This window comes from Anomalospiza imberbis, chromosome 23 (assembly GCF_031753505.1).
Source record: "Anomalospiza imberbis isolate Cuckoo-Finch-1a 21T00152 chromosome 23, ASM3175350v1, whole genome shotgun sequence".
NCBI classification, from domain to species: Eukaryota; Metazoa; Chordata; class Aves; order Passeriformes; family Viduidae; genus Anomalospiza; species Anomalospiza imberbis.
Genome location: NC_089703.1, coordinates 881,847 through 943,675, shown reverse-complemented (window position 1 = coordinate 943,675; position 61,829 = coordinate 881,847). Strand labels below are relative to the sequence as shown.

The 61,829-nt window shown below is 51.7% G+C and overlaps 5 protein-coding genes across 14 annotated transcripts; 1 reads left to right on the top strand and 4 right to left on the bottom strand.

Annotated features, from left to right (window-relative positions):
* The first annotated feature begins 1,874 nt into the window (after window positions 1-1,874).
* Window positions 1,875-8,079, top strand: CASP9 (caspase 9). The gene is made up of 10 exons (XM_068171347.1): window positions 1,875-2,034; window positions 2,948-3,167; window positions 3,542-3,622; window positions 3,784-3,815; window positions 4,356-4,532; window positions 5,215-5,304; window positions 5,968-6,115; window positions 6,472-6,651; window positions 6,829-6,938; window positions 7,565-8,079. The coding sequence occupies exons 1-10, from the start codon at window positions 1,903-1,905 to the stop codon at window positions 7,655-7,657; spliced, it is 1,263 nt and encodes a 420-aa protein (XP_068027448.1). The 5' UTR covers window positions 1,875-1,902; the 3' UTR covers window positions 7,658-8,079.
* A 1,410-nt stretch (window positions 8,080-9,489) lies between these two features.
* On the bottom strand, window positions 9,490-11,343 carry LOC137461670 (chymotrypsin-C-like). Its single transcript, XM_068171349.1, has 8 exons — window positions 11,038-11,343; window positions 10,835-10,926; window positions 10,660-10,757; window positions 10,452-10,577; window positions 10,199-10,335; window positions 9,970-10,115; window positions 9,659-9,811; window positions 9,490-9,558 (listed from the first exon to the last, which is right to left on the bottom strand). Exons 1-8 carry the CDS (start codon window positions 11,288-11,290, stop codon window positions 9,541-9,543), a joined length of 1,023 nt encoding a protein of 340 aa, XP_068027450.1. The 5' UTR covers window positions 11,291-11,343; the 3' UTR covers window positions 9,490-9,540.
* Window positions 11,344-15,910: 4,567 nt separating this feature from the next.
* LOC137461672 (chymotrypsin-C-like) lies at window positions 15,911-17,759 on the bottom strand. The gene is made up of 8 exons (XM_068171350.1): window positions 17,454-17,759; window positions 17,246-17,337; window positions 17,071-17,168; window positions 16,862-16,987; window positions 16,609-16,745; window positions 16,380-16,525; window positions 16,069-16,221; window positions 15,911-15,981 (listed from the first exon to the last, which is right to left on the bottom strand). Exons 1-8 carry the CDS (start codon window positions 17,680-17,682, stop codon window positions 15,964-15,966), a joined length of 999 nt encoding a protein of 332 aa, XP_068027451.1. The 5' UTR covers window positions 17,683-17,759; the 3' UTR covers window positions 15,911-15,963.
* Window positions 17,760-18,199: 440 nt separating this feature from the next.
* On the bottom strand, window positions 18,200-28,359 carry LOC137461673 (EF-hand domain-containing protein D2). 3 transcript variants are annotated; one of them, XM_068171351.1, is made up of 8 exons: window positions 28,022-28,359; window positions 27,731-27,866; window positions 26,688-26,815; window positions 26,232-26,327; window positions 25,456-25,676; window positions 24,902-25,067; window positions 24,455-24,625; window positions 19,579-19,714 (listed from the first exon to the last, which is right to left on the bottom strand). In XM_068171351.1, the coding sequence occupies exons 1-7, from the start codon at window positions 28,043-28,045 to the stop codon at window positions 24,500-24,502; spliced, it is 897 nt and encodes a 298-aa protein (XP_068027452.1). In that variant the 5' UTR covers window positions 28,046-28,359; the 3' UTR covers window positions 19,579-19,714; window positions 24,455-24,499. The 3 variants fall into 3 exon arrangements, with proteins under 3 accessions (XP_068027454.1, XP_068027453.1, XP_068027452.1); XM_068171353.1 differs by lacking the exons at window positions 24,902-25,067; window positions 25,456-25,676; window positions 26,232-26,327; ... (1 more) ...; window positions 27,731-27,866; window positions 28,022-28,359 and adding exons at window positions 18,200-19,177; window positions 19,301-19,435 and having other exon boundaries at window positions 19,567-19,714; window positions 24,455-24,474; XM_068171352.1 differs by lacking the exons at window positions 24,455-24,625; window positions 24,902-25,067; window positions 25,456-25,676; ... (2 more) ...; window positions 27,731-27,866; window positions 28,022-28,359 and adding exons at window positions 18,200-19,177; window positions 19,301-19,435; window positions 22,721-22,934 and having other exon boundaries at window positions 19,567-19,714.
* A 3,320-nt stretch (window positions 28,360-31,679) lies between these two features.
* LOC137461666 (forkhead-associated domain-containing protein 1-like) lies at window positions 31,680-43,848 on the bottom strand. 8 transcript variants are annotated; one of them, XM_068171339.1, is made up of 18 exons: window positions 43,396-43,847; window positions 42,989-43,195; window positions 40,125-40,395; window positions 38,965-39,056; window positions 38,486-38,713; window positions 38,293-38,328; window positions 38,048-38,171; window positions 37,560-37,690; window positions 36,759-36,824; window positions 36,259-36,351; window positions 35,753-35,860; window positions 35,270-35,353; window positions 34,381-34,533; window positions 33,851-34,046; window positions 33,460-33,530; window positions 33,015-33,152; window positions 32,092-32,199; window positions 31,680-31,898 (listed from the first exon to the last, which is right to left on the bottom strand). In XM_068171339.1, exons 1-18 carry the CDS (start codon window positions 43,489-43,491, stop codon window positions 31,695-31,697), a joined length of 2,406 nt encoding a protein of 801 aa, XP_068027440.1. In that variant the 5' UTR covers window positions 43,492-43,847; the 3' UTR covers window positions 31,680-31,694. The 8 variants fall into 8 exon arrangements, with proteins under 8 accessions (XP_068027440.1, XP_068027441.1, XP_068027444.1 ...); XM_068171340.1 differs by having other exon boundaries at window positions 38,486-38,710; window positions 43,396-43,846; XM_068171343.1 differs by having other exon boundaries at window positions 38,486-38,656; window positions 43,396-43,846.
* Between the last annotated feature and the right edge of the window lie 17,981 nt (window positions 43,849-61,829).

The window sequence follows — 61,829 nt, the reverse complement described above, 5'->3', positions numbered from 1 at the left end:
ACAGTTGGCTTAGGGAATGTGGGTTGGATGAAGAGGTGGTGAGGTGGATCAAGGGTGGCAGAGCTCAGAGGGCATCATCTGCTTGGAGGTCTGCAGTCAGTGGCTTCCCCAAAGATCAATACTGGGTCCGGTCTCAATCAGCTTGTTTTCAACGATCTGCACAGAGCGATGGAATGTACCCTCAGCAGGTTTGGTGATGATATGGAAGTGGCTGATCCACCTGAAGGCTGTGCTATCATTCAGCAGGACTTTGAGAGGCTGCAGAATTGGACAGAGAGAAAATTATGCTCAACAAGGGCAGATGCAGGTCCTGCCCCGGGGAGGAACAACCCCAAGTACCAGCACAGGCGGGGTGACCTGCTGGAGCATCTCTGCAGAAAGGACCTGGGGGTCCCATGGTCAAAGAGCTGTCCTGGAGCCAGCAGAGTGTCCTGGGGGCCAAGAGGCCCTGGGGTGCACTGGGAGGAGCACTGACAGCAGGTCAGGGAGTGACCCTGCCCCTCTGCCCAGCCTTGGGAAGTACACCTGGAGTGCTGTGTCCAGCCCTGGGCTCCTCACCAGCGAAGGTGAAGGAGGGCCTGGAGCATCTCCCTTGCTGAGGAAAGGCTGAGGGAGCAGGGGCTATTCAGCCTCGAGAAGAGACGCAGCTGGGAGGGGCCCTCATCCCCGTCCCGGTCTGTTCCTGTCTGCAGGGAGCGCTCAGCCTCTGCTCCAGGGGGCCAGCAATGGCACAAGAGCAACGGGCAGGAACTGATGCACAGGAAGTTCTGTCTGAACATGAGGAAGAACTTCTTTGCTGTGCGGGCGACACAGTGCCTAGAGAGGGTGTGGAGTGTTCATCCCTGGAGATATTAAAAAAAACAACAAACCAACAAAATACCAAAACACAAAAGGACGGAATCCTGTTTCGTTTGCTCTGGCATGACCCTTCTGGACCACACAAGGGCTCTTCCAGCCTGACTCCGTGTGTGATTCTGGGACTCCGAGGTGCTGGCGCTTCCGGGCAGCGAGCGGCGGTTCCGGGGCTGAGCGGCGGCTCCGGGGCTGAGCGGCGTTCCGGGGCTGAGCGGCGTTCCGGGGCTGAGCGGCGGCTCCGGGGCTGAGCGGCGGTCCCGGGGCTGAGCGGCGGCTCCGGGGCTGAGCGGCGGCTCCTGGAAGGCACCGGAGGCGGGTCCGAGGCAGAGGGGCGGGTGCGGGGCAGAGCAGCGGGTCCGGGAAGGAACCGGTGGTGGGTACGGGCACTGAGCGGGGGTTCCGGGGCTGAGCGGCGGCTCCAATAAGGGACCGGCAGCGGCTCCGGGCAATGAGCGGCTGTTCCAGGCATTGAGCGGCTGTTCCGGGGCTGAGGGGAGGTCCCGGGCATTGAGCGGTGGTCCCGGGGCCGAGCAGCGGTCCCGGGCGTTGAGCGGCGGTCCCGGGGCCGAGCAGCGGTCTCGGTCATTGAGCGGCGGTCTCGGTCATTGAGCGGCGGTCCCGGGGCTGAGCGGCGGTCCCGGGGCTGAGCGGCGGTCCCGGGCGTTGAGCGGCGGTCTCGGTCATTGAGCGGCGGTCTCGGGCATTTATTGTCGGCTCCGGGCGTTGAGCGGCGGTCCCGGGAGTTGAGCGGCAGTCCCGGGGCTGAGCGGCGGTCTCGGTCATTGAGCGGCGGTCCCGGGGCTGAGCGGCGGTCCCGGTCACTGAGCGGCGTTCCCGGTCATTGAGCGGCGTTCCCGGGCGTTGAGCGGTGGTCCCGGGAGTTGAGCGGCGGTCCCGGTCATTGAGCGGCGTTCCCGGGCGTTGAGCGGCGGTCCCGGGGCTGAGCGGCGGTCCCGGTCACTGAGCGGTGGTCCCGGGGCTGAGCGGCGGTCCCGGGGCTGAGCGGCGGTCCCGATCATTGAGCGGCTGTTCCGGGGCTCCGGGGCCATGGAGGAGCAGCAGCGGCGGGCGCTGCGGCGCGGGCGGGCCCGGCTGGTGGCGGCGCTGCGGGTGGAGCCGCTCTGGGAGCCGCTGGAGCAGCGCGGGCTCTTCACCCGGCCAATGCTGGAGGAGCTGCAGGTGGGCCAGGGAGCGGGACACTGAGCACCGGGGGTGGCCCGGGTAGGGTCCGTGCTCCCTGAGAGCCGGGGACGGGCATGGCGGGGTAGCTCCTGCATCCCCTGAGCCCTGGTGACGGGACTGAAGGGTGGCCCCCATGTCTCCTCACCCTGGTGACAGGCTTGAGAGGGGTGGCTCCATGTCCTTTTGGGCCCAGAGGGAGAACCCATGTACCCTGAACCTGTGAGAAGACAGGGGGTGGCCCCCAAGTCCCCTCACTCTAGGGACGGATATGGGAGGGATTGTCCTGTGTCCTCTCAAGTCCAAGGGAGACTCCATGTCCTTCCACTCTGCTGGCAAGTTCATAGGGCAACTCCATGTCCCTTTAGTCCTGGTGACAGGTGCAAAGGGATGGCCCTGTGTCCCCTCATTCTGATGACAAGGCCTGGCATTGGTCCTTGGGCAGATAAGATGTTTGAGAACTGCCTTCCCCCACTTGTCCCTTCTTGTCCCCAGCCCCAGCCAGTGCCAGGTGTAGGGGCTTCTCTTTGTGTCCCCATCCCAATCTGATGACACACGGTGTTCTTGTTTCCTTTCTTGGTTACAGGTGACAGGCCCGGGGGTGTTTTTACCCCATCTTACACACTGGTGACAGCCCAGGGGTGCCTGTTTGTCCCCAGGGGCCAGACTTGGGGTGCTCCCTTTCCCTCTAGACCCCTCACTGGGTTGGGTTTCCCAGCCGTGACCATTGTTGTTGGAGGGAGGTCAGGGCTAGGGGTCTGGTGGGGGTCTCTGACTATGTCCACTGGGTTTTGCTGTTGTTTACCCTGTGTCCATGTCCTGGGTGCGGATCCCACATTCCCCTGCTCAGAGCGGTCGGAAGGGCTCCCCAGGCACTGCATGAACCCCTGTTGTGGGTTTTTCTCCTCTGCAGAGCGCTGGCAGCCGAGGAGAGCAAGCCCGGCAGCTGATCATTGACCTGGAGACTCGAGGGAAGCAGGCTTTCCCTGCCTTCCTCTCCATCCTGCGGGACACCGGGCAGGACCACCTCGCCGAGATGCTGATCCAGGAGTGCGAATCCCGGCCGGTGCCACCGCAGCTGCCGGACCTGCAGCCCGTGGAGCTGGAGCTGCAGGAGGAAAAACAGCGTAAAAGTCAGTGCTGAGGGTGTGGTGTGTGTTTGGCAAACAGCAGCATGGGAGGTGGCAGCTGGGATCCCTCTCACTGTGGGCAAGAATCCAGGAAGTCATGATTTTTATTATCCTGATGGGAAAATCATGGGATTCCAGAATGGTTTGGGTTGGAAGGGACCTTAAAGCTTATCTCATTCTATCCCCTGCTATGGGCAGGGACAACTTCCACTATCCCAGGTTGCTCCAAGCCCTGTCCAACTTGGTCTTGAACACTGCCAGGGATGGGGAGCCTCTCCACAGCAGCCTCTTGGGGCAGCCTGTATGTCCTGCTTTTCAGCAGTGGAACTTTTTGAGATCAGACTCATCCTCTGTATTTTTGTCCCATGCCATTACAGATGTGATCCCTCACGAATGTTTGTCTATCCCAGTCCAAGCCGAGAGTGAAAGACCTCGAATGCCTCCTGTGCCAGCCCGGGGTAAGCCACATTCCTCTTCTAGAGCCACAGCATGCCAAAGGCTTGTTTCCAGTGTGGTGGGAAGGGGAAATTCATATGTGGTGGGAAAGACATAAATTCTAGGAGTGTGGTCTTGTTGTGGAGTGTGGTGAACTGAATCCTGTGTCTGTTTTGTGTTGTAGGTTCAGCTGTTGACAAGAGGAGCCATGATCAGGTTAGTATTTGAGAAGGCTGAAAGTGTTCCCTACTAGGCAAAAGCTCTGTGCCTCATGGGTGACTGCAGAAAATGTTTCTGGAGGAGCTGGATCTCACTTTGTCTTACCTGAGCAATTGCTCCAAGGCTGTAATAGGGCCGATGGTCTCAGAGTGGATCAGTCATTAACCAGATCCTCCTTAAGATTGCCAAGGTGATAACATAAATTCTTGGCTCCTTTTGGTGAGGTTTGATGATGATGCCTAAAAGAATTTCCCAGAAATTTCCACTTGCTGTTGGACATTCTACAGATAAAGCAGCAGCCAGGTTTCCACAAAGGCTTTCCCCACTTTAGTGGGTTGCTTCTTGTTCCTGGCTGCTGATGAGAAGATGTGTGTGGAGAAAGGGTGCTCCTACCCATCCCTAGGATTAGAGAAATTAAAAAAGCTGTGAAATGAGCCACTTTAAGGACTCCTATTCCTCACTGGCTTTGTATCCTGCTGGATTAGCCAGCAGGCGCTTGGAATAAGAGGGAGTTTAATTGTGACATGTCCCTGCCAGGATTATGAGATGAAAGCGGATCCCTGTGGACACTGCCTGATCCTCAATAACGTCAATTTCTCCAGAGACTCGGGTCTGTCCACCCGAGAAGGCTCTGACATTGACTGTGAGAAGCTGGAGAGGCGCTTCAAGGCCTTGTGCTTCACCGTCCTGACCCGGCGGGATCTGAAAGCTCAGGTGAGGCTGGTTATGTCCTGCTGACACAAGGGATGAGACGTGAGTCCCTGGAAGTGATGGAAATGCCTTAGGGGATGTGTCTTGTGTTTTGGCAGCGCACCACAAACCTCCCACAAAGAAACAATGAACCACTTGCATCCTCTTTATTGTTGCGCTGCAATTGCAGAAGGGGAGAGGACCTTGCATATTTTCATCTTACTGCATGAATATTGAATCCTCGTTGAGATTTGTAGGGATTTGGTGAGACTGTGTTTTTGGGTTAGCTTGGACAGCTGTGTCATGTCTGTCTGTGCCATCCTTGGCCGTTACTGGAAGCGTCAGGGGGAACTTGATCATCTGAAAGTAGAACATGGTTCTCTGTTCACCCACCAACTCCCAGTCAGAAACAGTGGATTTCATCAGATAAATCATGTGGAAATGTGCTTTGGTTTGTGGTGCTGTGTTTTAAAGAGTGTAGAGAGGTGAGAAATCTGTGTGATTAAAGCAGCCAGTGTTAAATAAGGGCAGAGATGCAAAAATACTCACTCTCTGCCAATGGCTTTTGCCAGCTGTTCTTGGGGCTCATGCTACCCTGTGGCAGAGATTGACCGGATCCATGGCAGTGCAATTAGAACACGGCCTGCCAGTAACCTGTGGCTGAGATGTGGTTTAAAAGACTCTCATTGGGACGTTTTCCACACAGGAAATGGTGTTGGAGCTGCTGAAGCTGTCACGGCAGGACCACAGTGCTTTGGACTGCTGCATTGTAGTCATCCTTTCCCATGGCTGTCAGGTGGGTTTGTCCCATCTCTCCCTTTGTTCTATGGCATGGGAAACAGTTAATTCCTTATCCCGTGGTCTCAACACAGGCTGAGAGGGAAGTGGTCTGTCAAAACCTTGTTCTGCCATTGCAGTACATTTCAAAGAGTTACACACTTATTCTGGGTTAAAGAAAACAGGAGATTGTCTGGCGTGGTCTGATCCACTGGTGCCAGTGGACAAGTGTTTTCTGTTTTGGAAGCTGGGGCTAATAATTTGTAACTGCAGGGAGGTCTCACTCAGCCTCATGCTGTGGTGATTCAGTCCTTCCCGTTCTCCAGCTCTGACAGGGAGATGCTATTAGCAAAAAAACCTGTTTATTCCAAGTCAGTTTTTGAAGGATGAGGAGAGGCATTCTTAGGAAAATGGTGTATGGTATGTGCCCGTTGCACCAGAGGATGAAGAACTCCTTTGCTGGAGGATGTGGGATATGAGTTGGATAACAGAAGTTGGATTGCTGGGATTTAGTGCATTTCAAATGTCTCCTGGATGTCCCCTCACCTTGGCCGCAGGGATTCCCACAAACACCAGGATTTGTTCTGGTACCTTTATGCCATGAAGCACCTGACGGGAAACGGGCTCCCTCGGAACTGGCCTTGCCTTCCGTGTCACTACTTCCTGCATTTTCCTCTTGCAGACAAGCCATATTCAATTTCCTGGAGGCGTTTATGGAACGGATGGAAAACCCATTCCCATAGAAAAGATTGTGAACTATTTCAATGGGTCCAATTGCCCGAGTTTGAGAGGAAAACCCAAACTGTTCTTCATCCAGGCCTGTGGTGGAGGTGAATCTTTGTGTTGGCTCCGGTAGCATTGGGCTGCAGAGATGTGGTCAAGCTGTGGTTTTGGCTCCCTTTCTGTTCATTGACTGCCCCTCTCTCCAGATGTCTTCTCACACCAGCTGCCTCTTCTCTTACTGTGTTCTGAGAGACTGCTCCAGCTCTTCACACACAGTGAGAAATTTTTTATAAACTACCAATGACTTTGACTCAACTGGTGCAGCCGAACAGCCAGAAAGCCTTTCTTTGTTCTAGGGCCTTTGTCCTTTTCTTTCCCCATCTCTTCTTAACATCGGATGTACAACTGTGAATCTCTTGGGTGGGATGAACGTCAGGAGCTGTCTTGTTGCTGCTTTTTTCAGAACAAAGGGATCAAGGCTTTGTAGTGGATTGTGATTCGCCTGAAGAGGAAGCTCCTGGGGATTCCTTGGAATCGGATGCGATCCCGTTACGGGTTCCATCGGATAGCGTGGATGAGCCCGATGCCATTGCCAGTTTGCCCACACCTAGTGACATCTTGGTTTCCTACTCAACTTTTCCAGGTGAAACAGCCTGTGCAAATCCTTTTCTGAGCATGCGGAATTAGCAAAACAGTCAGAGCTTCATGGCCAAAGATAGGGACAATTCAGGACAGCCCAGCTCTGTTGGAGTGGCAGGAACTTGTTGGGATGAGAACAGCAGATGGGTTTTGGCATAACATTCTCCTCCTTTCTCTGAAGGTTTTGTCTCCTGGAGGGAGAAATCGAGTGGCTCGTGGTATGTGGAAACGCTGGACAGTGTGCTGGAGCAATATGCCCATTCAGAAGACCTGCTCAGCATGTTAGTGAGGGTAAATGTCTTTTTTGTTCTGCTTTTTATTGATAAAGGAAATAGTCAGGGGTATGATCAGTTGGGGCACAGAGGCCTACACTCAAAAAAGGAGTGAGGCTATTGAGTGTTGAGTGAATGAGCATGGGCTCATTGGAGGTACTACAGAGAGGTTTAATTACAAAGAAAGTGTCTGGCCTCAATCTGCCAAAAACCACTGGAGGTTTCTCCAGCAAGGAGTAATCTTGGCAATACAGGCTTTAATCCTTCTGAAGAAATTGCTAAAAAATGTCATGGCTTGTCCTATCCAAGATGATGAGATTTGGGTGCTCCTGTAATCTTGTCCTGGGGGTGGAGGACCACAATGCACAGGAATATGGAATGAGTCTGGCTAATCAACATCTTCCTTTGTGTGCCTTGTTGACTCAATATTGCTGAAGTTGTGTACAAGTGTAGATGCCCCAGATACTTTCTCGGTTCTCCATGGGCAGGAGAAAAGCCCAGTGTGGAGGGAGAGAGGACTTACAGAATCACCTTCTTGTTGTTTTCTGGTTGTTGCGGTGCTTCTTCGGCCACCTTGGTGGGGCAGCCATTGATTCCAAGGGATGGGAAGAGCATCCCATTCCTCAGCCTCTCTTCTATTCCCAGGTGGCACATGCTGTCTCTGCCAAGGGGAGGTACAAGCAGATCCCAGGATGTTTCAATTTCCTCCGTAAAAAATTCTTCTTCATGTGCCGCTGACACGCGGGCTCCGAGCCCCCTGCCAAGCACTGAGATTCTTCCTGTGGCTGAATGAAATCTGTGCCCACCATGACTTGGTGTCGGTGCTCCCTGTGGATTTTGTCTGTGTGTCCAGATGTTTGTCTGGAGAAATGTGATCCGCGAGCGCTGGCTTTGCCATGGAGCGGAAATGAGATGGAGATTGTGCTGTGCCGATGGGAAATGTTGTGGATGGAGCAGGAAGTCCCTTTGCTGGAGAACAGAGCCAGAAGAAAGCACTTCTGGCATGGTCACCCTTGGCCTCAGTGTTTTTCTTTGCTGATCATGATATTTGTGTCCTGTGCTGCCCAGGTGACTGATTGATGGGACCAGGGTGTGGTGTTCAAGGGAAATAGGATGAGTTTTGCAGCCAATGTTTCTAATAAATGCAATTAAAGAGCAAATCTTTAGCTGTATTCCCTTGTCTGTTCCATCTCCTCATGGCCATTTCAGCACCTCCTGAAGGCTTCTCAGAAGTGGGAAGAGTAGGAACCTTCACTCATGTCTGTGCTGCTCTGTGTGGCCATTTACAATGTGGCTGTGCCAGCCTATGGAGCATCCTGCTCCTTTTGAGGAGTCAGTCAGGAGTTACAGCAGGAAACTGATGAGGGTTCATTGAAATACCAGTGCTGATGTAAAGTACTTAAGGAGCTGCTGCGATGATGGCCTTGGGTCAGAAATACTGCATCTGTGTTGGATTTTGAGGGGTGAAAACAACCTTGGAACCACCCTTGGGAGGTGCAGAGGCCTTATGGTAGGTTTGTGCTGAGGGGTGCTTGGGGATTCCCAGGGAACCTGGGAATATCCAATCTGCTTTTGCAGTCACTGAGTATTTCCACGCTCCTTTGGGAGCATTTCAGGTACTTTCAGGGTGCCGCAGGAGGAAGCCAGGGCTGCCTGAGCACCCCAAGGAGGGTCCAGCTGGAGCTGGGGTGTGCCTGTGGTGGCCTTGCCTGCGCTCAGGTGTTTGTGAGAGCTCATGGTTGTGTCCTTTACTATTCCCCTTCTCCATCCCCCAGGGAAGCGGGGCTCTGGGCTGCCCTGTCCCATGTTGTCCAGCTTTGTACAGAGCATCTGGATGTGCAGGTGACCCCAGGGCTGATCCCATCTCCCCTGGACCTGTTCTCCTTCAGGAAAGGTGACCCTGCACTCTTTCCCTTATTTCCCCACTTTCCTCACTAAGGAAGCATTGGGACTGGGGTGGGGGTGACTTTGAGTACAGCCTTGTCCTTGTCCTTTCCATGACATGGACTGCAGTGGCTGCTCCTTCCCCAGGGCACCCCTGGCAGAGGTGAGAACAGAGTGGGAGCACTCCAGGAGTACAGCTGGTGGAGGGAATGTGATGGGGCTGCAAAATGACTCTCAGGACCAACCCAGTTACCTCAACACTCCCATTATAAGTCTGCTGCTATCAAATAGCCAGGTTACCAGCCAGTTAAGTAGCAAGATCCCCTGAAATATCCTAGCGCCAGCCAAGACGCCTAAAAACTCCTTGGACCAACTAGGGGCCCTATAGCCCGTCCCCAACTTCCCTAGAAGCCCCCCAGACCAGCAGGCCAGATTCCAGCCACTCTCCCATCAAACCACCACTCAAGCCTTGAACCCTTTGGCTTGGCGATGGCCATGGATCTGCTCCTAGCTGGGAGTATCTTGTGAGATCTCTGCCCACCTTAGGCTCCCCAGGAGCCTACCCAGCCTCACTATGTGGGGGCTCTCCCCAGCACACAGGGAGAAGCCCAGGACAACAAACCCAGACCACAAGCCCCCTGGTTCTGCTCCACTGTGTCCCCTTGAAAGAACCACGTAAGACCAACTTAGCACTATTGCCTTTATCACACTCAATGTTTGTGCTCCATGCTGTGTCCTTAGTGCGCGCTCATTTTCTGCCAAAGAGAGACATGGAGAGGCTCATGGTGAGACTGCTGGCAGGGCAGGGGCAGTGTGGACAATCCTCTGTGTGGGGGCAGAGGAAGGGGCACCCACCTCGTTGATCCAGTCGATGTAGGCGGACACCCGAGTGAAGACTGTTGGCTTCCTCTTCAGGTTGCAGCTCCGGCTGGAGCCGAAGCTGACGATGCCCTCCACCTCCCAGCTCCCATCATCGCGCTGGCAGTTCAGGGGGCCCCCAGAATCGCCCTGTGCGGAGAGACACCCTGTACCATTGCTCCTGGGCACCCTGCCGACACTCCCCTCATCCCTTCTGGCCATCCACCAACACGGCTCCATCCCCTCTCCTCCCGGTGCCCACGGTTCCACACCATTTGGGCACCACCACGTGCGGTGCCCACACTCACGTTGCATCCAGAGACGACGCCGTCACCGCCGGCGCACACCATGGTCTCGTACACCATGTAGCCCCACCAGTCCCAACTGGAGCAGGTCTCATAGTCCACCACGGGCAGCAGAGCCTGCTGCAGGATTTTGGCCAGGGGCCCGTTGGCTGCAATGACAGCCAAAGCTCGTACCTCACACCCTGTGCCTGCATCCCCTTCCCGGGGACCCTCCCGGGGACACCCCACTTACTTCTCATGCTTCCCCAGCCGGTGACATAGCATGGGTAGTTGTTGGGCAGGATCTTGTCAGCAGCCGGCAGGCAGGCGGCACGGATGGTGTCAGTCTCCTGCACCTCCTCTGCCAGCTTGACCAGGGCAATGTCGTTGCTGCAAAGAGACACGAACCATGGTCCCTGGCCACGAGAAAAGGGTCCCTGGCCACAGGGACAAGGGTCCGTGGCCACACCACCCACGACCCACCCCTGATGCACCGCATCTCCTACACGAGGTCGTAGGAGTCCCAGTCCTCATGGACGATTATCTTCTCCACACCCACGGCCACAGAACCAGGCTCATCAGCCTCTGACACGTCCTGCCTGCCCAGCGCCACACGGTAGGTCAGGGAAGAGCTGTCAGGGAGAGAGGGGGTGTCAGTGCCCACAGATATCTTACCTCCATGGCACAGATGCCCCCCAGCACCCCAACACCCACCTGATGCAGTGGGCAGCTGTCAGCACCCACTGCGGGGCAATGAGGGTTCCACCGCAATAGTGGCTCCAGGACCCAGAGTGGCGGTACTGCAGCGAGATCTGCGAGGGCAGAGGCACAGGGTCAGAGCAGGAATGTCCCCATCCCTTTCCCCATGCCCGTCCCTGGGCCCCCTCACCTGCCATGGCCAGCTGTGGGCTACAGCGTCTTCACCGCCCACCACGCGGGAGCTCAGCTGTGGTGGCACGGCCGGCTGACCGCATCCGTAGGCTGTGTGACACCGGGCAAAGGGACATCAGAGGCTGCCTGTGCCCGTGCCCAGGGCCAGGGCAGGCCCCAGGGTCCTCTCTGCCCTGACCCTTCTCCATCCCCTGCACCTACCGTAGCCCAGCAGCACGAAGAGACAGATGGCTCCCAGCATGGTTGCGTGGAGGAAAGGTGCTGAGGTGGGACTGCTCACACTCTTATAGTGTCCAGACTGCTGGGGACCTTGGAGTGTCCCTGCCTGCCACTGACACATGGGGACTGTCCCACGCTGTGGGCACAGGGGCTCCTCAGCCCAATCAGCCGCTCTTATCGCACTCACCGTCCCGCCTGGGAATGGCCACATCTGCCCGTCATGTGCTGGCACCATGCTGGGACATGGCGGGGACACCAGGCCCTGCTCTGGGAATGGGCAGGGTCACTCCTGGGCAGAGCTGTTGGGCAGCCCCCCACCCTTGGTGCTGTCAGTGTGGTGCTGGGCAGCCCTGCTGCCCCCATGTGCTGAGCACTGACTCCCCCTGGATGCTCCCTGCCCCTAGCCCCTCATCCCGCAGGGTAAGGTGCTCCCTTTCCCGGAATGCTCATCACTGGATCTCTCTGAGTCCCTGTCAGTGTTTGTTCACCTTGTGTGCCCCTCCTTGGCATGTCTGGGTGCAAGTTTCTGGCTGCTGCCTTGGCTGAGGCATCATCTTGGATGTTGGTGGCACATTCTGAGCTTGGGAAAGCTGGGGTGCGTTTGGCTGTGCCATGTATGACTCCAAAGTGCATGGGTGAGGATTTGGGTGGCTTTTGCTTTGCTTTAAGTTGTCATTTTAGATTTTTGTGGTTTTGGTTTGAAGTTGTAGAAGTTTATTTTAGGGGTGTGTTTTTTGTATCTTTGTATCTTTGTATCTTTGGCTGGTGGTGGGTGTCCCAGGGCAGTGGTGGAGGCCAGTACCCACATGTGGCTGGAGAAGAGCACCTGGACATTTGTGGCTACTTCTGTCAGAGGGAACCAGGGCCATACAAGCACCCCAAGGGGGTCCAGCAGGAGCTGGGACGTGGCTGGAATGGCCGTGCCTCTGCCCAGGGTTTTCCAAGAGCTCAGTGGCACATGTGACCCCTTGCCCACCACCGTGCGCTGTGCGATTCTGGGTTGCCCTGTCCTGTGCTGGCTACTTCTGCACAGAGCACCTGTGTGTAGAGGTGGTGCTGGGGCTGATCCCATCTCCCCTGGACCTGTTTTCCTTTGGGAAAAGTGACTCTGCACTCTCCCCCTTGTTTATTTCCCCAGTTCTTTCACCAAGGGAGCCTTGGGACTGGGGTGTCCCATGGGTTTGGGGTGCAGGGAGCTGGTGCTTGACTTTGGGCAGAGATGGTTCCATCTTGTCCATTTCCTTCTTCCATGATGTGGACTGTCAAAATTGAGGGATGTGACTTCTCCTATCGGGCACCTGTACTATTACACCAGTATATAAAAGCCAATTTGGTTACTGCAAAAGAAATAGTGCCTGTGCCCATAGGAATGAATTTGACTTTAGTTGTTCAGTTGTTAAAACATCAAGAACTGAGAGAAATTTTGCAAGGGATTAGAGACGCAGGGAAAAAGACTTAAATCACTATACACCATGACACAGAAACCATCAAAGAAGTTTTTAAACTATTTGAGGAACACTTGTCTCATCATTGGTGGGATGTGCTTTTTGGATGGTCACCAACAGCAACCGGCATAGTTAATACTTTATTCATCCTATCATTGTGTTGCTTATTTTAGTTAGTATAAGCTTGATTTTGTCTAATGTGATACTTGTTTGGAATTGGAGGATGATACGATGAATGACGGCCCTATCTTCGCTATCAAAAGCATATGGTTTAGTCTTGAGAGACAGTAGACACGTCTTGGGCAGATGAAGAGGAATCTATATATTGAGTAAAAGAATTTACTCATTCCAAAGAAGAAGTGGGGAATGAAACATACACTTTAAGGGATTTAGAGATTTTAGAGGAGCTAAGATGTTAGTTAGAGATAAGCCTTACTGGAGTTAATTAAAGTAAATCAGTAGGTCTTATAACTGATTGCTTGTCAACACAATGTGTAGTTAGCTGGGTTTATAATGAAGAATATAGAAACTGACAAATAGCTTTTAGGAACATAAGACAGTTGTGGGCCCCCTCTGTTCTGAAACCAATTAAGACAGAGAATGGGAGTTCTACCAAGGTTCATTTGTCATATTTGCATTGAAAAGGTAGAAAGGTCAGAATGAGGAAGACTTCATTTACTTCCTCATTTTGGGACCCCTCCCCATGAAAGGCACCACCGACCCATTTCAAGGAACAAACTACGCATGCTTAATAGCTTTTGAAATGACTGGCATACGAAGCGAGGAATGGGACATACCAAAATGATGAATGTGTATTTGTATTTTGGGTATTCAATACTTGTATGGATAAAAGGACTCTGTAATCACCTGAGGGGTGCGGTGTGTATTTGGGAGCTATCCCGCACGCTGCCCGGCGTCGTAATAAACATACACTTTCTAACTTTAAACTATTAGAGAGTTTTAGTCCGTCAGAGTTGGATATTGGTACTAGATCAATATCCGTATTTCTTTAATAAATCAGGATGATGGAATTGTATCAGCCATGTGTGAGACACAATGGCCCATTAACAGAAGATATCTCCTGGAGGGAGGATTGTTTGTGGAAGAGATAAAGAAAACTGCCCAATGAACAGAAGATAACTGCCCCACAGACAGGAACAGAATTCACACCCCCATTTCCAACCTAAGACAATGCCCCTGAGGGGAGCCCAGGATGTGTGGAGTGGCACCATGTGTCAGGGCTGTGCCATCAGCATCAGGGTGCTGCTCAGTGTCGAGGGAGCTTGTTCATGTGTCCCTGGGTGTCCTGAGCTCTCATTCCCAGGAGTGGGTACAGATCACTTTTAAGATGTAATGTTTATGTAAGTGATTGTATGAGTATTTATATTTCAACTGTGAAGTAAAAGTTATGAACGTCACCAAGTTTTGCTGTATTCTTCTAATCTTCCCTTTATTCTCCCATATTGTTAAATGCTTCCTAATGGATGCATCCTATAGAGTGTATATAAGATGTCAGATCTTTTACAAAAATAAAGCTTACACTTCTTTAGGTTAACTTGTAGATTTAATGTGTCAGTTATAAATTGTATGAACAGACTATAACAATAATTGACAATTAACATGTAAGTATAACAAATATTCGTTAAACTCTCTGCAGCCTTAGAGATTAAAAGCAGTTGAGGCTGAAGTCACTTGGTTTGTTCAGCTGGAGGAGGCTGAGGTCAGACTTCACGGGAGGCTGCAGCTCTTCCCGAGGGGCAGCTCTGATCTCTGCTCTCTGTGACCAGGGAGGACCCAAGGGAACGGCTGGAGCCGTGTCCAAGGAAAGACTGGATGTTGGAAAAGGGTTCTTCACCCCGAGGGATCACAACTCTTCACCACCTCCTGGGCAGGGGGACACTGGTTATTGGGGTGACACACACTGTGGGGGGCTGTGCCTGCCTGGGTGTGGCTGGGCTGATGCCCAGCACAGAGGTTTGTGGCACTCTGGGGCCTTGTCCAGGGCTCCTCCATCCACCCAGCCTCCTCTGAGGATGGGACAGAACGCACAAGTACACGCACAACAGGCTGTGACACCAGGGTCCTGCACTCCCAGCCCAAACAACTGTCCCCATGGCACATGTGGGTACATGCAGAGGGAACAGGAGCACCCCACATTGCCCAGCCTCCCATGGACAGCCGGGAGCTTTCCATCCAAGGCAGCAGATCCTGCTGCCAATCCCATGCCAGTGTCCCAAGCACGTGGCCGCATGCTGCTGTGCAGAGTAGCCACCTCCACACATCATCTGACAGGCAGGCCTTTAATTGCCTTTGGGGTGATCCCTACAGTTCCTTTGCCACAGCACATTTCCTGCCCATCCAAACCATTTCCCACCCTGCATCCCTCTTCACCTGCTGAAACTTTGGTCAGGCTGACAAGTGCCAGGGGGTCCCTGGAGAGTCCCCAGGTGGCTCACACGTTGCCAGGGCTCGTGCCAGTGCTCTTGGGCCCCGGTGCAGGTGCCAGTGTTGCTCTCTGGGCTGGTGACAGTGCTGCTCAATGGTCCAGTGGCACCATGGCTCCAAAACCAGGCACGTCCCACACCGAGCTTGAGCTGCTGCCATCCATCCCTGCTCGCTCTCCTCCTCCTCCTCACTCTGTGAGGATCCTGGCTGGGCTCCAGCAGCCACGATGGGATGGTGGTGTGATGGATGGCTCTGCTCGGGGACTCATGGTACGGCACCCACCCCCACTTCCTGGGCAGCCCCTTCACACCTGCTCCCACCCACACGCTGCCTTCTTCCCGGAAATCTTCCCTGTCTCCTGCTGGGAGCCCCACAGCTGGGGGTCCTGTCAGCTGCCCACCACCCACCTTGTTCCTCCAGCCACCACAGAAGGAGATCCATGGTAAGATGGTCTGCTCCTGGGCCATGTCACAGGTCCTGCCAAGGGCTCTGTCTCCAAGAGAGCTCCTGCAGGCACCCCTGACCCCTCCCAGACCATTCAAACTCTCAAGCTCCCCAAGGCCAACCCAGTTCCCTCAAGACCGCCATTTGAAAGTCAGCCATCATCTAGACAGTGCCAGTGAGGTCCCCTAAAGCACCCTGGGAGCTAGCAAGTGCTCCAGATCATCCCCAAGGGCCAGCTGGGTTCCCTGGAGCTCCCCTGAACAACCTGGACACACCGCAGCCCCTCTCCCATCAAACTAACTGCCAAACCTCAAGCCTCTTGCCTCAGCCATGGCTTGAGGACTGGAAGCATCTTGCAGGATGCGCCCGACAGCCACCCCAGACTCCTGCTCAGCCCCACTGCACAAGAGGGACACTTTCCCCAGCACACAAGCAGGACCTCGGCATCAGCAAACCCGTGCTGGAATGTGTGTCCCCAGCTCCACCACATCCCTCCCCCAAAAAACCAGAAAGACCAGCTTAGCATTTTTGCTTTTATTTTGGTCAGGAGTGGGATCTCCACAATGCCGCATCCTCAGTTCGTGCTCATTTTCTGCCAAAAAGACAAAGACGGGTCACGGTAAGACCCTCAGTGGGGCAAGAACAGCCCCTGTGTGGGGGCAGAGGAAGGGGCACCCACCTCGTTGATCCAGTCGATGTAGGCGGACACCCGAGTGAAGACTGTTGGCTTCCTCTTCAGGTTGCAGCTCCGGCTGGAGCCGAAGCTGACGATGCCCTCCACCTCCCAGCTCCCATCATCGCGCTGGCAGTTCAGGGGGCCCCCAGAATCGCCCTGTGCGGAGAGACACCCTGTACCATTGCTCCTGGGCACCCTGCCGACACTCCCCTCATCCCTTCTGGCCATCCACCAACACAGCTCCATCCCCTCTCCTCCCGGTGCCCACGGTTCCACACCATTTGGGCACCACCACGTGCGGTGCCCACACTCACGTTGCATCCAGAGACGACGCCGTCACCGCCGGCGCACACCATGGTCTCGTACACCATGTAGCCCCACCAGTCCCAACTGGAGCAGGTCTCATAGTCCACCACGGGCAGCAGAGCCTGCTGCAGGATGTTGGCCAGGGGCCCGTTGGCTGCAATGACAACCAAAGCTCGTACCTCACACCCTGTGCCTGCATCCCCTTCCCGGGGACCCTCCCGGGGACACCCCACTTACTCCTCATGCTTCCCCAGCCGGTGACATAGCATGGGTAGTTGTTGGGCAGGATCTTGTCAGCAGCCGGCAGGCAGGCGGCACGGATGGTGTCAGTCTCCTGCACCTCCTCTGCCAGCTTGACCAGGGCAATGTCGTTGCTGCAAAGAGACACGAACCATGGTCCCTGGCCACGAGAAAAGGGTCCCTGGCCACAGGGACAAGGGTCCGTGGCCACACCACCCACGACCCACCCCTGATGCACCGCATCTCCTACACGAGGTCGTAGGAGTCCCAGTCCTCATGGACGATTATCTTCTCCACACCCACGGCCACAGAACCAGGCTCATCAGCCTCTGACACGTCCTGCCTGCCCAGCGCCACACGGTAGGTCAGGGAAGAGCTGTCAGGGAGAGAGGGGGTGGTCAGTGCCCACAGATATCTTACCTCCATGGCACAGATGCCCCCCAGCACCCCAACACCCACCTGATGCAGTGGGCAGCTGTCAGCACCCACTGCGGGGCAATGAGGGTCCCACCGCAATAGTGGCTCCAGGACCCAGAGTGGCGGTACTGCAGCGAGATCTGCGAGGGCAGAGGCACAGGGTCAGAGCAGGAATGTCCCCATCCCTGTCCCCATGCCCGTCCCTGTGCCCCCTCACCTGCCATGGCCAGCTGTGGGCTACAGCGTCTTCACCGCCCACCACGCGGGAGCTCAGCTGTGGTGGCACGGCCGGCTGACCGCATCCGTAGGCTGTGTGACACCGGGCAAAGGGACATCAGAGGCTGCCTGTGCCCGTGCCCAGGGCCAGGGCAGGCCCCAGGGTCGTGTCCTCTCTGCCCTGACCCTTCTCCATCCCCTGCACCTACCGTAGCCCAGCAGCACGAAGAGACAGATGGCTCCCAGCATGGTTGCGTGGAGGAAAGGTGCTGAGGTGGGGCTGCTCACCCTCTTATAGTGTCCAGACTGCTGGGGACCTTGGAGTGTCCCTGCCTGCCACTGACACATGGGGACTGTCCCACGCTGTGGGCACAGGGGCTCCTCAGCCCAATCAGCCGCTCTTATCGCACTCACCGTCCCGCCTGGGAATGGCCACATCTGCCCGTCATGTGCTGGCACCACGCTGGGACATGGCGGGGACACCAGGCCCTGCTCTGGGAATGGGCAGGGTCCCTCCTGGGCACAGCTGTTGGGCAGCCCCCCACCCTTGGTGCTGTCAGTGCGGTGATGGGCAGCCCTGCTGCCCCCATGTGCTGAGCACTGACTCCCCCTGGACACTGCCCAACTCATGCCAGCACCTCCCAGGCACCAGGTCCCCTTATCTCACTTTTGATATGGTCAAGACTTGCCAAAACCGCACAGGTGCCACAGGGTGGGACTGGTGCCGGTATCAGCAGCAGTGCCGATGGCCTTTGGTTGCCCCACGTCCCCACACCTGGATCAGGCACCTGCCAGTTCCCATACCAATGAGGCACGGCTCATCCCTTTTCAGTGCCCCCATCTCTGGTGGGAACTGTGTGCCCACGGTCACACCCCAGTCCCCAAACTCCTTCCCTGCACCCAAGCACCTGCCACAGACATTCCCATCCCACAGATGCACCCCAGCAAACAGCACTTAAGAAATATAATATTTATTTGGGATTAAATTAAAAAAAACATAACACACCCCCTATACCACCACTCGGGGGACACCATGGGACAGATGTGGGTTTTTACAGGCACCCACAAACACGAGAGCCTCAATGACCAATGGCAACCACTTGTGGCCACCACGCTCATCCTGCCAGGCTGAATACAACATAAAAAACATAATACAGCCCCATGAGCCAGCAGCTGCCTTTCTGTACGTCTTTGACCAAAATAAAGAGAGACACAGCTCCTGAGGGGCTCCATTTCAGCAGGGTGGGCACACACCCCCAGCACCACACACACAAACACACAGAGCCCCTCTACCAGCACCTGGCCCTTGCCATGGCTTTTGTCACTGGTGTCAGACATAGCAATACCAACAGACGCTGGGCCAGCATGGCCACCAAAACAGCCACCATGGCCACCTGCGCAAGCCCCCATTCTGCATACCTCCCAATGCACTCACAACATAAAACAGTCTGGGCACAGGTGTCCCAGGGACAGACATTCTGGACATGGCTCCCCTGGGACTCAGCAGCAGCAACCCCCAGTGCAGCTGCGGGCAGAGAACAGGGTGCTGTTCAGGGTGGGGGGCACGCTGGGGAGGTGGGGGGCACGAACAACACCTACAGACACCACAGCAAGAGGGGAGGGGGGGCCGGGGCTGACTGGGATCTGCCAGCGAGGTGGGCGCTGCGCTGAGCCCATGCTGGGATCCTGCAGGCAGCCCAGGTGGCACACGGCTCGGGCATCGCTCCCGGTGCGGCTGGCACGTGGCACAGGCAGCGCTGCCAGTCTGGGCACCGCTGACCAGTCCTGCCTGGCCCTGTCACTGTGTGAAGGTGGACTGCAGCTCCTTGAAGGCTGCCTTCCTCTGCTTCAGCTCCTCTGCCTGCTTCTTCTTCTCCTCCTGCTCTGCCTTGATCTCCTCCTCGAACCTGCTGGCTTCATTGATGGCTTGTGCCTGCAGATGGAAATGCTCAGCTGTGACCTCTGCCAAGCTCTCCTGCCCACCCCGGCCTACCCGGCACCAAACTGCCCTGGTGCATTGCTATCTTGCAATGGGACCTCCTGAGCCGTGCCTCACCTTGGCCTCAAAGAAGTTCTTGGCACCTTTCACCCCCTCTGTGGAGACGTCAATCTCAGAGAGTCGGGCCAGGGCGTGCAGCCCACTGTCCTCCTGCAGCTCACCCGCTGCTGCCTTCCGGAAAATCAGCAGGAACTGCAAGGGGAGATGGTAGCATTGGCTCCCTGAAGACCTCAAAGCTAACACAGGCACTGCCCGCCTTCTCACCAGCCTGAACAGTGGCTGGGGACATTTCCTTGCCAGTGTGGAGCCTCCTATCCTCTCACCTCTCGAAAACTGAGCTTGCTGTCCAGGTCTTCATCCACCTCCTTGATCATGTTCTTCAGTCCCAGGTGTGTCTGTGGAGCCCCCAGCTTCTCCATCATCAGCTTCAGCTCCATCAGGTCAATGAAGCCATCTTTCCCTGCATCGTACCTGCAGGATGGCAGCACAATCCTGACACATCACCAGGAGGTGCAGAGCCCAGGCAGCCCCCCACACTGACCCCCCAGCAGCAGACCACTGTGTGCTCTCACGCTGGCTGGGAAGCCAAGAGGGATCAGCAAGGACTTGGGCACTGATGGTCGCCGGCAGCTCTCCAGACCACAGGGAGCTGCCTCTGAACCGCTAACAGCCCCCCAGAGCATTATCCAGGATCGTGCCTGTTTCTGTGCAGCACTTGGCAGGAGAACCTGCCGGGATGCTGCCAAGCCTGCTGTCAGCTCCCTGTGCCAGGAGCCTGAGCACACACTCCCCGTGGCTGCAGCATGGGATAACAAGCCATGGAGCTAAGCCCACCGGGCACTGCTCCTCAAGTCACAGTGAGTTCTGCTCACTGATGCTACCTACAGACCTGTCAGGAATGCCCCTCCTCAGACTCTTGCTTGTGGCCATGCCACAGTCCCCCCCAGCTTCCCCAGCCACCCTGCTGTTCTCTCCCCTGCCCACTGCCTGCGCACCGTGGGCTGTGCCAGCAGCGTGCTGGCGTGGCACAGCAGGATCTCCACGGAGAGCCAGCACAGAGCCACGCTTTGTACAGCTCCACACGTTGTAGGTGGGCAGCTACACACTGCACCCGTTGTGACAAGGCTTTTTTTTTATATCTTATCACTGCAGCAGCCACGCAGAGCCCCAGCACCCCATGCTGCAGGTCCGTGACTCATCTGTACCTCCCCTGCTGCTGTCTGCTCTGTCTGTGTCTCCAGCAGCACTTTCCTGATCTGCCAGGGACCCCAAAACGGGCCTGGTCCTGCTCACCCCTGGCTACTGCCGTCATCACCCTCAAAGAGGGGCTGTGGGTACAGATTCCACATGATTTTTGCCTCTAGTACCCCTTCTGGAGCATAGGATAGCAGAATCATGGAATGGTTTGGGTTAGAACAGACTTTAAAGACCATCTCATTCCACCCCCCTGCCATGGGCAGGGACACCTTCCACTATCCCAGATTGTCCCAAGCCCTGTTCAACTGGGCTTTGGACACTTCCATGGATGGGGCAGCCACAGCTTTTCTGGACAACCTATGCCGGGGCCTCACTACTCTCATGGAGATGAACTTCTTCCCCGTATCCAAACTAACCCTGTCCTCTGTCACTTGGGAAGACTTTCCTAGTGGAAGACTTTGGAACCCTGACTTTCCTCCTTGTTCTGTCACTCCACGCCCTTGTCCAAAGCCCTTATCCAAAGTCCTTGTCCATCCTGCATCTCACAGAGTTTCTCTGCAAGGGGCAAGTTAGCTGGCCTGACTTTGCCACTTCATCCCACGCAAGCCACCTGCCCAGATGCAAGGCACTTGCTTTCTCTCAATCCCCTCCTCTGCTTTTTGGGATACCAGCATCCTGCAAAGGGTACCATCTCCCCTGTGGAGAGCCAAAACCCTTCACCGCACCACTTTATCCTCTACAGCCAGATTGTCACATCCCGAGGACAACAGCAGAAGCAGCGAGGACAGCGTGGCAGGGATCTGCTCCAGAGCATCCTTCTCTTGGGAAACCCCCCAGACTCCCAAACCTCCCCAGTGGCTCGCAGCCCGGCGCTGCTCCTTTCGCTGCAGCGAGACGCCGCAGCTGTCAGAGCAAACACGTCTGCTCCGGCCGCCGCTCCCGCCTGCGCGGCGCCGACACCCGCCCTGCCATCTGTGCCCGGAGCACCCCGGCACGGCCACGCATCGCCTCCGGCACCGGGAGCGGCCCCTGTTCCCCCCGCGGACCCCGAGCACGCTGTCCCTGCCGCAGGCTCCCTTCAGCTGCAATGCACGGCTCGCAGCACCCTGCGCGTCTGGCTCGCTGCCATGTGCTGGCGAGGGGTGACAGCCCCCCACGAGGACACGGGGAACAGGGAGGCTCCGTGCACCGCCAGGGATGCTGACAGGGTATGCCTGCACCCTACGCAGCCCCCCAGCCTTGTGTTTCGGGGTCACCGCCTCCAACCCTCCAGTTCTTCGAGCGGTCGGGTCCGAGCGAGACCACCCAGGACGCCGATGCGGATCCTCCCCCCAGTGCCAGACGGGCTGAGGGGCATTGGAATGTCGCAGCCATGCCTTCGCCTGTACTGTATCTCCACACTTTCCCGGAGTCGCGCTGTCTCCACGCCTCCGGCACAAAGCACCCAGCGCGGGATCCATGGGGATGCTCCGGCCTGTCCTGTTTGCCCCTGGCTACTCCGGCGCATACCAGGGTGACCACGGTTGGAATCACCCCGATTTCTGGCTCCCCCTGGAAATTTCCAAGGCTGGAGGCTCGCTGCCAGCCTCCCCCTTCCCAGGGGCCCGGGGCCGAGCTCGTGCTCCGAGTCACGCTCCACCACGCGTGGTGGCACGCAGCTCGGGCAGGGATGCTGAGGACACGCCAGCCTGGCCTCTGTAGCCCCGGGAGCTGCAGGGACGTGGGATCCCTCGGTGATGCGGCAGAGGGAATGTGGGGTTCCCCGGTCCCCTCTTTCAGATCCCTTTCTCTGGCCTCAGCACCAGGGTACCCCTCATGGGGGGACAGGAGGTTCCTTCTGCGAGAATTTAGGGGCTCACAGGAACGCCTCCTGCAAGGAACTGGGGGAAGTTGTCCCCGGCACCAATGCTGGGAGGGGTTTTGGGAGGAGGGGGTGTCCCTGGCATCCCTCCTGAGAGGGGCAGGAGAGGGATCCCTCTGCAAGGAACTGGAGATGCCTTGGCATCCCTGCTGCACAGAGCTGGGGCGGGGGAGTCGCCGACAAGGAGCCGGGGGATCCCTCCCGCAAGCGGCTGGGGTGCATGGGGGTCCCTCTCACAAGGAATAGGGGAGTCCCGCCCGCAAGCACGGGGCAGGAGACGCTGAGGCATCTGCCCTGCCAGAGCCCGGGAGACCGGGGATGCAGGAACCGGGATGTCCTGCGCGCCGGATGCCCGGGGTCCCCCGTCCGCCCCGGCGCTGCCATCCGGGGATCCCCCTCTCCCGGTGCCCCATACTCACTGTCGGAAGAGCCGTTCCATGTCGCGGAGCTGCCGCCGGGAAAATTCGCGGAACTCCCCAGCGGGGCTGAAGACGCGGCGGCCACCGCCCCCGGGCGAGCCCTCGCCCACCGCCCGCCCCGCGGGGCTGCCCGGTGCCGGCCCCGGCCGCGGCCCCCGGCCCCGCCGCCCCTCCGGCTCCTCCGCCGCTGCCGCCATGGTGCGGTGCCCGGATGGCCGCGCCGCTCCGCCCCGCTCCGCCCTGGGGCCGGGCTGCGGCCCCCCGGCTCCCGCGCCCGCCCCGGGGGGCTCCGGCTGCCCGCCCCCGGCAGCACATCGCCGTCCCCGCGGAGCGCCCCGCCTGCGTCCGCGCGGGCCCCTCCCCGCCGCCCTGCATCAGCCATCGCCGTCCCTTCAAGACCCGCACCCCTCCACCGGCAACATCGGCAGGGCTCATCCATCCCCCGGCGGGATCGGCCTGGGATGATCCTTAGGGCCCGGCATCACCAGTGGGTCCCATACCCCGGTGGGATGCCCCCACACCATCTTTAGGGTCCCTTTCAACCCAAACCAACCCATGATTCCATGAGTCCATAGGCTCGAAGGAGGGGAGATGGGGAGTCTGGTGCACTCACAACCACCTGTGCTCTTGCCATCTCCGTCCATTCCTGACCCAGTTTGCCAAGGGTGGCATGGGGAGGATACAGAGTCATGGAGCAGCCCAACATCTCCAGATACACTTGCAGAGGATGCCCACGGCAGCGCCTTTAACGTACACAAGCATACAAGGTCATGCCTTGCCCCAAAGTAAACCGAGGCATACAGACAGGGAAGCATCCAGCTTCTCCCAGCACAGGGAGCAGGAAAACCAGGCCACACCAATGCCCAGAGCCCCACTAGGGATTGGCCACTGTGCACACGTGGGTGCTTCGCATGCCCAGAGACGATGTAGCCCTGCATCAGCCTGCTGCCCTCTGTGTTGCTTCCAGACCCTTTTTATCCTACTAAAAAATAAAGACCGAGAAACCCCAGTGGGGCTTTGCTAACGTCCAAATTATCCTCAACTGAAGAGGACTCAGCATGTGGACTGCTCCAAGCAGTGCTGAGGCAGATTGGCTGCAGGGATGACGTGCTGGAGCTGCCTACTGCCTGCAGGAAGCCCCTCCCCAAAACACTGCTGCTCCCCAAAATCTAGGGTCTGCTCTCACTCTTGCTAAGGACAAAAATCAGTAAGTGAGCCTGTGCCATCACCCCACCCCACCCCACCGGAACATCGCTCTCATCTCCCCAGCTTGTCCTCATGCTGCTGCAGTACTGGTGTGGCTGACATAGGTCCTCTTCTTCCCCCTTTCTAGGTGGCAGGTCCAGCATTCCTGGGGTGTTCCAGGAATTCCAGAATTCCGTACTACATCATGCCTTATGTTCCAGTTTCCCCGTGACACGATGGAGACTAGAGGACATAGGAGTTGCAAGGGATATTTTGAGCCACGATTGCTCACTGTGCTTGAGGCCACTTCAGCAAGGACAGGACACACCCCCCACAACTGACTTCACACACCACTGGGCTGTATTCACACACACAAATACACACACGTGTACACTGGATATATCCTCACCACCTTTTCCACTGCCATAAATCCCGCCACACTCTATGGGACATGGACTGTGGGAAAATAAGGTCCTACACTGTACAGTCACACCAGTGTGCCCAGGAGCTATGGGATACAAACTGGAGCTCCTCAGAATGCACCCTCACCTCATGCCACCTCCACCCTCTCAGAGTCCACATTGATGACTGCTCCTACTGCAGACCACCACCTAGTGAAGGTCCCCGTGGTGCTGCTCCTATGAGCTTCCCGATTTGACAGCATCTGTCATGCACTCCTTGGCCTTTGGCTTGCCTGAGCAGAGTCTTTGTGGCTCCAGGCTGCAGAACAGAGACAACAGACACAGCCTTGACCACGAGAGCTCAGCATGACCTGCTCTTCTCCCTCGCCCTCGTACATGGTGCAAACTCATTGCTACAGGTGTCTGCACCTCCTCCAACTTCATCAAGGGATGCTGCCACGATGCTGTGGCAGAGCGTTGAGGGCCTGGAACCTGCAGCCTCTGGGGATGGTCCAACTGACCACTCTGTGGATGGTTCCCAACAGGTGGAGCTGGCTGTTGTACAAAGAGCAGGAGTTGGGTGTTGCCTTCTCACCTTGTGCCGTTTGGCCGCTTGCCGCAGCCTCTTCTCCTGGTCCAGCTGGAGCTGCATCCTCTCCAGAGCCTCTCGCAGCAGAGCCTTCTCTTCTGCCTCCCTGTGGGCTTCATCTTCCAGGCTGGACATCTCCTCCTGGCACCTTCGCAGGGAAGCTTGGCTCTGCCTGTGCACAACAGGAGGGGAGGATTCTGTCAGTCTTTTGCCCTTATCAATCCCCTGACCCTCAGCTGTGCTCTCCCATGCTTTCCTTGGTCCTGCTGCCCCAGCTGCTGCTGTCCCAGGATCCAGCCACCCAGGACAAGGGAACTTGTCAAGGCTTTCCCGGCTCTGACACTGCTCAACTGTGTGAGGCTGCAGAAGGTACAAGTGCAGAAAACCAGGAGGACCTTTCCCCACTCCTCTTGACATTTGACTTTTGCACCGTGGCCATAGACACAGACTGGTCCCAGACAGACACAGGACTCAGCAGTGTCACGTCACTTCTTGCCCCAAGCTCCCTGTCACTTGGCATCCAAGGACCAGGTCTTGTTCAGAACCCTGACTTTCCATACCTGAGCTGCTCCACACTTCCCCCATAATCTTTCAGCACTTCTTCTTTCCTTTCCAGGCGAACCTGGAGGTTCCTGATCTTCTTGTACAACAGCTCCAGGGCCTTCTGTCTCTGCAGTCCCACTTCTGCCCTTCTCTCCTGAGGAAGGTGCTGCAGAGGCTGCATTCCTGACAGCTCCTTCATCTCCACCAGGCTTCCCAGAGCACCGATTACATCAAGGTACTGTGGGAAGAAGAGGGAATGCATTATTTACCAGGTCTGCTGCATTCCATCACGCTGCTCAGCCATCTGCTTTCTGTCTGCTTTTCTGAGGACATGACAATGTCCCAAGGAAAGTAGGTTTGCATCTCATTCCCAGCTGCACAGCTTACTGGGATTGGACTGCTTCCTTTTCTAAGATGACTGTTTTCCCCGCTGGGTGTTTCCCTGCATTTTTGGAGGGAAGAAACCCCCTTGCACAACCCACCAGCTGTGCTACCTGTGGACTCCTTCCCTGGCAGCTCCCTCCATTGCTCCCCAGCCTCTCTGATTCACCATGGCATGTTTTGGGGTCCCAGGATGTCCTGGCAGACACACAATGTGCTCTGAGCCATAGAATCATAGAATAGTTTAGATTGGAAGGGAAATTTAAAGGTCATCAAACCAATCCCCCCTGCCATGGAAAGGGATGTCTTTAACTGGACCACAGTATAGTTCATCTTCAACATTCCTAAACTCTAAACACACTGGGCACGTACACACGCTCTACATGATTTACCACATCTATCCCTGACGTACCATCTTCTCACCCAAGTCTGTTGCCTCAGCCATTTCCAAGCTCACTGTGCTGTTGGTGATCCTGAATGAGCTCCCATTAGGAACATGGTCAGGAGCCTGCACAGACAGGGAAAGATCCATGGAGCCCACTTTGGGTCTGGATTTTGGTCAAGTGGCTTGTGCCTCCCTGTCACCCATGGGAAAACCACCCTGCTTGGGACCACACCTACTGCTGTGGTCCCAAGCCTCCCACCCCGCTCAGCCAACGGCATCCCTGGTGCTACTCCAACAGCACCAGGCAATGTGCTGGTCCTGATGGAGCTGCCACCCTCTGCAGGAGCACTGCCTGCCGTCCATCAGGCTGCAGCTCCTACCTTGACTTCTTATGGAGCATCTCTGAAAACCTATTTCTCCTCTTCCCAGGGCGTACTTTCCAAGCAAAGTCACAGGCATTATAAACCACACACTGCCCTCTACCTCGCCAGCCTTCAGTTTTTCTCCCAACACAGAAGCAGGTTCCAGCTCAAGACTTCTTTGTTGGAATATTTTCTCTGGTAAATCTTTCATCCGGACCACCAGTGGCTCTGAATTGCTCTTCACAGCACCTGGAGGCAAACAAGCAGATGCCAAATTGTTCCACTCTCCACACAACGTTGAGGCTGCCCAGATTTCCCAGCCTCCCTGTGAGGGTGGGTGTGGAATCCTCCCTCGTGGGTCCTCCTGATGGGGAGACCCCTAAAGGTTCTGTGCCAGGAATGAGAGACGGATGGGACTTTTAGTTTTTAGGTCTTCAGGTTGTTATTTATTTTTCTCTTATCAGAAGTTCTGCACGCCGTCTGTGTCTCAGACTTAGTGTACAAAGAGAAGGCACCAAAAGTCACAAGACACACAGATTCAAGGTCTTTTAAAGCTATTTTGTCCAATTAACTCTTAGAACATACTTTAGTTCTACCTTTCTTCTAATAACTAATTATTTGTCTGTCCATGCAACATCTGCATTGCGGCTCTTTCTAACTAATTACTTTGTGCTCCCAACACTACAGAAAATGGAGTAGATGAAGAACAAGAAGGAGATCAGACAATGCCCAAAATTCTCCATCTTGTCTCCTACCCACCTCCATACTAAAATCCCAAAACTCTAAGTTTTTCACGTTTTTTTGTGACGAACTATACTACTATCTATTTCACACACTCATAGGTTCCAATTCATCCCAAAGTCTTGGAAGCTTTCTCCATGGACGAAGGTTAAAAACAGTATCCTCCTGGGGATCAGGAATTCTCAGGACAGGCAGAGAAATATTCTCTGTGCCCTGGGTTCCAACAGGTGGTCAGGCCCTGGCACAGGCTGCCCAGAGAAGCTGTGGCTGCTTCATGCCTGGAAGTGCCCAAGGCCAGGATGGACAGGGCTTGGAGCAGCCTGGGATAGTGGCCAGTGTCCCATGGCAGGGGGTGGAACAAGATGGTCCTTAAAGTCTCTTCCAACCCAAACCATTCCATAGTTCTAGGAGAGCCCTGCTCACCTGAGCACTGTCTCTTCTCCAGCATCTTTACTCTCTCCCGGAGCTCGGCCAAACCTGCTTTTTGGCGCTGGATCGTTTCCTCGTGCCTGAGGCCTCGGCATTTCGCACCGAGCTCAGCCAAGTCTGATGGTGGCTCCTGAAAGAAGACAGGTTCTTGCCCAGTCTGCATCTGGTGCAGCACAAGCTCAGTGTAAACACAGCCCTGCAGCAGACACTGGGCACTTGGCACAAGAACAAAGCCTGGGGAGCATCTCTGTGGATTTGCGGGGGTATAAGAGACTTGTCAGAGACCTTTTTCCTGCTCTCCTGTGCCATGGTCAGGATATGAACCCTGCAAATGCTCTGGAGAGCCAGGAGAGGGTTGGTGCACAGCTCTGAACAGCCACGTTGGCGTTTTTCCCTTGTCCTTTGCACCACCAGAGAGCATTTGCCATCTACACACAAACACGGCTGGACTTCAGAGACCGTGTCCCTACACAGACTTGGACGTTACTCTCTACATGTGCAGTGCCTCTCCCAGCCCCACCCAGATCCCCGCATTATGACGAACATCCAAAAATCTGTGACGGGGCTAGGGCCATAGGGCTGATGATGGCTGCAGACCCCCAGCTCCGGTCTGGCTGCTGTCACCCCACATCTCTGCCCATCCCACTCCCGAGTGGCACCCCCAGCTCTGGGATCTTCCCCTCCCCATCACAGAATGTGGAGCAGGACGGGCAGCACCTCCCGCCCGCTCATCAGCTGGCTGTGAGTCACTGCCGGCCCCCGCAGCCAGCCGGCCTCGCCGGCACGCTGCTGGCTGCCACCATCGCTGTACAGAATGTACAATTCCCACAGTCCCTCCATCTGCTGCTGCCACCACCTGCGAGTTCTTCCCTTTTCCAGCCTCGGGAAAATCAAATAGGGATTTGGCACAGGAGAATGAGGAGCGTTTCTTCCTGTCCTGTGCAACAAGCTGTCCCTACTTCTGCACACACAAGCCTAGACCTGGTTCTGTATTATCTGCACAGCCAGCACACACAGCTCGGAAAGCTGGGAAAAGGAAGGAATGCTTGCATGTCGCTGTTCCGTCTAATTGGCAATTAACGCAGCCATTAGCACACACAATACTTGGTGGTTCCAAAGTGCGGTGCAAACATCAGCTCATTAACCAGCAGCAGCCTGGTGGGGGTTGTGGTTCCCCGGATCACAGGCAGCACAGGCAGCCCTGGCTCGGGAAGGGTGCCCGGCCATCCCATCCTGGGGCCAGCGTGGGGCAGCTCCAGGCTTGGCTCTCACCGTGGTGCTGAGAAACACCACGTGCCATCGGTGCTCTTGGCAAACCCACACCTCGGTGCTCTCCATGAGGACTCACCCTCTGGGAGGCTCCACTCACCTGCACTGGTGTCCTGGGAGCATCCTCTTTGTTCTCCAGTGTTTGTTGGGAAGCATCCCTCAGCACCAGGCAGCGCGTTTGGGCTTGGCTGTGTGGAGAGACAAGATGTTGTGGGACCCCACGATGGATGAAGGTGACCCAAACAGCTTGTGGAGAGCAGCACCCTGGGCATCCACTGATGACTACCACGGTGTGGGTGGGAACACTCACTTAGATACAAGTGTCTGAATTACACATCTACTGGCATGAGCTCCACTAAACCCCCATTTCAGTTCCTGTGTCATGGATTCCGAGCTGAGCTCCATCCTGATACTCTCACACGTGCCTTTTTCTCTGGGCAGAACCCTAAACACCATCAGCTGCTGGGGACACACAGAGTGGCATCCGTGAAGCCTTGGGTGATGTCAGGGTGTACCTTAATTCTTCAGCTGCTGCTTTCAGGGCCCGATCCTTCTCCTCCACAAGGTTGGACATCTCGGATAGCTTCTCTCTGAGCTGGTTCACTTCCCACTCCCGGTGTTTCAGCTGCCTCTGGCTGTGCTCCAGCTCCACCTTCTGCTCTTCACTCAGCTCCCCTAAGCACAGAACAGCCTCGTGGGATGCTGGCTGACTCATCACCCAGTCCTGGGGATCTGCAGCTGGTGCACCCTCATGGAAGCAACAATGGGGCTCTTCCCTGCAGAGCCCTGCCCTTGACAGCTGCCCTCAGATCCTGGGCCATGCCAACAGGACATCCTGGTTTACTAAATCCCAGTATCTTTGTGGAGGTACAAGCCAGGGCAATTCCTTGCTGTGGCAATTTTCCTTCAGATTGAAGGAGGACAGGTCACCAGCATTTTCTGACTTGCATTTTTTGACTTCACACATTCCTCATGGGCTCTGTCCTCATGTTCACAGCCCTGCCCATGGAGGAATCCCAGGCAAGGCTTTCCCAGTCCACTGGCTTGGAACATCTTCAGCTCCAAGAGGTTCGCTAGTGTGACTCTGAGCTCAATTTTGTCTACCCGCTCTCCCCCTGATTACTCTGCTCTCTCATTGTCACTGCTATTACTTAGCCAAGGATGGGGAGAAATTCCCCTTCCCAAAGGGAACAGACTGCCTGCTTTGCCCCCAGCAGGACAAGGCATTGCCTGAGAATGGTGACACCAATTTCCTGTGATCTGTGTGCGCTTGGAGGAGGATGGGGATGATGGCAGCCACACAGTGCACATCACCCACCTCTCATGTCTGACATCCTGGTTCTGGTTTCTGACAGCTCCCTGCTGAGCCTGCTGATGACTGCCTTCTTTTCCAGGAGCGTGCCCTGCACCACTGCCAGCTCCTCCTGCAGTTTTCTGGGAAAGATCAGTGCAGATCTCACAGCCCTCGGGAAACCTCATTGCAGGGAGCCCATGCATACCTTTCTGTGCTGCATTCCCGGTTAATAGTTTATTATTTAACTCTGTTTTTACCTGCCTTTTGGTCCCCTGGGGTCACCCTGTGGTGTGGGGTTGGCCACACCAGTTGTCTTACCTGGAGCCATCCAGAGGGGATGGCAGATTGTCATGTGCTATTTGGCATCACTTTGATGCTCTATGCCCTTAGGACCACTTCAGCCTAGCAAAGGGACTCGAGTCCTATCTCAGACTAAAAAGATCTTGGGACAAGTGGCATTGGACTTCCTTAGGCTCTCCCAAGTGGTCCCTGCCCTTCCCCAACTTCTCTGATCACCACCAGTGAGTGCTGCTCACCTCAGACAAACATGAGACTCTATGGCAGGACAAATCTTCAGCCAAGCTCCCGATGCTGAGCTGTGGGCATCACACTGAAGTCCTACAGGACACAAGAAAAAAAGGCCAATTACTTCTTGTAACACTTACACGCTTGTTGCTTCTGCTACACAAATAATTTCCTTCATTTGGCAGCTCTGAGGGCTGAGGAATGTCTCTTTGGGAAAACCCATGCCCCTGAGAGTCCAGTTTCAAGGCCAACCACACAATTCTTGACATCCAGCCTTGCTTGGGATTGCTTCTGTCTTGGAGCAGCCCAAAGCACACCAGTCTTGTCATTTTAGAGGGCAAAGAGCCCTTCTCCAGTGGCAAAGCCCTGACAAAACCACCAAACAATGAAAAAGTGTTCTCCAAAACCACCAAACAACAAAACGGCTTCTGCAGGGCCTCTCAGAGCTTGTCCTGCAGGTGGAATAACCTTCATTCAACAGCTTCCCAATGTTTTCTATAGCAGCAAATTCACCGTTCCATCTCCACACACATTTCTTGTTAACCCAGCCGGTTCCTGGTGCAGGCACATCCCATACAACCCTTACCTACCTTCCATTTTTTCCACAAGTGCTGCCTTTTCCTCCTCCAGCACCTTCTGCTGCTGAGTTGCCTCTAGCAGCCTGTCCTCTAAAGCCAAGATGGTCAGGGAATGCTGCTTGCTTTGCTCCCTATATCCTGCTACCTCTCCTTGCAGTTTCTGCCTCTGTAACTCATTTTCCTCCTGGACAGCCCTGAGCTGTTGGTTCTGCTGCTGTAACACCGCCTGGGAAACAAGACATGGGAGTACGGTTGGAAGCACTGGGGGTTTCTTTTGGGATCACCATCAGCATTATGTCTCCTGGATGGTGGTCACAAGAATGGAGGGAAGGGAAGGGTTGCAGGGATGGGGGAGGCCTTCTTCTCCAGCACTGCATCCTCCACCTGCACAGGTGAGTGTAAGTACCTCTTGTGCAGTGATTTCCTTCAGCTTGTGCAAAGCCTCTCTCAGTTTTCCCTCTGTCAGTTCCTGCTCCTCTGCCTTCTTTGCTGTTGCCTACCAGAGGAAATTAGCAGTAATTAGGTCAGCCAAGAATCCCCCTTTCTCTCTGCAGAGCTGCTCTCTGTGTATTTGGGGGGGGGGGGGGCAGGGAAATTCCTTCATCCACTGCTTTGAGCCCCTGCTCAACTACACTTTCCCTTTTCTTCATTCCAAGAGTGAGCTGTTCTGCTGCACCTCCCATGCTCACCTCAGCCATGCTTCTTACGTGGCTTTCCAACTCTTGGATCTTCTTCTGTTCTTCCTCCACACACTTCTTGCATTTGTCCTTCTCCTCAGTGACAGCGCTTTCCAGAATCTATGAATCAACAGACCAGATTCACTTCAGGAAAAAAAGACCTCAGCTCCAAGGAGGAAAGCAGCAGGGAGGGTCATTGCTCCAGAGCAGGGGCAGGTGATGGGAGAAAAGCTTGGCAGGACACGAGGTAACAGTGAAAGGGAGGATGGGAGCACCTGGGGAAAAGCACAGCTGAGAGACTGGGTAGGAGCTGCTTGGCTGCTCCTTGCCTGAATTCTTAGAAAACTGAGCACCAGGAAACCACCATTCCCAAGGTGCTAGACACAAAAGCAGACTGGAAACTGTCCTACAAGGCCACCACGATCACAGCACACACATGGCAAAACACCCACTCACACCCTGACTGACACTGCTTCCCACACCAGAGCCACTGGTGCGATGGCCTGGGCTTTCCTGGGTCTGAGGGGGGACTGCTGCCCCCCTGCTCCACAGGGATATCCTTCTCCAGCCTAAAAGGAGCCAACAGGACCCCAGCCTGGGGGGGGAGGGAGGGAGGGGGGGAGACAAGGCTTGAGAGGAAGCAATGCAATGTTTCCCTAAGCTCATGGATGATGATGCTCCTTGCTTTCCCCTTTCTTCCAGTGACTGACTGGCAGCTGTCCATCCTGATGTTACCTGCAGGTGCTTCCCAGTTCCACCATGGATTCTTTTGGGAGTTTACATCACCTGGATCCATATGGGAGGATATCCAGTCCCTTGGCACTGCATTCCGTTTGGAGCTAGAGGTTCCTCCTCTCATTATCCATCACTCTTATAGACATCCATTTTTCCTGCATAACATTCCTTTTCTGAAACACCAGCCATTGTCACTGTACCTGTTTGCTCTCCTTGTCCTTTTCCAGGATAATGTGCTGGATTTTTATCTGTAAGTCTTGCTCATGTTTTGCTTCCAGCTCCTTTGTGTGCTCCTGCAGCAGCTCTGCTTGCAGCTCCTGGAGCTTCTCTAATTGCTCCTACAGGGAGACATGGAGGTATTAAAGGAAGTGTGTCAGCAGCAGGGCAAGAAATAAACCTCCCGTATACATTCACTCACAAAAAATTCACAAAAGAGATCTCCTCTCCATGCTTGCTGCATTAGGGGTATGGACACACTGACAGTGGCTCTGTCTCCCTTATCTTACATTTCCTGTAGACTCAGGGATCTCAGCTACTGCACATCCCCAATCCAGGTGCCACACTGGCTTGCTTGGGACTGCCATCATATTTACCCATAGAAAGAGTCCAAGTCCACCTAGTTTATTAGCATAAATATTTCTGTACCTGCAACATCTGATTCCTCTGTGCCGTCTCCTGACTCTTTTCCAACAAGTTCCCGAGAGCAGCCAACAGCCCTGCAAAAGTCAACAGAGCCTCACTGTGTGGAGTGCTCACACACCATATTATGCATATCCAGGAAAATTTCTTAATGAAAAGGATGATCAGGCATTAGAATAGGCCACCATCCCTGGAAATGTTCAAAAAAAGTGTGAGGCTGTGGCACCTGGGAACAGTGCTGGCTTGACAGTTGTACTTGGTGACCTTGGAGGTATTTTCCAGCCTTAAAATTTCCACGATTCTGTGATTTTCACCCCAGGGAGTGCTGGACTTTCTCCTGTACATCTGGCTTGCCAGGACATCCCACATTTCCAGGGATGCCCAGCGGGACACAGACCTTTGCTAGAGTTGTGCAGGTCCATCCCCACGCTGTCCAGGAGCTGCTCTGCACCCTCCAGCCAGGACAGGGGACCACGTGCCATGTCCACCACTGCTGTCCTGATGGCTGACACAGAGGGGTCCAGGCACAACACCTCCAGCTGCCCCAGCTCCCCTCGCAGGCTGGCACTGCTGCAGGGCCTCCTCAGGCAAGCCTGGAACAAATGGAACCCGTGGGGAACGAGCCAGTCTCCACTGCCAGTGGCCTTCAAGGACTGGCAAATGACACAACATTTCTGAACGTCTCAGGCCAGGTTGGAAGGGGCTTGGAGCAACCTTGTCCAGTGGAAGGTGTCTCTGCCCATGGCAGGGGGTGGAACAGGATGGGCTTTATGGAGAACTGTGACAAACTCCTGGGAACATGATCACTTAGGGATGATGCTTTGTTTCAGGGTTGTACCTTTAGTCTGACCTTTCCTCAGGCCAACAAAACACCCTGTGCTGCTATCTCCCAGCTGCCATTTGGTCCTGAGTATTTAAAGGGCTGACCTGGAGCTTCTGCAGGGAGTCCTTGAACACCTCCATGTTTGCATACACCTCCCTCTCCTTTGCGAGCCTGGAGCTTAATTCCTTCTGCAGACTCTTCTCTCTTTCGTGGCTTTGTTGGTTCTCATCAGAGATCTGCCTGACCTTCTCTATCACCTGGCAAAAGTGGGTCAAGAAAGAGGAGGATAAGGCTCATACTGTTTTCCAGCTGAGGGGCCAGGGATCATCTCAGAGGGCAACAACTGAGACTTGCTGCAAACTGGCAGCCACGTCAGACTCCTGGGCTTGTCCCTGCTGCAGACCACAGACTCCCTCCAAGCTTTGGGAGACAAAAAGGACTGTGTCCCCTTCACGTCATGGAGTGTGGCAGCAGCTCTCTGGCCACAGAGAGAAACACAACTTTCCCAGGCATTGTTCTGGGAAAGGCTGTGAGAAGATCAGAGAAAAGAATGAGAAACAATTCTTATTTTCACTTGCTGCACCTGCTGTTGCGAACATGTGGAATGTGTTATGAAGATTTGTTTACCAAAGGGTGGTTTCTTAATTAGCCAATGGTGATGGTGTTTTAATTAAAAGACCATTCAATTCTACCTGTAGCAAGCTAGGGTATAAAAAGATCAGTGGGTTGCTTAATAAAGATTATTGATCAGCCTTCTCTGAATTCATGGAGTCTGTGCCAATTATTACCCAGCCAGGGGCTGGTTTGCTGTAACAATGGAGCAGTGCCATTCACCTGGGACAGCCACAGCACAAATCCTCCTCTGGAGAAGCCTGGGTGCTGCAGCCCTACTGCACATGGAGCAGGCACCACGGCCATTCTGCAGCAGCTGCTGTGAGCCACTTGGGACTTTGCAGGCTCTGAACACCTCTGTGAGCTGGTGTCTAAACTCACCTGCTGCTCTGTCACAGGTTTCCCTGTGCTGCCAGCTGCTGATGGAGAACAGACTTGCATCACTCGGGTCTTGAAGGACTCCAGCTGCAGCAGGGATCAACACATGGAAACAAACACCATCAATCATTGACAGCTGCTCTGCTGATCACTGATGGTCAATATCTAGCATGATGTTATCTGCAAAGGGCTGTCCCTGCCCAGAGCAACATTACCCAGGCACTGAGGAAGGTTGGTGTGGCTCTCAGACAGCATAACTAAGATTAGAGACTCCTTTTCTGTATGCTATTAAACTGCTGTGTTGTCCATGCTGCCCACACAAATTCTGTGGATAAGCCTTTTATACTTCACCCGATGACAAGGTAAGTCCTGTGCCAGGGTTTGGTGCTCAGGACTCTGGGTTTCTGTTTCCACAGTACATCTTCCCCACGGGAAGCTGCATCCCTATGCTGCCCACGGCCCCAGTGGTGATGTTCCCATTCCTACCTGCTCCCCAGCTCGCTGCACTTCAGATTGCAGCAGGCGCTCCCTGCGCCCCATCTCCTGCAGCTGCTCTGCCTGCTGGGACCACGCTGCCTTCAGCTCCTCCTCTGCCTGCAACGACAGCTTTGGCATCTCAGAGTGACATCCAAAACCATGCCATGGGCATTTCAACCACTGTTCCCATCAGACAAGTCCAAATGTGCCTTTGGAGTACCATGAGACAGACGGCAATCCCGTGGCAGGGGGTGGAGTGGCAGCATCGACCCTTCGTGGCACTTTTTGTCTGGGTTTTGTCCCTGGAATATTGTCCATCATTGACTTCCTCATCCAACACCCGCACAAGGCACTCTGCCATCTATTTTTCGTCCTCCATCAGGGTCCATGGCAGAGCTCAGGATGGTTGGATGCCCTGCCCACCCAGTCTGCGCTCCCAGGGATTGCTGGTCTCTGCCCCACCCCTCTGGGTTGATGGGACCTGCCCTCTGTGTGTCCCCTGCAGCCAACAGTACCTTGGCTTTCTCAGCCAGTTGCTTTTGGACACTGTCATGCTTCCGGATCTCACCCTGCAGCCCCTCCAGGTCCCGCTCCAGCTCCTCGATGCGCTGCAAGAGCCCGGGGAGGGTGGGGGTCTCACCAGGGCAGCTGGGCATTGCCCCTCTGGATGACCTCCACTGATCAGCAAGATTTTCTTCCCATCTAACTCACTTTGTTTACCCTGGAATTCTCTTCTAACCTGCATTTATTGTGGTTATATCAGATTACAAGTGGAATTCAATCTGATTTCTGATCACATCCCCCCCCCAGGACCCCTCTCCCCTGCCCTCCCCTTCACACTGTAAACCAGCATTGCAGATCCAACAGAGTTTACACTTCCCCAGGTCTTATGCCCATTATGTGCCTTTGAGGAGAGGAGCTGAGTTCCAAACCACTCTCTTAATTATCAAGTTAATTATTCCCTCTCTGATGCATTCCTGCAGCCACTGCTTACCCAAAATGCCTTTTGACTCACATTTCTGCAGGAGATGAGTTCTTGCTCTCCAAGTTCACGCTTTGTTTCTTCTTTAATTCTCGAGCACTAGAAGGAATGGCAACCAAGGAAAATACCCATCAGGGCAGTGATACCATCGCTCCTGCTGTGAAGGGACACTGGTACAGGTTGCTCAGGGCAGTGGTTGAGTTGCCATCCCTGTGAGGATTTAAAAGACACTTGGGGACATGGTTTAGAGGTGGCCTTGGTGGTGCGGTGGTAATGGCTGGACTCAGTGATCTTACAGGTCATTTCCAACCTCAGCAGTTCTAGGATTCCTGGTCAATCCTTGTGATCTCCTGGCACACTGCAGCCAACACAGTCTCTGCCCTTACCATGCTCCCAGTGCAGCTCTGCCAGTTGAGGAGGAGCTGCACATGCAGAGGAACAACCTGCTGCACAAGCCACTTTCTTTAAGGACAAATCCAGGTTGGGCCACGGGGAGTCCCACGGCACAGTGACAGGGTTTCCATGGCTCCTCGGGAGGACTTTGGCAGGAATATTTTGTGTGTACAAACAGCTACTGTGCTCACAGGAGTCCATAGCACACAGTACCTGATGCAGAGCAAGGAGGGAGATCCAGCTGGGGAAGGAGACACTGATCTGTGGGCATCATGGCACACCCTGACATGGTCATGGGACCATCACCACAATATCCCAGGGATACAACTGCTACCATCCTCACCAGAGAGAAGCATGACCCTTCTCACCTGCTTTCCCACCCTAATCCCCATGTCAAGCAGAGGGTCATAAATTACTGAGCCCCTAATTAGTGCTACCAACCTTGGCTGAAACCACAGCCAGCTGACTGCCCTTCTCTCGGTTTTCCTTATTCAGTTTTTCAGTCTCTTGCTGGAGCTGCTGGATTTTCTGCTCCTTTTGCAGGAGTTCTCTTTGCATGTTGCTCACCAGACCTGAGGAAAACAACTCTGGTCAGAGGTCACCCAGCTGTGACATTTAGATGGGATATTGGGAAGAAATTCTTCCCTGTGAGGGTGGGGAGGGTCTGGCACAGGGTGCCCACAGAAGCTGTGGCTGCCCCTTCTCTGGAAGTGTCCAAGACCAGTTTGGACATGGATTGGAGCAACCTGGGATAGTGGAAGGTGTCCCTGCCCATGGCAGGGGGTGGAATGAGGTGGTCTTTAGGGTCCCTTCCCACAAGGCACCAGGAATAATTTGTTGCCTGTACAGTTTGGCCAATGCTTGCTCCTTATCCAGAGCCAGTCCCAAACTGCTTCATGCCCTGACCCAAAGCTCCAGGGATACAATACCTGCAGTCAAAGCCTTGTCCCTCTTCAACTTCTCACTTTCTCTCCGCAGCCTCCCGATCTCCAGGTCTCTTTCATGGAGGGAATGGCTGAAAACTTGCTTTGAGCCTTTCTGCAGGTCATTGATCTGCAACACACAGATTTACCTTGCTCCTCACCAGAATGCTCACTGACTGCTACAGTCCCGTCAGAGAGGGTCATCTGGCACTTGTGGTTTGGTTGGACTGCTCTTTAGCATCTTCAAATACCATCCTGAATGTGCTCTGGCTGTTCCTGCTGAAATCCTAATGCTGGAGGGAGGGAGGGAGGAAGGAAGGAAACCTCCCTCCCTTGATTTCAGACACACAAACCACTCCTGCCCAAACCTGGGAGTTACCCCACAAACACACCCGTATCTGAGAGGTGTTTTCCCTGCTTGGTGCCTATGGAAGCCTCCAGTACCTGTTCCCTCAGGGCTTTGATCTCCTCTGTTTGGGCTCCCAGCTCTCGGTTGAAGGCGAGCAGCTTCTGGGTCAGCTCAGCCTCGTTCCTCACTGCTGCCTGGGCCAGTTTCTTGGCCATGGCTGCGATCTCCTCCTGTAGGTCTCTTATTAGCACATCCTTCCCCTTTGACTCTGTTTCCAAACCAAAAAGGTGACCCATTTCTTTCTCCAGGAGCTTCTCACCCTGCTGGCAGATTCAGGTTCCATTGGTCAGTCTGCAGCCACAGAAATTCCAGACCCCCTGCCCAGGGCTACCAACTCATGGCCATCAGCAAGAGACCATGGCTGTCCCTGGCTTCCCACATCCTCCATCCTCCACTGTCCCCATCCCCCACTTTGGTGGCAGCCCCCACACCCTGCTGGGACACAGACATTTGGCAGGATTCACCTGCTCTGCCAAGGACCAGGACAGGGTCCTCTCTCCCTCCTCAGCATTACCTTCTCCCGCAGGAGGAGATCCACCTTGTGAGGCCCCAGGGAAGGGGCTCTCCCCACACTGCTTGCACCATCACCTGAGAAGCTGGCTGAGACTGGAAGAAAGCAAATTATCAGCATGACAAGTGGCTGCAGGCAGCAGAAATGCTCCCTGCATCACCCTTTTCCCTTGTCCCAAAACCACTCCAAGGCAGTGGCCACTATTGAGGGCATGAGCTCACTTCACAACCAGCAGAGAAACCCAAAAAAAAGACACTTAGAGTGCAAACAGTCTGCACAGAAGAGAGAGTTAATTCACCTCTGGGAACCAAAACAGTACAGAAGAGAGAGTTAATTCACCTCTAGGAACCAAAACAGCCTAAAAAGAGCAGAGACACAGCAGAGAGGCTGCCCTTATTTTCCAGCACTGGCCAGCCCCTCAGAAAGCTGTGCTTTTTGTCTTCTCACATGGGAATAGCTCTGCTTGCTGCCATTAGGGCATGGGGATCCTTTGGGCAGTTCCCAAAAAGAGGAGTTTGTGCTACCCTGGCGGTGTGTGTCCCTCCCTTCAGCCTCGTTGCAGTTTTCCAGTTCAGCACTGGGACTGCACGGTGCTGCCTCCACTCTGCACTTTGGCACCTCACTGCTGACTTTGTGTTGCTCATGACAGCTTAAAAATCCCAAGCCCACAGCAGGAAAAGCACAGCTCTGTGCACCAGGCCACAGCATCCATGGCAGATGTCTCATTCTCCAGCCCAAACCCTCACCTCTGCCCGGCTCTATCACATACTTTATTTCCAGAGGTGCATTGGATACAGATCTATTTTAAAGTGCCTTAACTCAAGGCAGCCACCTCAAAGGAGGAAAAAACACCACTTCAAACAGAAGTCAGGAACAGGCACAGGAGTCAGTGGTGCAGATAAAGTCATGGCCCTTCTGGGTCCCACACCAGGAAAAACAGGAGGAAATGTCCCTCTGCAAGGGCAACAGCATTCCCCTTGGGATGTCACAGCTCATTTCTTCCCTGACCCAAATGCCACCCAGGAGCACACGTGGATTTTGATCAGCTCCAGGGGACAAAGACTCACACCCAGTTGCTAAACGCTTGTCACTTTTCTGCTCCAATCAAGTGGCTCTGTGAGGACACCAGGACACAAATGGCTGGTTTTGGCATCATGGAATACCTGGCCTCACCACAGGGGTCCTGCTGGAGGTGTCCAGAGAGGTGGCACTGGCTGTGCTTCTGTCCCAGGCACTCGCAGGTCGCCTTGGCAGCACCAGATGGGGCACGTGGCCGGGGGCTCTGGGGGGCCCACTGCCCAGGGAGCCAGGAGGAAGCTGTCCCTGCAGCGAGGGCAGGCACAGAGGAGATGCAGGAGTCCAGGGTTTGGGTTCTGCAACCACCTGGAGCTGCCCACTCCAACCCACACGACGCTTCAAGGGGGGACAGGACATCTACAGTGGGAAAACACCAAGTTACCTGCAAGATTTTAGGAAATATTTTATCCCTGGATTCATGTGCCCCGTGCTGTGGAAAACCCAGGCACAGATGTCAGCAGAAGTATAATTTTAGTTTTTTCCCATTTCCATTATGCAAGGATCAGATTTTAATCAGGGCATCCAGACCTTTGCTGAAACAGAAGGAAATTATTGAGGTTTTCTGCTTTTTGAGCTTTTCCTTCTCTATCTGACTGCCCTAATTCTGCACATCATTTGCACAATCCAGCAGCACTCCTTTCACAGCTCTCCTGGCTCACACATGATCCTATCCCATTTGTTTCTCCCAGACAAACCAAAGCCTCTCATTGTGTTCCCATCAGCTGGGCCTGTCAGACTGGGAATTAGGACATGGTGTGCTGCTCTCCTGATGAGCAGAGCTTTCCAGGCCAGTGGGGACCAGCCGCCACTGAGGTCTCAGTGACAAGGGCTGCACGAAACATCTGCCAGCAGGGTCGGACCTGGGTGTGGGTCCTTCAACCCCCGGCTGTTAACGGAGCCCCAGACCCCAGTGCAGGCTCCCTGCACCTCCAGCACCTTCCCTTCTCCCAGGGCATGCCAGCCCTGCTGCTTTTGCTCACGCTGCTGCCCACTGGCACAACAACCTGGCAGAGGCCCTGTCTGGGCACGGCAGGGTGCGAATCCCAGCCGGGTGTGCTGCTCTGCACAGCACCTTCCTCTCAGACTCAGAGGAGCGATCCCTCCCCGTTCAGACACTTCAGAGCCGAGGTGGGTCCCTCCCTGCAGGCAGCAGGGTCAGGCTTCAAAGCTGCCCCTCCACAGGAAGATCCCAGAGCGAGCAAAAGGCACCCCATGGACAGGCTCTGCATCGCTGTGCAGAGCCGATCCTGTGCTCACCTGCCCTTGGGAATCCAACTGCTCACTGCTCCAGCACCATCTAGCTTTACCTAGGCAGCATCTTGGATTCTTCAAGAGCCAAAATGATAAAAATATTACTGGGGATTATCAGTTCCTCTATGTTTTATTCGAAACCCAGCTTCTCTCTTGTTAAGTGTCTTGGGAGGAAACATAAAATGCAAATAGAGGGAAAGAACATTTCCCAGGTCTCCCTTTGCTAATGCATCTCTGTCCCATGCTTTTCCATTTTCCTACCGAACTGCCTGAGTTTCTTCAGCAGAGGGAGCTCCAGCTTTTCATTTCTTCTTCCCCCGTGACAGGAACGATGTGTGCTAATGTCTTTACAAATAATTTGATGGGTGCAGGTATGGGTGTTAAAGTCTTTGAAATGGGTCTTAATGTCTCTACTGACTTTGGGCAGCGGATTTGTTGCAGAGACCAGACAGCTCGGCTCCTGAGATAGGCAAGGGTCTGCACAAGCTGAACTTCTGAACTTTGGGGTAAAACTGTAAGTTCAAGCGGGGATATGTGGTAGGTGGATCGGTAAGGCTGTACCTTCCCAGTAGCTCAGCCAACGGGGAAAGAAGGAGGGCAACATGCGGCTGGGAGTTTAGGATAGAAGGAGGCTGTGCCCTCCGAAACCCTGAGAGAGAGAAAACCCCAGGGGCATGTGCCCCAGTGGACTGTCTCCCTTTATTGGGAGAATAATTCATCTGGGAGATAAATTGGGAATATTATTTATCTGAATGAAGATGAAGGACTCATCTGTCTCCTTTTTGGACATAAACCTCTGTCGTTTGTGGATTTTCCTGACACCTGCCTTAGGCACCTTTCCTCAGGATCTCCCAGACGAGCTGGGAGCGAGTTTCTGCTTCTGGAACCTTCCCTGGGCAGCAGGACCCACCCACCCACCTTCCCCGGGCACCTTTCCCTGGACATCCCCACCCACCCTTGCCCGGGCATCCTTCCATGGGCCATAGCATCCACCCTTCCTTGGGCACCTGTCCTAAGGTGACATTATGGTGCTTGTATCCCCAGTTGTGTGTTCTGCTTATGCTTGATGTTATGTTCTGTGCCTTCGGGACTGGCTCCAAAAAGTGAAGGTTTGTTTTGTCTTGTTATCAGCTGGCTCATCTCCCCCCACCATGGTCTGTGTCTAGGAGAGGCTTGGCTTGCTGGCTGGCTTGCTTGCACTTTGCTCTCACTCCTGCTTTTTGCTTTTGCCCTTGCTTTTGCTTATTAGTTAGTTTAGCTAGGCAGTCCAATTTTTCCTTGGACTGTTTTCTTTCCCTTTCCTGAATACCATTCGAACCTGCTCTGGACTGGGACCTAGGAAACACCAAGAGACACCGAGAGCCTGCATTTTGTGACCTGCAGCAGCCATCCCCAGCGCCGGAGACCGAGAACAGGGCGACCACTCCCAGGAGAGACTTCCTGAATTTGTCATCTCTTCAGAGCAGTGAAAGTTTTTGTCATCTGGTCGTGTTCATTTTTTGTGCTGGGGAGTGCTTTGTCTGTTAAAGAAACAGGTTTTTTTTCCACTTCTCTTCGAGGAAATTCTTCCCGAACCAGGTGGGGGAGGGGCCGTGGGGGTTTGCTTTCTGGGGGCTCCTTCCGGAGGTTTTCTCCCAAATTTGCCCAAAACCAGGACAGCACCTCTCCCGGGGCACCTTTCCCCGGGCATCCCCCCTACCTGGGCAGCCCCATCCACCAGCAGCTCAAAGGATGCTCCCGCGGTGCCGAAGCTCAGGATGTCCCCCGGCCTCACCCTGACGGCCGCGTTTTGGACCTGGCAGCTGTTGACAAAGGTGCCGTGGGGGGAGTTGAAGTCCTGAAGGATGAAGCTGTTGTCTGAGGCGGAGAATTCCAGGGCCGCATGACGCTCTGCAACCCCTGCAGCCTGGGAGCAGGCAAGGGACAGGCAGGGAACGCTGCTGGAGGTGGCTCCAGGTTCGTCCCTGCGTTGCCAAGCCCCTTTCCTGGCCGTCAATCCCGGCATAAACTGGTACCTCCACACTCTGCACGGAGGACTCCAGCACATCCCCTTCCCTTCCCTCCATCCTCCACCCCTTTTAGGATGCTCGGCAGCCTCGGCCTCACCTGCAGGACGATGTCAGCCCCTCTGTGGCTCCCGATGGTCGTGGTGTCGGATTTCAGCTGGAAACAGCCCTCCGGGCTCTTTAGGAAAGCTGGCATTGTTGGCAAGGCTTGCACCAAACAAGTAAGTCCTCAGTCAGCAATTTCCCCCCAACATAAACCTGAGCCACGAGTGGCTCTACCAGCTCAAACACGAACAACTGTACAAAATGACCCCAAAGCGGCCGTGTCCCAGCTGGCAGTGTGGCTGCAGTAGCCTTGGAAACCTCGGCCACGCCGGAGCCTGCTGCTGCCTGCCTGGTGAGTTTTTCCTCTTCGATTTGTTTAGTTTTTTTTTTTTTTTTTTTTTTTTTTTCCTTCTTTTTCCAAGCAACTGTCCCGGCAGCACAAACACAGCTCTGCGCCGGCGTGGCCACAGCGCTCCCATCAGCTGGGGACACACGTGGGAATGTGTATCCCAAACCCCACAGGGGCCCTGCCACCTGCTAGGACTTTTTGCCCTCATTTTGACACGCGGAGCCAGACTCTAAAACTCAGAGACAGAGTGAGTTTTAAAGTAGGTATGTTTATTCTGCCGGACGCATGTGGGACATTTCCCCAAATACATGCGTGCCCCTTGCTTACACACGTGTTCTTTTATCCCCTGGAGTGTTACATATGCATTAAGTTTCCCCATGGGTCATTTCCTGGCTCCCCTCCCTCTCCGCTCTGTATGCTAATCAGCTTGTCGGTCCTCTGTGCCTGCGCAGCTGTCTCTGGTGGTCATCCCAGGCTTTGGGGGTCGTAAAAGGGATGAAGTAAGAATGGTCTTCTTCAGGCTGACTTTCCGACCCCACTGCTTTGCACATGCCCATTGATTCCTTGGCCACGGTCCAAGCCAGGGGCCAGGATCCATCTGTTTCCAGAACATAAGGGGCCCCATTTTTCAGTTGTCTTTACACCCTGTATCCTCTTTTCCATATACATTCCTTCTCCTTATCAGGTCTCTCCTTGTTGCTCTGCACGTAGTCTCTTCCTTTCCCATAGGCCAGGATACGGTATATTCTCACGTAACATAAGGATGTGGCCCTAAGCAATATCCATTATTTTATATGCCTATTACTATTCAATACCTTCTAATTTCTATGATTAATATCTTCTAGTTCTAACCCCATGTTTCAATTTTACTTATTTTTTAATATCATGTCACGCACGCACACACACACACACACAAAGAGGGAACCTCTGGGAAGGGGGGAATGAACATTGCTCTCAGGTGAATGCTGTCACCCATCAGCACTTTGCCATCAATATTCCTTGGTCCTAGGCTGCCCTACCCCCTTTTTCAACAGAATAGAAAGGAAAAAAACCCACTTGCCACCAACACCCCACAATTTGCCCTCACCAGTCCTGTAAGATTTCATCATGCTCCTTTTTGAGGCAGAAGTAGCACATTTGGCTAATTAGAGCTTCTCAGAAAACTTCTACCAGTTTGAAGCCATTCTTTTGTCCTGTCACTCTGTGCTCTTGTATTAATCTGTATTGAAACTGATATCAAATTTTACTCTCAAATGACTGATATAAATAACAAATATAGTTATTGGCTTTTGCATTTATGCATTACCATTTGTTTTGCAAGGTATTATTGACCACAAAAATCCTGATATAGTACAACTTGTAATTACTGCATTTGACATAGTATAATCTGTCAGTTTATGTATACACCACATAGCTTTTATAAATAGTAGTGTAATATATCCTATCGTAGACCATAGTAAAATAGAAACTGAAATGTTAAAATGCTTTTTCATGTAACTAACTCAGAAAATGGTGTGAAATAATTAGGTGATTTCCCACATTCGGGGACTATCTTATCTGAAAAACAAAATAACAGAAACAGAAACCAGAGCACTGAAAAAAACAAGAATTTATTGACCCTTGTTATCAGGGTGTGAAAATACAACAGGATGGAACCACAAGAAGAAATACAATATGTTGTTTTAGTCTACAAGATGGCATGAAGACAAGTCAAAGATTAAAATCAAGCAAAAGAACATCAAAACTCAAAGGAATGTTTGAATATGTATGAACTCTTATGAATGTGCATGTACCCCCTGTAATGCAACAGTATTTACAGAACATGGTTTGTTAACCCTGTGCTCTTGGCAAATAGCCAAGCACCCCAGCACTGGGTTTTATCCCTTTTATCCCTTAATAAGCTTTTATAAAAATTTAAAATAGTGAGCCGTGTTTCTCGCATGACTAAGCTGCACAGAAGTGTATCTGAGGAAGGGTAACTGAAAATAAGTAATGCTATGAAGTTGTAATAAAGATTTTTCTTTTTGTTCCCTCTTACTTTGCTGTGATTTACTCTTTTTTGTTTGTGTTTTGTGTTGACTTTGTCTGGGTCTCTCCCTGTCTCTCTTTTGTTCACTCCCCTGCTTCTCAGTTCTCTCTCCCTCTCTCTTGGCCATCTTTGACCTGCTCTCTCTCCACCTCTCTCCCTCTTTTCATCTCTTTCCTCTTTGCTTTGCCCCTTTTACTCTCTCTTTTGTCTCCTCTTACTTTCTTGTCTCTCTGCTCGTTTTCTCTCTTCCCTCCATCTCGGATATTCTGTCCTGTACCTTTTCCAAGTGATAAACCCACCCACACAGAAGTACAGGCTCGCCGCCAGCTGCAGTTGTGTAGTGCATCTGAGCAGCACCAGCATCTGAGCATCTCAGCAGTCAGAGGTTCAGCAAATCCTAGTGCCATAGGTACATATTATAATATTGGCTTTTTGCAAATATTAAAATGGATTTATATGTGTAGTGTTAAAATAACTTTGTTATAAAGATATAGATTTTATTTCTGTTGTTAATCAAGCTTAGTGAAATAGCTGATATAAGTATGCTTGTGTTAAAATGCCTGCTGGGATGGGATAACACCCAATGGACATATGAAGAAGGCACCTGCTACAGATCTGCCAACTATCAGCACTCACCACCTAAAAACAGTGTGGACCAAGGCCCAAAAACTGGAGGTAATAAGAATGGACTAAAAACACAACCGAGGAATCTGCATGCTCTAAAAAAGGTGGATCCAAGGAGGAGCCATGCTAAACAGTTCTTGGAACATGTAAACTAGTTTGGGGAGAAGTTTACTATGCATAAGGGTCTATGAATGTGCACCAGGCTGATGCAAGGGAAAAGATATTTAAGTGATATCCCCAAAGAGAACAGTGTGCTCTTGGACCATAATCTTTGCTTTACTATCTTTGTCTCCTATTGTCCTTTATTAAACTTTTTCAATTTTCACAGCAGAGTGAACGTGTTTTTCACACTAGAATCCCTGAACCCCTGGGTTGGAAAGGACCTGAAGTATAACCTATTTACAGCTCCTCCCTCCCTGCCATGGGCAAGGACAGCTTCCACTAGACCAGGTTGCTCAAAGCCCCATCTAACCTTGCCTTGAACACTTCCAGGGTTTCTCCTGTCACACTTCCCTGGGCAGCCTGTGCCAGTGCCTCACCACTATCACAGTAAAGGATTTCTTCCCAATATCTAATGGAAACCAATCCTCTTCTATCCTAAAGCCATTTCCCTTGTTTTATCACTACCTGCCCTTGTAAGAAGCCCTTCTCCAACTCTCTCACAGCCCCATGAGGCACTGGAAAGCCACAATAAGGAGTCCTGGATCCTTCCCTTCTCCAGGCTAAACAACTCCAAATCTCTGGTCCTGCTTCTATAGCAGAGGTGTTCCCTCCCTCGAATCATTTGTTGTCCTTTCCTTCCCTTCACACTCTCTGTGACAAGAGCAACCAAGTAGCTGTACTAAGTTTTGACAGTTTTTGATGTCTCTTGACATTAAGTTATGAATTTAAGATTTAAAATGTGTTCCATTTATAGAACTCCAAAAAGGCTTATGACTTCAGACGAGCAACAGTAACAGTCTGAAAAAACTACATTAAGACAAACAAAAATAATTGTTAGTTAGAAGGTAGGATAACTAGGGAGAAGATTTAAATTGACAGTAAATGCATAGTTATGTCTAAAATTAGAGATTATGTGCATCTTTAAAGCCTTTGAATTTGCTTTTCTGTTGTTATTTAAAAAAGTAATTATTACTTGTATTCTGGAAATCTTTCTCCCAGGCATGTGATGCATAGGAAAAAGAGGCAAAGAAGCAAAAGAATGTGCTAACATTGTAGATGTGGACAAACAACTTGCTCTTCAGAAGGAGAAGTGGAAAATAAATTTAAAAAGCTGAAGGTGCAATTAGCTGTTCGACTATTTACTACCTTATGTGAAAAACTACAGAGAAATGGAAAATATATCCTTGTCAAAGCTCTGTTCCTTACAAAATTGGCTGCAATTAGAAATGAGGTGAATTTCTTCTGCATAACAGTGTTTGGCCAATTGAAACTGGCAGTTCAGTTGACTGAACTGAAGAGGAACAAGTCTTAATTTTCTGAAATAGGGGATTCCATCAGAACAAATTACAGGTGCTTCACAAGACTTCTTGGGGCGATTAAAAAAATAAAAGATTTAAAACCAGCTTCTCCCTCCAACATTGTGGGCAGTTCCTAAATAAATACAAATAGTTGTCCTAAATAAATGAGAACAGTTCCATGCTTTTCACTTGTTTAGAAGGTGGGTGGTGCAGTTACCTGCCAGGATTTGATGTCAGAGAGGCCAATACAGACTCGGAACATGGACTCATTGACATTGAAGGGACTTCTGGAGATCCTCCAGTCCAAGCCCTTGCTCAAACCTGAGCAGATTGGTCAAGGCTCTGCCCAGCAATCTTTTTAGTCTCTCCAAGGATCAACAGTCCACCATCACTACGAGCAATCTTTTCCAGTGTTTGACCATCCTCATGGTAGGAAAAGCTTTTTCTTGTGTCTTTAAGCTTTTTTTTTTGTATTTTAATTTGTGCCTGTTGCCTCTTCTTTCACTGGATACCACCCAGAACAGTCTGACCCTGTAATGTTTTCCTCCCTCCCACCAGGTATTTATGCACACTGGCTAATTAAGATGCCACCTCTCAGCTCTTCAGCCTCTTGCATGTCAGATACTCCAGTTCCTTTATCACCCCGGTGGCATTTTTCTGTATTTCCCCTTCTCTCAATTCCTGGCTCAGTTTATCCAAAATTCAGAATGTTCTTTCACTGCAGGATTGAGGTAATTTCTCAGGATTCTCAAGGTTGGTAATATCAGGTGCCTCTGGGAACATCAAGGAAGGTGAAAATATCCACCCACTGCTCCAAACTTCAGACTCTGATGGGCTCAGCTTGGTTTCACATTGGTGTCCTCTGTGTCATCTCAAAGAGCAGTGATGCCACATATATGACATCACTTCTTGTTGGTGTATTTTGATGCTTTTTTCCAGACAAAAAACCCAAACCAACCAACCAACCAACCAAACAAACCCAAAATCAACCAACCAACCAAACAACACAACCCCCACAAAAAACAAACAAACAAACAAACAAACAAAAACCCAAAACAAACCAACAAACCAAAAAACTCAAAAAAAACCCGAACAAAATGAAACCAAACCAAACCAAAAACACCAAAAAAAACCACCTCAAATCCACAAACACACACACAGAAAACTCCTTTCACTCCTGGGGCAGTCTGCCATTCCCCAGTACCCACCTGAGTTCAGCAGTGGTGATTCTGTCTCAGTGCCCCTCCTGCCCAATGCCATCTGTGCCAGTATGAACTGCAGCCTTGGAAGAAAAAGCCAAGCTCTCTTTAGATGAATTTAAAACATGATTTAGATCTTTCTAGGTCCCCATATAGAAAGTGGATGTGTTAAATAAAACACAATTATATTTGCATTTTCAAACACACTTTTCTGTCCTAAAATGAGACATCTTTTAGATATCAATGTATTTTTTTGCATCTGTGTTGTCTACAATAAAGCCTGATGTTTGAAACTTGACAGCATTTTGGCCTAAAGCAAACTTTTTTATATACAGGTTGGTTTTTTTTGCTTTGTTTTGGTTTGGGTTTTTTTGTTTGTTTCATTTGGTTGCTTTTTTCTTTTTAACAGTGACTATATAAAGAATAATGTGCAAATACAGTTTGAAATGGTTGCCTTTTTAAAAACAAACAGTTATTCTGAACACTGGTTTACTGTATTCCTCTGGTGTGGTTGTACTCTGCAACCATTGTGCTCACAAAAACATTTAGAAATATCGCAGTGAAAATTTTTGCTTTGGTATTTTAAAAGAAACCAGCTTAGGCCCCATTGTGCTGCCCACATGCAGCTATGTGACATTTTCTACCCTGAAATGGAAGCTTGGTTTGTGTTGCCTTGTCACAGTACAGCTCTTTGTGTGCATTGTGGTGCATTTGCCTATGGCCTATGGCTGGTTTTGGTCCTTATCATTATTTTTTTTTTCTCTGTAAGAAAGACATTTTCCTAATCTCTCAACACCAAAAAAAAAAAAGGTTAACAGCACTTACAGTGCAAATCATGGCAATGACTTTCAGAGTTTTTATGTGCTGCATTTTTAGAGACAATGAATTAATATGTGTTATCTATTGCTTTTTGAAATTGTAGGATGTTTTGTGTTGTTTTATAACGAGACCTGAAAATAGTGATGTGTGTGCTGAAAACTTTGCAGGAGTTCCCTCTACGTTTCTTTGGTGCTGAATTACAGACACATTTCAAAACTATCAAAAAACCATTCTGTGGAAAAGCACACACCAAAGATATGTAAGACACGTGTGAAACTCTCAGCCTTGCAATAAATACAGACAAATTCTTCTGTAATCACTTGAGCCACACAATATCATACAGAGCAGTTGATTAAAGAATATTTCATCTAAATATCTATTTCTAATCAATACCCCTCTAATTCCTAACCCCATGGCTCAGAGTCATATGAAAGTAATACAGCTGTTCTTCACAAAATCCTTTTTCTGAGGAATTATAAGCAAAGTTTTTTTTATATTTTATTGAAGCAAGTCAAGTGCAGGTACAAATAAAAATGTACTTTTACACGAGTACTTCAAAATAATGAAATACAGGCAGTTGAGCAGAGACAACTGTTTGGAAGAGGTCCGAAGTGAAACCAGACCTTTGCAAGTATTTGTTCTTATCCCATAAATATTCTCTAGAAACTGGACACATTAAAATTATATTTTAGCACCAGTACCCTATGGTAATTTGCTGTATTCACAGAATACCCAAAAGCAAACGAAACAGTTTTTCAATCCATTTTGGTATTTGAAAATGTTCCATGTTATCTATATGCAAGGATATAATTTTTAGTGAGAATGCTATTATGTTGTCACAATTATTTCAGCCTGAGGAATAATTTATTTAAGGTTGTGATTTATCAAGGGTTTTAGAGTCAGGAGCTGCAATTTAACCAGGAGTATGTTAATCACAGATAGATCCCAAGCTGCATGTTATAGGTTTCTTATTGGTCTTCTTTGAATAGCAGATGATGAGACACTTGGTTTGCTGTATGTTGCCATTTAGAGAATCCTAGTATTAAATATATTATTCAATACTAGCGTTAATACCTAGTATTAAATACTAGGTATTCAATACAAATACTAAGTATAATTAATTAAAAATTGATATGAATTAATTAAATATTTAATTTTTATTTTAATATTAATACGAAGTTATCTAATATTTAATTACATATTTATATAATATATTAAAGGTTTAATATTAATTAAATATTTAATACTAATTAAATAAATAATAGTACTGATTAAATAATTAATACTAATTAATACTAATTACGAATACTAGTTTAACACTAATACCACTAAATACCTGGTATTAAATACTAGTATAAAAAACCTAGCATTAAATACTACTGTCACATTATGCTCATGTAGCTCTAGACATCATCAGGCCCTAAATAAATACGGAATTTCTGCTCATATTAATTTATGCATTAAAAATGGTTAAGTCTCTCATTTTTGTATATAGAGAAAAGTACTATTAATTTATATACTAATTGACTTCAAAAGAAGAATGTATCTATTATATAGAAGATTTTAGAATATAAGAAATTATCAATATAATTAGATAGGGATTGAAAATAGAAATATAACTTTTCCATATATAAATTAAATAATAAAAGGCTTGAAAATGTAAGAGATAATATATATGAAAGAAATAAAAATAGTGTATGTTTACCACTCTGTCCTGCTCACTGCCCCTCACATTCTCATTCTCGCTCAGGGTCCTTCTCCCTGACAATCTTTCCCTGTTGTTCTGTCCTTTTATCTGTCTGTCCTTCTTTTCTGCTCTGTCCTCCCTGCCTCTTTCATGATCCCTCTTTTTTATTCTCTGTTGCTCTGTCCTACTCTCTGTACCATTTTATCTTGCTGTATCTTTCTGTGCTGTTCCCTGCCCTTATTATTTTTTAATCCCTCTGTGTTGTGCTGCCCATTAATTTTATTTTCTTCATCTCCATCCTGGCACCCTGTCCTCATTTTCCTTTCTCTGGCCTGCTCCCACTGCCTCTTTCTGCCTGTCCTGCTCTCTCTCCTGTGCTTCCAGGCACAATTCCCCAGGTGGGGCAGATGGTGCTGCCTTCATTTGAGGTGGCTTGGTGGTGGACTTGGCAGTGCTGGGTTAATGCTTGGACTTGGATCATCTCAGAGCTCTTGCCCAACCTAAATGGTTCTGCGGTTCTTGATGTCTCTCCTACTCCCTTCCCTTCACCTCCACTGCTGTTCCTCTCTTATTTATTTTTCTTGTTCCTGTCTTTTCTGAGTTTCTCTGTCCCATTCCAAGACTTGTGCTTTCTTGCTGCAGCCTCTCACCAAGCTGGCATCTCCCCCTTTCTCCTTGTTCTCCCTTTCCTTTTCCTCCTCTCCTCTCCTCTCCTCTCCTCTCCTCTCCTCTCCTCTCCTCTCCTCTCCTCTCCTCTCCTCTCCTCTCCTCTCCTCTCCTCTCCTCTCCTCTCCTCTCCTCTCCTCTCCTCTCCTCTCCTCTCCTCTCCTCTCCTCTCCTCTCTCCTCTCCTCTCCTCTCCTCTCCTCTCCTCTCCTCTCCTCTCCTCTCCTCTCCTCTCCTCTCCTCTCCTCCTTTTCCCTTGCCTTCCCTTCCCCTTCCCCTTCCCTCTCTCTTCCTCCTCCTCCTCCTCCTCCTGCTGAGGTGTGGCAGTGTCTCCAGGTGACAGAGCAGCCCTGCTGCAGGAATTTCTCCCGTGTGACACAATTAATCCTTCCTGGCCGCCTCTGCTCTCCCTTGGCACGGGGCAGGGCGATGTCCAGCAGGGTGAGAGATCCGCTGCTCCTGCTGGGCCCTGGTGCCAGCTCTGGCGCTGTCCTCACGGTCCACACAGGTTTTTGATGTCTCTGGCTCACACGGTTGTTTTGTCTCGGTGCAGGGTTGTTCTCTGGCTCACACGGTTGGTTTTGTCTCAGTGCAGGGTTGTTCTCTGGCTCACACGGTTGGTTTTGTCTTGGTGCAGGGTTGTTCTCTGGCTCACACGGTTGGTTTTGTCTCGGTGCAGGGTTGTTCTCTGGCTCACACACTTGGTTTTGTCTCGGTGCAGGGTTGTTCTCTGGCTCACACGGTTGGTTTTGTCTCAGTGCAGGGTTGTTCTCTGGCTCACACGGTTGGTTTTGTCTTGGTGCAGGGTTGTTCTCTGGCTCACACGGTTGGTTTTGTCTCGGTGCAGGGTTGTTCTCTGGCTCACACGGTTGGTTTTGTCTCGGTGCAGGGTTGTTCTCTGGCTCACACACTTGGTTTTGTCTCGGTGCAGGGTTGTTCTCTGGCTCACACGGTTGGTTTTGTCTTGGTGCAGGGTTGTTCTCTGGCTCACACGGTTGGTTTTGTCTTGGTGCAGGGTTGTTTGCTGGCTCACACGGTTGGTTTTGTCTTGGTGCAGGGTTGTTTGCTGGCTCACACGGTTGGTTTTGTCTTGGTGCAGGGTTGTTCTCTGGCTCACACGGTTGGTGTTGTCTTGGTGCAGGGTTGTTCTCTGGCTCACACGGTTGGTTTTGTCTTGGTGCAGGGTTGTTCTCTGGCTCACACGGTTGGTTTTGTCTTGGTGCAGGGTTGTTCTGTGGCTCACACGGTTGGTTTTGTCTCAGTGCAGGGTTGTTCTCTGGCTCACACGGTTGGTGTTGTCTTGGTGCAGGGTTGTTCTCTGGCTCACACACGGTTGGTTTTGTCTTGGTGCAGGGTTGTTTGCTGGCTCACACGGTTGGTTTTGTCTTGGTGCAGGGTTGTTCTCTGGCTCACACGGTTGGTTTTGTCTCAGTGCAGGGTTGTTCTCTGGCTCACACGGTTGGTTTTGTCTCGGTGCAGGGTTGTTCTCTGGCTCACACGGTTGGTTTTGTCTTGGTGCAGGGTTGTTTGCTGGCTCACACGGTTGGTGTTGTTTTGGTGCAGGGTTGTTTGCTGGTCTGTGGGTGTTTGTCTCAAATCACGTGCAAAAAATACTAAAAGTGGTAACTTTTCTTATCTCTTTATATATATGCAGAAAAAAAAGATATAAAAATGTATTTCCAAGTACAACCCCGTATCTAATATTTAATATGAAGGATCTTGGAGAATAAGGAATTCTAAATACAGATATACATAAGAACTGAAAATACAAATATAACCTTTGTATATATAAATTAAACAGTAAAGAGCTTGAAAAGGGGAGAACAGATGAGTCAACGAAGGGAACAGGAGCAGCTCTGTGCGATCAGAAGTTTTTTGTGCATCACTGGACACCAAGTCCGGAACCTCGCCTGCGCCGGCCGCGGGGCACTGCGCATGCGCGGCGTGTTTGACGGCTCGGGCCGCCACCCTCGGGCCAACGGCGGTACTGCAGCCGCGGCAGAGCGCATGCGCACTGCCGCAGACGGCTCCTGGCCCCACCTGCAGATCAAAAGCGGTACTGCAGCCGAAACGCGCGCACGCGCAGTGCCCCGCCGGGCCCCCGCCGCGGCGCTTTCCGTGCCCGGGAACAGCGTGGGAGCACCAGGCGCGGGTCCCGGCTGTGCTGGCAGAGTCGGGCGAGGACTGCAGGGAGCCCACGGAGCAGCGGCGCTGCTGCCAGGTGGCATTGGGCTGCGGCTGCAAGAAGTCACGTGACAGGTCACGCAGGATGATGACGTTGCAGGAACTGGCGCCAATCCACTCGCAAGATGGCGACCGCGCTAGAAAGCACGTGTCACAACACTCAAGATGGCGGACCAGGAAAAAACCCCACAAACCTCGCGGCGCCGCACTCAAGATGGTGACAGTGTGCAGGAAATGACGCCACACCACTGTCAGGATGGCGGCCCGGGCGGGCAAACCAGGCCATCCTTCCCAAGATGGCGGCACTCTAGGCTAGCTCTTGGGGAAGGACAAAGAACCGCGGTAGTTCTCTCTCCTCAGAAAGGAGCCTCTCTCCTCAAGATGGAGTCTCTCTCCTCAGAAAGGAGCCTCTTTTCTCACAAAGACGTCTTCCCCCCCAAAGCCAGCCCTGACCCCAGCTTGGAGCATGATCTTGCCGCCATACTTCTCAGCCTAGGGACGAGGGTGGTGGCAGAGCTGGACCGGGTGGGTGGAGGCGGGCAGTGACAGGCGGTCACAGGTGGTCACAGGCAGTGACAGGCGGTCACAGGCGGTCACAGGCGGTCACAGGCGGTCACAGGCAGTGACAGGCGGTCACAAGGTGGTCACAGGTGGTCACAGGCGGTCACAGGCGGTGACAGGCGGTGACAGGCGGTGACAGGCAGTGACAGGCAGTGACAGGCGTTGACAAGCGGTGACAGGCGGTCACAGGTAGTGACAGGCGGTGACAGGCGGTGACAGGCGGTCACAGGCGGTGACAGGCAGTGACAGGCAGTCACAGGCAGTGACAGGCAGTGACAGGCAGTCACAGGCGGTCACAGGCAGTGACAGGCAGTGACAGGCAGTCACAGGCGGTGACAGGCAGTGACAGGCAGTCACAGACAGTGACAGGCAGTGACAGGCAGTGACAGGCAGTCACAGACAGTGACAGGCGGTCACAGGCGGTCACAGGCAGTGACAGGCAGTGACAGGCAGTGACAGGCAGTCACAGACAGTGACAGGCAGTCACAGGCGGTCACAGACAGTGACAGGCAGTGACAGGCAGTGACAGGCAGTCACAGACAGTGACAGGCGGTCACAGGCGGTCACAGGCAGTGACAGGCAGTCACAGGCGGTCACAGGCGGTCACAGGCGGTGACAGGCAGTCACAGACAGTGACAGGCAGTGACAGGCAGTCACAGGAGGTCACAGGCAGTCACAGGCGGTGACAGGCGGTCACAGGCAGTCACAGGCAGTGACAGGTGGTGACTGTTTTATCCTGGGTACAGCGATCCATTTCTAATGGGAGCCCTTGGAACTGAACGAGGTGTGCAAGGAATTTATGCATCATGTATGAGATGTATGAATATGCAACAGGCTATTGCTTTTAAAGATTATTCCTTTGTTCACAAGGCATGCTTATCGGGCTTAAGTGCCCGAGAGCATCCGGACATCCGTAATTCTTTGCTTTTTATTGTCTTGTAATTGTCCTAACTCTAAATTTTTATTACTCTAATTGTATTACTATTTTTATAACAATTTTATTATTTTTTAAACTTTTAAAATTAAAAGTTTAAAATTATTTTTATAAAAAAATTTTAATTTTTAATTTTTAATTTTTTTATAAAAATTAAAATTATTTTTAAAATTTTAAAACCGAAGTGATTGGCGTTTTTTCACATGAACGACATAAATAGTTCGGGTTGCAACAGAGACCTGCTGGGCTGTGTCTCTGGGGCAGGAGTGTCAGACCTATGGCATCTTCAGTGCCACCTTCATAGCTGCTTTCCTTGGGGCTGCCAAGATCAGGATGAAATGGTGTTCATGCCCCACTTGCAAGCCACAGAGTGGTGTAACTGGCTGTGTTTCTCCTGCTTTATCTGCTCTCTTAATGATGCCCTGAGGTGCTCTAGCTCATGGCAGTCTAATCTCTTTGTAAGGGCTTCTCCTGCCTGTCTGTGCAGCTGAGTCAGTCCCTGAATGCCCCATGGAGTCCCTGGGGTTGGAAAAGCCCTTTGAGACCACTGGGTCCAGGTGCTGCCCCAGCATGGGCGAGGCCACCCCTGACCCATGTCCCCAGATGCCACATCAGGAACCACCTGCTGAGCGACACAAATTGGGGTGGGGGCTGCGGGCACTGGCAGTGACATTGCTGGCTGGCACTGGGGTAGGGGGTCCCAGAGTGGCTCCCAAATCCCTCCCACAGAGTGGCTGGTGTGCAGGAGACAGTGTGCAGGGGGAGCAGCCCAAAGCCAGGCTTGGGACAGCTACCCTGCAGTTCAGGGAAACCTGTGCCTGAAGCACCTATAACTCCAGTGTGTTTGGCACCTTTTTTAGATGCAGATTTTTATGCACTTGGAAGCAGATTTTGGGATCTGCTCTGGGCCTCACTACCCTTACAGAGAGGAATTTCCTCCCAATATCCCATCTAAATCTACGTTCCTTCAGCTTAAGACATTCCCCCTTGTCCAAAGTCCCTTTGCCATGGCCTGCTGCTGCAGTATTTGCTTTTTATGTTATTATATTGCATTTATCTATTGTCCATTATAAGGGACACTTTAGGAAGAAATGCTCCCTGTCCTCTTGTCCTCTTGCCTCCAGATGTGCCCATCCCAATGAATTCAGGTTTGATTTCATACCTTAATCCAGTTTTAGCATGTGTTAATTTTACTTAGAGCAGAGGTACTTTCAAGTAACTTCAAAATAATAGGAGTAGAAAGGAGTGTCCAATTACTTTGGCAGGTGGCTGTGCTCTCCTGGCATCAGACTGAATCCCTCCTTCCTCAGGACAGGCCTGGCTGCTGAGGACAACCTGTGTGAGATCTGTGCCAGTGCTGCCTACACCATCTGCTTCTGCGAAGGTGGGAGAACCCACGGAAGACATGTCCAGCTGGGAAGTTTGTGAATTTCTATAGCAGGATCATGTATTTTCACCCATCAATTTTTCTGGGCTCCATCTCTCACTGCAGTCAAACTGCAGCTGCCAGCTCATGGGGACATCCCTGCAGTCCTGCTGTATGTGGATCTGCTGCCACCAGCAGAGCAGATCTGCCAGCACGGAGGCTGTGACTCCTCTGAGAAGTTCCAGTGCTGCAGGAGTTGGGTGGCACTGGAATGGAAACGCCCTGGGTTTCATTTCCTGCAATTTTGCCGGGGTCTGAACATGCTGGGTGAAACTCAGTACCTGCTGCAGCCTTTTAGTAGGTAGTATTAATATCTAATATTTAATATCTAATACTTAATAGCTAATATTTAGTGTCTGATAATTAAGATTTAATACTTAATATCTGTCTGTGATTTGGCCTCCTGTATACACAACAGCAGCATTGGGTTATCCCCTTTCTCCGCCCTCATTCCCAGTGTGTTGGATCCCTTTCCCTTCCACTTATCTGCAGGTGACACCTCTGAGTTTGTAGCAGAACTGAAACATTAACTCAAGATGAATTTCTGGTGTTTAGGAACACTTTGACAGCCAGAAATCAGCCTGTTCCTTGTACTGATTGGTGTTGATTTAGGGAATGGGTGTAGAGGAGCAAAGGAAATCTTCCCTTTAAACGTCCTTTAGGAGGAAGGAATTCCAAACTGCACGGCAGGAATTGTGTTGAAATGAAAGCATTGCCTGTTGTTTTATTTATTGATGGCAAGATTGTGAAGAAAGGATCTGCGCATGTTTATATGCTGTATAGGAGATAAAAGCTAGGAATGATTTGGATCTTTAAAAAAAATTATTGCTGGATTTTGTGGTAGATTTGGTTTAGGATATTCTTCTTGCTTACTTGCTTTTTCCTCATATAAGGTGCTTCATGTCTGGGGCTTCCCTGATTAAAAGATATCATTTAATAGTGTCCTGAACTTAAACCAGTTTGTGGTCACAGAATGTCAGAATCACTGAGGCTGGAAAAGCCCCCCAGGAACATCGAGTCCACTCGGTGTCTGATTCCCACCTTGTCCCCAGCCCAGAGCACTGAGTGCCATGTCCGGGTGTTCCTTGGACACCTCCAGGGATGGGCACTCCAAACCTCCCTGGGCAGCCCCTGCCAAGGCCTGAGCACCCTTTCCATGAGGAAATTCCTCCTGGTGTCCACCCTGAGCCTCTCCTGGCCCAGCCTGAGGCTGTTCCCTCTCCTCCTGTCCCTGTTCCCTGGGAGCAAAGCCCGACCCCCCTGGCTGTCCCCTCCTGTCAGGAGTTGTGCAGAGCCACAAGGGCCCCCCTGAGCCTCCTTTTCTCCAGGCTGAGCCCCTTCCCCAGACCCCTGTAAGGAATACAAGTCTGTATCAGAGATTTTAACTCTTGAATTGTTATCTCCATCTGGGGCCCTCAACTCAGCAACCAAGTTCTACAAGGTTGCCAGTGCTCCAAAGCTGCACCTTTATCCCAGGAACCTGGTGCCTAAATCCAGAACTGATGTTAGAAAAGTAACATTAAATGTGTAAATTCCTGTTTCACTTGACAGGACAGCTCTGAGGATGTAGATGGGAATTCCTTAGATCAGTCCGTTGACTACACCAGCTGCCCTGGCCTTGGTTCTGAATTCTCATCCAATGTCCTGGAATGCCCAGATGTGCAGTTCTATAATCAGGTTTTAAGCACATACAGGCTGGGCTGACCCAGGACAGTTTTAGTATAATTTTGGAATTTAGGACTTGCTCATGCCCATAGCTTTTATTCTGTACATCTGTGCTCCTTTAAGGGACTAACATTGTTTTAATAGGGGAAAACCATAAACAACACTAATGTATAATTTTCTGTGATGTCTTTTTAAATTATTTGGGAGAATTTACTCAGAGTTATAGGGTACTTCTAGTAGCACAACAGTGCCCCTACTGAGCAGCACAAATTTATCTGTGCCCTTTACTCATGAGAACATGTGTAAACCAGTTCTGTCAATATGAGGTGATATCTCAGGGCTGCAGGAGAGAGACTGTACAGCTAGGAAGGGAGAAAAAGGGACTTTCTGTTCTCCTGCTGCCATGTAGTAAAACTGCCCCATTCCTGGGTACAGCAGCGAGGTGTAGTAGGGGGGGAATTAAAAGGAGATTTAGGGCTGAGTTACAAAGAAAAAAACGGGATAAAGATTTCAAAGGCTTTTCATGATCATGGTGGCAAATGTTCATTTTTGGATAAAAGTCCTTTACTCTTCTAATGAAGAGCTTGAACTTTTTAAGAGAGCAGGCAGTGACAGGGTGAGGGAGAATGTCCCTCAGCAATTTAGATTTGATCTTCAGAAGAAATTCTGGAGTAGAAGCACTGAACAGAGGTAGGAGCAAGAGGCTGTTCATGAGGACAGCAGCCACAGCTGGCAGTTCTGCCCAAAGCTGCTTTTCCTTGGGTGATCCTGCCCATGGAATATGTGCAGCCCTGGGAATTACATAAGTTACTTCAGCCAGGACAAGAGAACTCCCTGACACAGGGGGAGGTTTGCACAGAGGGAAAGCTGATTGATAAAAAGGGAGATTTTATGTCAGGGATGTAACAAAATTTTAAGCAGGTAAATTCAGAATTTTAGAAACCATTTCCTTTCAGAGTGTGTGGTTAAATAATGAGCAGCTTGGAAGGGAGATTGAGCACCTGCAAATTAAAGGATTGCCTGAATGATCTTTCTTAAACACAGACTTGACATCCACATCCTTTAACCACACACAAATTCCTCCTTAACACATGCACAGCTTTCTCTAGCACATGCCAAATCCCAGTTCACACTGGGCACAGGCAGAGGGTTTTTTTAGGCTTTATAATATATGAATTCTTTCTGAATAATTCCCTCTTCCCTTCTGACCCATAGGAAGAGCAGTGTGGTCTCTACTGCCCTGACACCCCCAGGCCTAAACCTTAGCATAATTAACACTCCTTTATTGCCAACTCCCTACACTGGAGTTTTTCCCCAGCTGTTGAGCACTGAGATGACAAATTCCATCAGTTCTGTAATTCCAAGACCTCCTTGAAGTGCTGGATAATGCAGAGACTGGCAGCTCTTCCCTATGTCCAGCACTTGCCACTCCCAGCCCCCGATTCCCCTCGTCCCTTTGTCGCTGTGAAATTCTGTTTTCATGTCCACAGTCATCAGGAAGGTGGGATTTCCCCTTTTCTCACTTATAGTGGATGCACTGACTTTCGTGCCTGTTCTCCCTTAAATTTGCCTCACCTTTCCCCCCAGATTTCTCTTACCTTTATCCTCACTCTGCTAAGCTCTTCCAAATTTCTGCCTCGTCCAGGCCTTGCCTGATACATCCTTGCATTCACTTTATGGTTGCCAGTTCTGGTCCTTCCTACTGGCACCACCCCAGACTCTTTCCTTTAATTTTTGGAGTTTGGGTTGGTTTTTCTTCCCCTCCTTGATTCTGTAATGTGGCTCTTTCCCCAGCTTCCATTATTCCTCCCCTTTCATTCCTGCCCTATGACTCTCTTGGTCCATGTGGGATTTCCCTGCCCATTTCTCCCTCTATTCTGCTGAAGCTCAACATTTCCTGGACTGATAATTCTTTCTTAGTTTAAAAGTTATAATTTCTAAATATTTCTAATATTTTGACTCCCTTTTCTAGCCACCAGTGTTCTCAACCAACCAGCTTTGGATCCTATTAAAGTCCTAATCCCATAGTTTCTTTCCAATTCCCACCCACATCACCCTCTAGTCCCACTCCTGTATCCCTTCTATCTAGAAAATTTTGTCTATCTGCTTCTATTCCCATTAACCTCTGTCTTCCCACCCTCTGGCCATCATCACTTCATGTATTCTTCCTGTATTTTCCATATTCTTCTTGTATTTCAGAATGTTTATCCTATTTTTTGGTCTTATTTTTTCCCCTCTTTTTTTGTCTTTTTTATTTTCCCTAAATGGAAAAATCCAGACAGAATTTGAAGCAAGCCGGGGAAGAATATGTTTTACCAGCAAAAATATTTCCTTGCTTTAAAATGCTCAAAAATATGAAGGCTCAAACCCATTTCTTCACAGAATCTTGGAGTGAGGTTGGAAAGGACACTGGGGGTGATCCAGTCCCTGTGACCTGAGTGCCCAGGACCTTTCCAGATGACTTTTGGATGTCTCCAAGGATGGAGACTACACAACCTCTCTGAGCAGCCCATTTCAGTTCTCACTCCCCCTTCCTTTGTATTTTTGTTTAATATCAGTGAATTTCTGTCTTGCCCCCACCTAGGAAACAGAAAAACAGAAGCTTTTGCTAATTTCAAATGAAGCCTTTTTTTTTTTTTTTTTTTTTTTTAGGAAATTTCTGTGCTTTTCATGGAAAAAAAATGCAGCAGGATTAGAGACAATGTTGGTGGGACTGGTGTCATCCCTGGGTGGAGCTCTGCTCCCACTCCATGCAAATCCAAGGATCCCGGAGTGCTCACCAAGCACTGAGCACACAAAGATGTGATTGTCCTTGGGGTAACATTTTAACTAAAGGGTCAGAGAAGGACCAGCGATGACGTGATTTGGTTTATAAGCAATAAAAAGG

Coding starts and splice junctions, on each gene's coding strand:
- CASP9 (XM_068171347.1), top strand. CDS start 1,903: ATGGAGGAGCAGCAGCGGCGGGCGCTGCGGCGCGGGCGGGCCCGGCTG. Junction 2,035..2,947: donor CAATGCTGGAGGAGCTGCAG/GTGGGCCAGGGA, acceptor TCTCCTCTGCAG/AGCGCTGGCAGCCGAGGAGA. Junction 4,533..5,214: donor GGCGGGATCTGAAAGCTCAG/GTGAGGCTGGTT, acceptor TTTTCCACACAG/GAAATGGTGTTGGAGCTGCT.
- LOC137461670 (XM_068171349.1), bottom strand. CDS start 11,290: ATGGTGCCAGCACATGACGGGCAGATGTGGCCATTCCCAGGCGGGACG. Junction 10,116..10,198: donor CGGCTGGGGAAGCATGAGAA/GTAAGTGGGGTG, acceptor CTGTCATTGCAG/CCAACGGGCCCCTGGCCAAA. Junction 9,812..9,969: donor GCGTCGTCTCTGGATGCAAC/GTGAGTGTGGGC, acceptor CTCTCCGCACAG/GGCGATTCTGGGGGCCCCCT.
- LOC137461672 (XM_068171350.1), bottom strand. CDS start 17,682: ATGTGGCCATTCCCAGGCGGGACGGTGAGTGCGATAAGAGCGGCTGAT. Junction 16,988..17,070: donor ACAGCTGCCCACTGCATCAG/GTGGGTGTTGGG, acceptor TCTCCCTGACAG/CTCTTCCCTGACCTACCGTG. Junction 16,746..16,861: donor TGGGACTCCTACGACCTCGT/GTAGGAGATGCG, acceptor GTCTCTTTGCAG/CAACGACATTGCCCTGGTCA.
- LOC137461673 (XM_068171351.1), bottom strand. CDS start 28,045: ATGGCACAGGAGAGCAGGAAAAAG. Junction 26,816..27,730: donor GGAGAAGAGACAGTGCTCAG/GTGAGCAGGGCT, acceptor GTTTGCCTCCAG/GTGCTGTGAAGAGCAATTCA. Junction 26,328..26,687: donor AAAAACTGAAGGCTGGCGAG/GTAGAGGGCAGT, acceptor CTGTCTGTGCAG/GCTCCTGACCATGTTCCTAA.
- LOC137461666 (XM_068171339.1), bottom strand. CDS start 43,491: ATGCCAGCTTTCCTAAAGAGCCCGGAGGGCTGTTTCCAGCTGAAATCC. Junction 38,329..38,485: donor TCAAAGCCCTGAGGGAACAG/GTACTGGAGGCT, acceptor CTCCAGCATTAG/GATTTCAGCAGGAACAGCCA. Junction 34,047..34,380: donor ACTCCCTGCAGAAGCTCCAG/GTCAGCCCTTTA, acceptor CATTTGTTCCAG/GCTTGCCTGAGGAGGCCCTG.